The sequence below is a fragment of the Quercus robur genome, chromosome 11, assembly GCF_932294415.1.
Source record: "Quercus robur chromosome 11, dhQueRobu3.1, whole genome shotgun sequence".
NCBI classification, from domain to species: domain Eukaryota; kingdom Viridiplantae; phylum Streptophyta; class Magnoliopsida; order Fagales; family Fagaceae; genus Quercus; species Quercus robur.
This window is the reverse complement of record NC_065544.1, coordinates 26,085,350-26,157,438: the sequence shown is the minus strand read 5'-3', so window position 1 is coordinate 26,157,438 and position 72,089 is coordinate 26,085,350. Positions and strand designations below refer to the sequence as shown.

General features: G+C 36.4%; 3 protein-coding genes across 3 annotated transcripts in view; 2 read left to right on the top strand and 1 right to left on the bottom strand.

Annotated features, from left to right (window-relative positions):
- LOC126705660 (uncharacterized) overlaps positions 1-775 on the bottom strand; it is a 2,810-nt gene extending 2,035 nt beyond the window's left edge. Inside the window, exon 1 of the mRNA XM_050404772.1 lies at positions 633-775. Coding sequence (XP_050260729.1) covers positions 633-654 — 22 coding nt within the window. The 5' untranslated portion in view covers positions 655-775. The remainder of the gene's footprint in view (positions 1-632) is intronic.
- A 40,273-nt stretch (positions 776-41,048) lies between these two features.
- Positions 41,049-43,121, top strand: LOC126706669 (probable pectinesterase/pectinesterase inhibitor 41). Its single transcript, XM_050406203.1, has 2 exons — positions 41,049-42,036; positions 42,234-43,121. Exons 1-2 carry the CDS (start codon positions 41,073-41,075, stop codon positions 42,926-42,928), a joined length of 1,659 nt encoding a protein of 552 aa, XP_050262160.1. The 5' UTR covers positions 41,049-41,072; the 3' UTR covers positions 42,929-43,121.
- Positions 43,122-60,707: 17,586 nt separating this feature from the next.
- LOC126707692 (dynamin-related protein 3A-like) lies at positions 60,708-71,401 on the top strand. The gene is made up of 20 exons (XM_050407544.1): positions 60,708-61,330; positions 62,684-62,966; positions 63,068-63,096; positions 63,206-63,307; positions 63,478-63,546; positions 63,631-63,690; positions 64,057-64,170; positions 64,677-64,725; positions 64,905-65,014; positions 65,596-65,688; positions 65,847-65,939; positions 66,031-66,168; positions 67,752-67,865; positions 67,972-68,067; positions 68,285-68,327; positions 68,762-68,910; positions 69,011-69,157; positions 69,562-69,614; positions 69,724-69,823; positions 70,597-71,401. Exons 1-20 carry the CDS (start codon positions 60,959-60,961, stop codon positions 70,870-70,872), a joined length of 2,490 nt encoding a protein of 829 aa, XP_050263501.1. The 5' UTR covers positions 60,708-60,958; the 3' UTR covers positions 70,873-71,401.
- Positions 71,402-72,089: the final 688 nt, after the last annotated feature.

The window sequence follows — 72,089 nt, the reverse complement described above, 5'->3', positions numbered from 1 at the left end:
GTTTTATGGTTAACTCACTCGAATGGAATTTCACATAATGGAATAACATCAACACGACCTAGAAAGCACCCAATCAAACGACGAATTCAACACCGACACTCAAAATGCTCTCATACCCACATTGCTTCATAAGCTATTTATCATATTATTAATGCATTCAGATCCATGCCCATATATCTAGACACCAAATCAATGCCCCCAAACACTAAAAACCCAAGCTTTAACCTCAATACAAACTCATTTCCCAGAAATGCAAAAAATTACACTGAAACAATAATAACACAAAATCAAAACCACAACCACAACCCTTCATTTATCAACAGAGCTAAACACACTTCAGCAAATCCAAAATCTCAAATTCCCAATATCCGGGAGGGGGGAAATCCCAAATATGTAAGTCAACGTTTGAAACAAAATTAACTCATGCCCAAGCTATAAGCCTTTTCATTTCATAAACAAACAACCTAAAAAGTTTCAATTTTTATTATCTTGCCCTTAATTTTCTCAGCTACCAAACAAGACCGTGACTGAAACCCTAGAAATGAAACAGAGAAATAGAAAGCTCAAAACGAATCAAAACAGCTTCGAAAGAAACACACACAGATTTGAAGAAAAGGAAAGAGAAGACTGACCTCCGGCGCTACGGCGAGCCATGGATTACGATAAGGCGGCGGAGTGATCGTAAAAGATGACTCTAGAAACGAGCACAGAGAAAGAGACAGATAGAGAATGAGGTTTGCTTGTGAATCACAAAAGCCTGGACCTTTTGTTGGAATATTTATAGCGGAAGGGAAAGGATGGGTGACCCAGTCGGGTCGGGTCAGGATCCTGTTAGGTTTACGACGTGGTATCATCACGTGATTGGTTTTGGAGTGGTCCTTTCACGTGTGGCGTTACGGTGATGGATCCACAATGTAACGTATGCGCTAAAATTTTGTTTAAGCTCCTTTTTATTTTGAATTGGATTTTTTTGGGGTGAAAAAAAATGAAAATACTAACGAATGTCCTTATGATACTGGTTAAGAATCTAGTTAAAGAAAGTTTTTATGAGAAAAAAAAACAATTAATATTTTGACAGTTTTTTTCATTTTCCATAAAAATGATGTCAAAACTTTCCTAAAATGGATTTTTAACCAATGTCCTAAGGGCGCTCATTAACATGACTTATAGAAAAAATAGGTTCTTTTTGTAAAATAAACATAAATTTTTAGAAGGACTAATGCAATTGCTCTTAAGGTTGATTGAATGACTTGTGCAAGACATTCATTCCTTGTCTTTTGTCATACCTTATTTTTGTTTTGTTTTGGGATTGGAGAGAAGCAAATGGCACGGGCCAAGTGTGCCTTTTCTTGTAATTTTGTTAGTCATATGCCTTTTGCAACCTGTCCCTAGTCCATTTTTGTTGTTGGACTCTTGCTTGTAATTTTGATGTGCTATTGTTTACAAAATCCTTTTAGTAATTTTTTTTAATAAAAAAACTAGCTTCAAGGATTCAAAAAAATTTTATTAGAAACTTAAGAAAATTGATAATAATTTTATATGTAAATGATCAAATTCATTAAATTTTTGTTTTGCCTTTCATATAACACTCAAAATATAAATATAGAGAGTAGATTTTGTTTTTTGTTTTCTGTTTTTTAAACATTGATAGTAATTGGGGGATTTAAATTCTGGATGTTTTTTTTTTTTTTTAAATATACAAAATAGAAATTTTACACTAGCATAATCTAAGTGTATATGTATGTGAATCTCCCTCCTGGAGACTTAAACCTCGACCCTTACCCTCCCACATCCCACAAGCACTTATACTTGTGGAGTAATCATCACGCCAAGTAGGGGTGTAGTTGGTTCAGTTTGGTCAGTTTTCTTTGTGTTTAGCCAACCGAAACCGAAAATTTCGGTTTGTGAAATTCTCAACCGAAACTGACCGAAATAATTAGGAATCAATCAATTTCGGTTTATTTTGATTTTGGTCAGTTTCGATCAGTTTTCGGTTGATAGAGAGACTGCTGGAAACGAAGCAAGAACAAAGTTGATATATATCAAAATCAAAGACAGAGAAAGAAAAGAGAAGAGAGATAAATAAAAGAGAAGAATCATACCTTGAGAAACAAAGAGGCTGACATGTGGAGTAGTCATGAAGGCCGACGTGTGGAGGCCGGAGTGTGGAGGCCGGAGTATGGAGGCCGGCGGTAGATGTGGACTGATGGAGGCCGGTGCGTGTGAGAGGGAGTGATGGAGGCGTGTGAGGGTGAGCGGGACTAAATGTGGGGTAGGTAGGGTTATTTATTTATTTATTTTTCAATTAGGTTATGTTTAATGTAATTAGTTTAAGTTTAATTAGTTTAATGTTAATTAGTTAATCTAATGGGTTAATGGGTTTTAAATAGCTGGAGGCCCAATGTTTGTATTGCTATCAAGGTAGTCAATACCGTACCAGATGCTATTTTGGTTTAGGTTGAAAATTGAAATATTTTGATACCGGTAAATACCGGTGTACTGTTTTGGGATTATCGCTACTTAAAAAATATATTTATATATTAATAGTATATATTAATTACATGTTTATAAATTTAATTATTTAATAAAAACCCACATAAATTCTTACAAATGCAAATTTCATACCTACTTCAATATGCCACAACCCATTTTTTATTAAAAAAAATAAGGGTCTCAACTCAATTACAACCGTAAAAGAGTTACAAGTTTTAAAAATAAAAATAAAAAAAACAAAAACAAAAACAATGAGAATTGAAGTGATTTGGGGGTGGGGGAAAGTTGTTGGTAAAACTGTAAAAGAAAAATGAATTAATCCATTTGGTATTTGATGGGCATGGGTGATAAAACCAAAGACAAGTTGCTTTTTCAATTTTTACGAGTTCCAACGTTTTCTTTTTTCAAATTTTCACAAGTTCTAACCAATTTATCTGCTACATGCATGGGATTGACTGGCTTATCAAGTCTCTTACTCCATCAGCATTATTTCTCTTCATTTCACTTGTTTTCAGCTCTCTCTCTCTCTCTCTCAACCCTATTAAGCATCATCTTTGCCAATGTGAAGCTCATAAAATGATGGCTTAAGGAGGAAAAAGAGACAAAGAAGGCCATATTCGACGTGAGGAGGAGAGAGATAGTCATTGCGATGGCATTTTTGGGTTGTTTGGTGTAATTTCAATTCCGATCCGGTAACCATTATCTGGTTGAAATCCAGTATGTATCCTGGTACGGCCGAAACAATGCCAGTATGGCCAGTATTTTAAACCAACACGAAATTACTATGTTTCTATATCGGTTTAGCCACTGATATAGAAAATTTCGGTCGTACCGGCTGGTACAGTACAAAATTAACTCCCTTGATAACAAGGGCCAAGACGTGTTTTATATTATATATAAAATATAAAATAATTTTAATATAATATAATTTGGTTCGATTTGGTTTCGGCCGGTTCAATGCATACAAACCTACCACTGAAATCAAAATTGAAAATTTTGGTTTGTAAGAAATGAAAACCAAAACCGAACCGCACTAAAACCAAACCGAAATTTTGGCAATGGTTCGGTTGGTTTCGACCAGTTTTTTCGGTTTTGTGCACACCCCTAGCGCCAAGGGTGCACAATGGTAAACTTTGGATGTCTTAGAATGGAAAAACCAAAATGTGGCAACCAATTTAAGTTACAAGATTCTTAGCATTAATTACTAGTAAAAAAAAAAATAGCCAAAATGGTCATTAATCACTAATAAAAAAAAAAATTAAAGCTTCGATTTGAATACACCCATTTAATCAAGAAAAAGTATTGCTTAAGGAAAAGGTGATAGAAGTCTCTTCAAATTTTAAATTAAAATAAAAACTAATCATATAAAATAAACAAAATTAATATTATGAATTTCTAATTTTATAGATAAACAAATGGGGTGGCGAGGGTTTAGAGTTTCTAAAAAAGACAGCAAGTCGATTCAACCTAAAATGATCCACAAGCCCAAATCTAATTAAAAATCAATCCAGATCACTCAACCCAGTAGGTAATAATCAAGACCCAAATCCAAAGGTCAATCAACCATCTCACTTTTCAAGAACTAAACATTACATTAGTATTGTAAAAGCACCCCCTACTTTTATAAAATTATACAAATCCCACCAGAATTCATTTAAAAAAAATAAAATCAAAAGCCCCTAAAACCTCCAATAATCACACGAAAAAAAAAAAAAAAAAAAAAAAAAAAAAAAAAAAAAAAAGCCATCATTATTCACCACTCATTGCATAGTAGAGTAATGTGTTAGAAAAAAATTTAAAGAGTGAATAAGAAATTGACTCATAATGTGTCAACTTGAACATGGATTAATGTGCTGAAAATCATTGAGACCCACAATGGAAATGAAATAGATAATATATGAGTTTATATGCTTATAGGCTGGACATTGGGTTGGGCTTAGGCATGTGTGGATTGTGTCCTTGTGAAAGACCACACCCTTCCGAGGGCCTTGACCTTCCAATGGTCTTGGCCGCTTACCCTGCAAGAGACGGTGGGGAAATGCTACTATTGTTATTCTCCCTCCTAGGTCAATAGTTTTACAATGAAGTTGTACTTATTTTAATAGGGAAAATAAGAAACTAAATTGAAAAGATATATCATTTTCATAGATGAATTGAAAATTTATATCTCTTGAAAATAACTAAAAAGTACATCGCTTTGGTCCTAAATATAATCTAAAACAAAAGTACATAGCTTTGATTTCTAGTTACAATCTAAAAAAAGAGGATTAAAAGGATAAGTCTAATCTACTAACCCTTAATCTAAGTTCAAATGATAGATTACAGGATTGGGAAGGTATTAAGCACCTAATCTGCCTGGTGAAACTAGTATTCTAGAATATGGTGGCCAATGATCATATCATATCATTCAAAAGTCTATATCATCCAAAACATGTTATTTCAAAGATAAAATGACTAAGAACATAATGAACCCAATTCTAGGCATGCATAGATTGGATATTAAAAGAGATGGTGAATGTGTATGATGTCTGACAAACCCTAATTTAAGAGCATACTAAAGTGTTATTGAAATAAAGAAATAATTCTAAGAGAATGCGATTAAGAAACCTTAATTCTGCATTTTATTGATAAACCCTAATTCTAAGAGCATGTGGACATGTTATTGATATTAAAAAACTCTAATCATGCAAAGGCTATAAACATCCTAGATCTAACATGCTAATAGACAAGAACATGTGAAAAATATAGAAACTAAACATTCTTGAATCTAAATAACTAGGGCATAAAAATAAAGAGGAGGTTTAGAAACCCCAATCCAATATGGCATGGTTATTAAGGCCTCCACAGAAATACAACCCTATTACCCTCGAAAAAAGCTACTAGGACAATTACCGCCTCTAATTTACAAATATAAGTTGCTTTACCATGAGTTTTCTTATGTTATTAGTAGACTTTCAAGGGCATTTCCCAATCCAAAATGGCATGGTTTGTGGGTTTTTTTTTTTATACAATCACCACCAGTATATTGATGTTTTTTTTATGGACAAAGTTAGTTACAAAATTGGTTGTAACCTAAGATTACAATCTTACTTAATAAAATAACTACATATTATGAAAATCTAATCGTTGAATTGTATGTTCTTTACGCTCTTAATACATTTGTCAAATTTTATATCAATCGGATATTATTTACTATATGATCTATAAACTTATATTTTATGCATAATTTTAAACTATGAAAACTCATAGTTTAAAATTTAAACAATTTATCGATGATATAGCTATCAATCTTTAATTTTCTAGAAATTTTGTAAGCATGGAAAATATAAGAAGAAGATATAATCCAATAGTAGATTTGTCAAAATTCACCTCCAATAAAAAAATATTGAGTAAGATTGTAGTCTTAGGCTAAACCAATTTTGTAGCTAAATATTGTCATTTTTCAATTTCTCTTTGTTTAAGGGATTAGATAACGAATTATCCACTAGTGCATTTGTCTCACCTTTTTTGTGTGTGAGACTATATGAGAAAACAAATTATTGGGAGTGTCAGTTTTTTGGTTTATTGTGCTTAACTGCCATTGTCACCAGACCTTAAACTGAATTTATGATTAACGAGTTGAGACCCATCCTTTGTTGCTCAGATTTGCATATGAGGCGCAATTTTATTATCTATCAATTTTGTTTAAACCAAGCACATAGCATTTATATTTTGCATGTTTGATTAAGATTAAAACGTAAATAAGCGATTAATATGATGTGTTATTTAAAAAGTTCAACATAATGTGTTATTTAGCACCTTCTCTAGATGTGTTATTCAAAAAAAAATTGTTTATTTAACTAATTAACTTTCTTTTATTATTATTATTATTATTATTATTATTATTTGTTTTTGGCTTAGCAATTTGTCCAAGTCTTTGGGGCAACCAGGGGTGGCTTTTAGTCTATTGTTTTACTTCTTCATCGTGAGTTTGTGATTGAAGATAGAAAATTAGAATTCCATCCTTTCTAATTATTATATAGCTAACCATGCATGCATCAAATTTATTTTCCCTCTCACATTTTTGTGTATTTTATGCGCATAAGATTTTATGTGTATTTACTAATATTTACTACATATGCATAAAAAGTACGATAAATTATATAGTCTTCATGGTGGACCACGTCGTTTGTCCACCATTCCATTAAAAGACTCTCACTTGTTTAAAATTGCTGAGTTAATAATCAGTCTTTTAGTGTGGAATGGTGAACCTCGTCACTTGTCCATCATGAGGACCATATAATTTCTTGTAAAATACCCACCTGTCAATAGTTTTGACTTTTCTTATTTAATTTAGCATGAGATAAAGTTGTTTTGTACTTCTAGAAAACAACTGGCTAAAAAAAGGTAATTCAAATATAGATAGAGTTGTATTCTTTTGAAAAACAATTTTATCTCCACCAAGCTAAATAAAGGAAATCAAAAATAGTTTTCCAACTCATTTTAAGGTTGCTACAAAATATTGAAAAATGAGATTAGTCTTAAAAAAATTCTTTCTGGGAAATGATTCATTTTCCAAAGATGTTAATGTCGTTTGTTTCGATGATTTTCCTCTTTTTCTTGTGTTTGGTAGTATCTAAAAATAATGGGTTAAAAGAAAATTATATTTTAACTTCTCTTATTTAACTGGGCTTGAAATAGAGTTGTTTTCTAAAAATTTTTAACAGAAAATAACTTTATCTCATGCCAACCTAAGATACTATAAATAGAAAGTCAAAAGATACATAAATCAATAATATCATTCTTGACAAAGACCGTGGAAAAGAGAAAAAGAAAATGCGTCTCCAGTTAGCTGCCTATCAATCTTGATAATCACCTCTCTTTTCAACCAAGTTTCTAATGCAGTAGACGAAGCCTTCCTTGACAAAATTTGCAACGAGTCCGCGGACTATGAGTTTTGCATGTCAACTTTACGTTCAGACGAACGTACTGCTACAGCTGATCCAAATGGTCTTGTCCTCATTTCTATTTCTTTAAACACTAATCTAGTACAAACTACCGTTAACCGAATCCCAGATATTGTTAAAACACTCACAGACCCACTGGATATTACTCGAATTCAAAATTGCCGAACCGATTATATTGATGTACAAGGAAAATTGAGTGCTGCATATACAAATGGTCTTGTCCTCATTTCTATTTCTTTAAACACTAATCTAGTACAAACTACCGTTAACCGAATCCCAGATATTGTTAAAACACTCACAGACCCACTGGATATTACTCGAATTCAAAATTGCCGAACCGATTATATTGATGTACAAGGAAAATTGAGTGCTGCATATACAAAGTATTATCCAGAAATGGAAAATTTACTTAAGGACGCACTTATTAAAATTGTAGAATGTGATAATGAATACAGATTGAACCCCCCAATACGTGAATCACCAATAGCAGATGTCAGTCTCGAAGTGCAAAAACTAATCGATATTACTTACGTTATAGTCGGTGAGATCTTGTCAACATAATGTATATGTGATCTATGATGAAAATAGGTCTGCCAAGGTCCTTGTAGCTCCATTGCTACCTCTTGGTGTTATTGTAAAAAAATAATAAATAAAGACCTATTTATGTTAATATTTATTTGTAATCACCTCTCTTTCTCTCAATCAACATGGTATAATTGCATTATATTAAGTAAATCTTTGGTTACATGTTTTTTAATAATGAATTGTAAATTTTCGGTTTGCTAGAATTGGTGAATGATATATATATATATATATATATATAGAGAGAGAGAGAGAGAGAGAGACACTCATGCTCAATTTCGTGCCCTTTCCTTCTTTTTTATTTTATTTTTTTCACTTGTAACATATTTTGTCACATATATGTGAAAGATTTGATTTTTTGTATATCATATATTTTAATTAGGAGTGGCTTCTGTCAATATTGATTCAAAAAAAAAAAGGGCCATAACTATTATACAGAGGTGACATAGTCCTTAAAATATTCATGCAAATGTTTGAAAAGATAGAAAAACCAGCAGCATTACCTGCATGCACTAGCACTCCAAGCTAGATAGCACCTCTAGAAGGGTTTGTAAGCAAGAAGTTGGTAGCTCAAAACCAGGAGGTCTAAGTTATACCTTTTGGTGATTTGAGACCAAAAGCTTCAAGACAACAAAGACACCATCTTATTACTACTCTAGAGAAGAGAAAGAAATCTCAATTTGCTAGAAAGCTCTGAGATTTCTTGAGTTTTTGAGAGACTCAGTATTGTAGATACTGCATTTTGTACTCCTTACGACTCGAGCCCCCGTTCTCCAATGATGCTGAATTCTAAGACCCAAGGTTGGTTTAGGGTCCAATCAGAAGTTAAATTGACTTGAAAAGTGCTAAAATGAAAAATATAACTTTTAATGAGCAAATAAATCAATTTTTGAAAAATAAGATCAAAGGAAACCCTCACTATGCACACACATGAATCAGCCTGCAAACGCAGCTTTCTGCATGCATACGCAAGCCCGATCTTGCGCACACATGGTGATTTCTAGAAAAATATACAAGGCAAGTTTTCTGCATTTATGTTGAGGTTTGGGACGAATCCCACATTGTCTGAGGATCGTTCCAAACCCCTTTTTTCACACTATAAGTAGCCTTACATGGTATATTTTCAAAACACAGAAACCCCACGGGAAAACACTATGATTCACTAGAAATAGTGAATCAATTTTTTTTTTATTAGGGCATTTTCTGGCCTTGATCTTTGAGTTTAATATTACTAATCACCGTTTTATTGAATTGTGAATAGATTTGACTAAGTGGAATGGTAAAAACTCAAGCTTGAAGAGCTTTTATTTGAGGTATTAAGTTTAAACCTTTCTTTTTCTTTTCTTTTATTTTCTGCTCTTTAATCTTTCTGTTTGTCTTGCTTTTTTTGTTCTTATATTCTTTAATATGTTTGTCTAGCTTAGGTTTACATTTTTGTATGTTTAAAATACATGTTAAGGTGTTAGATTTAGTGTTTTAAGCTTGGTTGTGTTTTTAGGGTTTTTTGGGCAAGAACTAGCATATGCATAATCTTGCCTGAGTAAGCAGGCTTGTTCTTGCACGTGCAAGCCGTTGCCTAAAAACCCTGATTTTTATTTTGTTTGTTTTGCTTCTGCTTTCACATGCCTGTTTTGTTTAGCTTCCTTTTCCATGTTTTTATGCTTCCAAAGTCTCTGTTTCACATGCTTGTTTGCTATCACATGTTAGAATTAAGGTTTATTTTATGTTTTCCTTGTTTCAATGATATGAGCATGCATTCACATGCTCATGCCTAATGCCATAGGTGCTAAGTTGCTGTAAGGTAAGTAAAGGTAAGTCATGCATTCAAATGAACATGCATGGTTGGGTTTGATAATTGTGATCTTGACGTCTTGGATGATGACATGTTTTGTTTGGCTTTGTTTCTACTTTTTGATCTTTAATGTTACATGCTTCTGCCTTATTTGGTGATGATATGCCAGGACTAGATGAATGCTAGCTAGGATGATGTGATGAGATATGTTATGATCTGTGAAGAAGCATGTTTAGATGTATGATGATTAGGGCTTGTGATATGATGAGATGCTATGCTAGATGAATGTTAGGAGTTTTGATATGTGATGCCATTATTAGATGTATGGTAGGCTTTGTTCGTGAGCATGATAGATGTATGGTTAGGGATGTTTGATGCCATGTTGATTGTTAAATGTATGTTAGTGTGTGTGAGTTAGAATAATAATATTGAGTGTGCCTTTAATAGGGTTAAGACATAAGACACAATAATAGGAAGCCAACCTTAGGGTTGGGTAATTTTGGGTGCCTAACACCTTTCCAAAATCATACCTTAACTCCAAACCCATATCTATGATAGTAAGATCAAAAGATTCTTCCTTAAAAGGACATTATATATATGGTTCATTGACTATTGCAAAAATTAGGTGGTGACTCCTTCGACCCCTTGCGACCACAATGGCGACTCCATTGGGGATGGTGAGTTTAATTTCTGTGTCCTATGTCTTAATCTTAATAAAGACTTATTCAACACTTGTTTGCACACACATCACATGGGCTCTGAGTACGTTAACGATTTGCCACCAATCCACAAAGGTCCACTTAGGCCTTCGGATGGAATCATGGCCCACCTAGTTGTGAGTGACCTACTTATCTATCCATTTAGCCTTAGGAAGTCCTACCCACAATTAGAGAGATCCTAGATCCTATCAAAAGAGGATACCTTTTTATATATCTCTTATTTGTTCAACTATATATCTTGTGCTCACCTAATTCTAAATGACAAATAAAAGATATAAAAAATAGAAGGATGACTCTAAAGTTATGGCATACCCTAAGCCAATTGGAATAAAATATAAAAAAAATAAATAAATAAAAGTTCTCACATATAATACTACAAAAAAGATTGCTATCTGCGACGAAACTTTTTCGACAACTACAAAAAGCCGTCGGAAAAACTAGCTTTTTTGACGGCAAGTCTCTTTCGTCGATAATTGCTCATCAAATATTAAAACATTTGTGACGGAAAAACGAGTCTGTCGAAAATGCCTATTATTTTTGTTGAAAATATGAATTTTTTTGGAGGGAAGTGTTCCCGCCTTACTTTTTGTGACGAAATAAAAATATTTGTCGCTAATAAAGTATTATTTACGACAACCAAAGGAAAACCGTCGGCACTACTAACACTTGTGACAGTTTTTGTATGTCGAAAATACAAAATATATCTTTTTTATTGTGTTAGTATTAGCGACAAACATTCTTCCATCGTAAATATAAAAGATGGTAGTAGCGACAGAAATGGAGCCATCGAAAATGATAAAATATTTTGGAGGGAAAATCCCCCCCCCCTTCTTTTCACATTTGCGACGACATTTATCCATCACAATTAATTTTTTAATTTTTCTAATTGAGTTTGTATTTGCGATGAACACTTTGACCATTGTAAATAGTTAATTTTTTTTTTTTTTAAAAAGAATGTATTAGTGATGGAATTGGATCCCTCTCAATAAATGATATTTGCGATGGACCTAAGCCATCGAAAATGGTAAAATTTTGAAGTTCATGCCCTTATTTTTCATGGGTTTGAGAGTTTTTTTTTCCATCACTGTAGTTTATATATTGCATTGTTATTTGCGACAAACGTTTTGGTCATCGTTAATAGTTAAAATTTTCTTAAGATAAGAAGGTATTAGCAACGGTAAAGTAAATCCGTCACAATAAAGGTGATTTCCAACAGACATATTGTTGTAAAAAAGGGTTATTTTCTTTGAATGTTGAATTTTCCACAATTTTGTCTTAAAACTCTATAAATTTTCCTTACTTTTAAAAACTACACAAAACATCTTTCAAGACCCTCCAAGTACTTAAGGGCTATTTTGGTCATTTCAGATGTAAAAAGTATTTTGATCCTTTTGAAGATTTGAGGGGAATTTTGGTCATTTTGTTTGTCTTGGGTTGTATTTTAGTTACTTTATAAGTTTATGGGTATTTCAGTCATTTCATAGCTTTGATGGGGGTATTTTGGTCATTTTGGAGGCTTTAGTAGTTATTATTGGTTATTTGGTAGTTTTTATCAATATATGAGACAACGACATGCATCCATCATGTGCTAAACTCATATTCAAATTTTGACCGTTATATTGAAAGAGTGGGGTAAGATATTGGTTTTGGTGAATTTTAAGCTTAATTGGATGGTCAGATTTATAGAGTTTAAGCTTTGACTACCGTGCACCTCTCACAATCACTGTTCTTTTAAGCTTAAGAACCAATCTATGCCAAAAAAGCAAGGAACCGTTCGAACCGTGGTTCAACCGTACGGTTCTGAGAACCGTGATCAGACCGCTTCTCACGGTTCCCTTTGAATTTGAACCTAAAAAAAAAAAAGAAAAAAAAAAAAGAAAAAGAAACACAATTGCTAGGATCAAAAAACGTCTCTTTGCTTCAGTGTTTCAGTCTTTTTGCTTCACTCTCAAAAAACGTCTCACATAATCCAAACACAAAACACAAAACAAAATCCAATTCTTACAATAAAGTTGAATCAAAATTCACCAAAACAGGGTTAATCAAAGTTTCCTAGTGCGTGGGAACAACGACACGTGTCCACCATGCAAAGGTCATTTTCTCCATTCTTAATAATGTTTATAAAGTGTATAATTCTCTTAGAAGAGTATTGAATATTTTTAGTGATTGAAGTTTCATGATAGGTGGATACAATGACATGCGTCCATCTTGTGCCAGAGTCAGATTTAAAATTTGACCATTGGATTGAAAAAGTGGGATAAAATATTGGTTTCGATGAATTTTGAGCTCAATCAAATGGTTGGATTGAGAGAATGTGACCAATCGAAATTTCTTGGTGTTCTAATAAAATGACACATGTCCATAATGCTTTAGACCCCAAATCCAAAATCTGACCGTTGGATTGGAAGAATGTGCTGAGATATTGGTGTTCGTGAAGTATGACAACAATCAAATGGTTGGATTCTGAGAAATGAGTGGTCAAAGTTTTCAAAACTTTGTCAAAATTGGTCAATAATTGAAGTTTCATGATAGTGGATACAATGACACACGTCCATCTTGTGCCAAAGTCAGATTTAAAATTTGACGATTGGATTGAAAGAGTGGGATAAAATATTGGTTTTGATGAATTTTGAGTTCAATTAAACGATTGGATTGGGAGAACGTGACCAATCAAAATTTCTTGGTGTTCTAGTAAAATGACACATGTCCATAATGCTCTAGACCCCAAATCCAAAATCTGACCGTTGGATTGGAATAATATGGTGAGATATTGGTGTTCGTGAAGTATGACAACAATCAAATGGTTGGATTGTTAGAAATGAGTAGTCAAAGTTTTCAAAACTTTGTCAAAATTGGTCAATATTTGAAGTTTCATGATAGTGGATACAATGACACATGTCCATCTTGTGCCAGAGTCAGATTTAAAATTTGACCATTAGATTGAAAGAGTGGAATAAAATATTGGTTTTCATGAATTTCGAGCTCAATTAAATGATTGGATTGGGAGAACGTTATCAATCAAAATTTCTTGGTGTTCTAGTAAAATGACACATGTACATAATGCTCTAGACCCCAAATCCAAAATTTGACTGTTGGATTGGAAGAATGTGGTGAGATATTGGTGTTCATGAAGTATGACAACAATCAAATGGTTGGATTGTGAGAAATGAGTAGTCAAAGCTTTCAAAATTTTGTCAAAATTGGTCAATATTTGAAGTTTCATGATAGGTGGATACAATGACACACATCCATCTTGTACCAGAGTCAGATTTAAAATTTGACCATTGTATTGAAAAACTGGGATAAAATATTAGTTTTGATGAATTTTGAGCTCAATCAAATGATTGGATTGAGAGAACATGACCAACCAAAATTTCTAAGTGTTCTAGTAAAATGACAAATGTCCATAATGCTCTAGATTCAAATCCAAAATCTAATTTTTGGATTGGAAGAATGTGGTGAGATATTGGTGTTCGTGAAATATGATAACAATCAAATGGATGGATTTTGAGAAATGAGAGGTCAAAGTTTGCAAAATTTTGCTAAATTTGTTCAATATTTGGTCAGACATGGTCAATCATCGAAGTTGGGTCAATGATCGCTTGTTAGGATTAAATTAGGTTAAGTAGGGAGGTTTTGAGTGAGTTTTGGGTATAGGTTTGTGTTTTAGGGTTTTCTTGACTTTCGTGCTTCTCTATAAAATCTACCAAAGTTTAACAATGATTAGTACATACATCATTGGAATATTTAGAATAATAATGTAAAAATTATCAAGCACCAAAATACTTGCAGCCACAAATCTCTCCACAACTTGTTGAAAAACTAAAAAAATAAGAAAAAGTCATACTAAATATTTTAAAATACTCTTTAATTAAAATTTTAAATCAATGGATTTTAATTATGAAATAATATAATTCTATAAATCTACCCTTAAGCAAAGGGTAAGTTAGTACACAACATTTTTAATATTAATTTAATGAAATTTGGTAAATCAAATGTCAATGGTGAAAAATGCTTTTTCTCTTCAAATTTGGGGTGAAGCGTAGTTTTTTCAAATCTCAAAATTTCAAAGTGACAATGACCAAAAAGTGAGGTAGTTCTGCCAAATAATATATATAAAGTTTATTTTTATTTTTATTTTTTAAATATTGAGATTATATTTCTATAAAAGAAATTCACCTACACAATATTGTTTTTTTTTTTTTTTTAATAAGTCCTCACAATAAGTAGTTTTCAGTTTTAGAGGGATTTATTATTATTTTAAATAAATCGCCCCAATATCGTTTTTACCTTAAAAACAAAAAATAAAAACCCTACCTCTCGCTCTCTTCCTCTCCCTTTACCTCTCACTAAAAAAAAAAAGGCGGCCAATTTTTTTCAACCCCCCACCCTGTCTCTCCCTCTCACTAAAAATACCTCTACTTTGACTAAAAAAAAAAAAAAAAATCCCTCAAACGCCTCTGCTTCTCTTACCAAACCCCAAATCACAAATCTCCAAACACAAATGCCTCTCCCTCAAACGTGTCCCTCTCTAACCAAACCCAAAATCCCCATTCAAACCCAAACTCAAACACCTTTCCTGCATAAACCACAAATCCCAACTCTCCAAATGCAAACCCCAAGCCAGCAACCACTAGTGCACGGATTTGTCAGAATTCCCAACTGTTGCTACAACGAGTCCAACCACGCCACCTTGAGAGATTTGTTGTTGCCTATGCTGCTATCCAACACGGTGTAGGTACATTTGCTAACCCTCTCAATTCTTGAAATGATACCCATGTATTGGTTGACTTAGTCGTAGTTCTTAAAATGCAATGCTGGGTGGTTTGTTTCAATTCATATTTAGATATATAGAGCCCGTTTGGATTGAGTTTTTTGATAACTCAATTTTCTGTTTTCATAACTCATAACTCAAAAATGGTGCGACCCATAGTAAAAAATTTGTTTGGCAAACAATAACTCTGTTTCCATCACTCAATTCTTTGATTTTTGAGTTATGAGTTATGGAAACTGAAAACAACTTTTGGCTATTTTCAGTTTCCATAACTCATAACTCAATGGCAATATTGTAATTAAACACACATAGGGGACCCACAACCGCAACTTTTGACCATCTTTTGACTCTTTTTTTTTTTTTTTTTTTTTTTTTTAAATATATTAGCTTCGGTGAGTTGGGTACTAAAAAAAAAAATTGTACTGACTGACAGGTGTGGGACTCATGAATAGTGTGAAAAAATTGAGTGATGAAAATAAAAGTGATGTTGCCAAATGAGTGTGAAAAAATGAGTGATGAGTGATGAGTGATGAGTGATGGAAATTGAGTGACGGAAATTGAGTGATGAAAAAAGCTTACCCAAACAGGCTCATAAGTTCCCTTGGGTGTTGTCTATTTAAGATGCCATCTGTATGTGGGGTGGGCCATGTGTCTTAAAATGGTGAATCTTGAAGTTGTCAAATATCTAAACCCTCACAGGGCCTTCTGAACTAAATTTTTATATTAATTATTATGTGAATTAGTTTAATGGCCTTATCATTGCAATACTTCTCCATTTAGACAAAAATGAACTGGTAACTAGGTATTAGATTCATATTATTTCAATATCTTATTCTAAAAGAATTATAGATTAATAAATATTAGTTCAATATCTCATACAAATATATGAATACTTTTCTATAGATTGGTTTTTTACTTTATCATGACATAGCTGGGGCCAAATCCTGCTCTAGTGACTACATAATTTTCTTACTCTGCAAAGACACTCACTTCATCAAATATACGAACAATGATAAGTTGAAGGTGATTATAAATTGAAATCCCTTAACAATCTTATTTTTTATTTTTTTAATCTTTCTTAGAATTTTAGTAAATGTTTAAAAACTAATTCCTTTAGTGTGTTTCTCATATAACCAGGATAAAAGTGATAGAAATCAAGAAAATCGCATGGAACATGCAGCCATCATTGTAACTATAGGTTCTGTACCAATGAATAAGTGCAGAAAAGAATTGGTATGATAAAATTGGCATGTTTAATTTTTATTACATTAGTTTGAACCTTGAATTGATTTCTCTTAAGATTTTCCTTTAAAATGGTAATAGGAGGAGAATACCGGTAGCAAACCAAGTTCAATCGAATGTTTCAAGTTGATGCATAAAGGATGGTGTTGCTTTTGCCAATAGAAAAAGAAAATGAATTATATGTATGTTATTAATTTTTTTTTTAAGAGTCTTATTTAATTTAAAGTTTGTATATATCTGATAAGTTATTAGTGTTGTTTTAGGAAAAAATGGATGCTAAGTAATGATAGTCAAACATAGAGATGTGTATTGCCTAATTTCATCTAGCCATTGTAGTAAGCAATGTCAAGAGGATTCCTTGAAAGAAAATGAAGATTTTGAGCTCTGTTTGAAGATCCGTTTGAAAATATTGAGCTTATTTTATTTTGATGGGCTTTAATTCTATGCAAGAATCTACTACACAGGTATATATATAACTTTTTCAATATAATCAACATTAAATTTTTTTATTATTTTCTTGACGTTGTTGAAATAATTTGTAAAATTGCTCATTATAGATTTCAATTATTTGGATCACTAAATTTAGATTAAAAATATGTTATTGAAATTAGTATCTCTTTACCTATCCATGCAAAATACATGATTTGTAGTGTTTGTTATGAACATGTTATTAATGTTACTAACTAATGTGATTATTGGTGGCAAATGTATTCTTTGGAGTTCTCAGAACTACAAGGTCATTGTTAGTAGTAAGGTTTATTTATTTATTTATTGATGATACAATTATCAATAGTAAGGATTTTGTATTCTTTGATGTTGATAATACTATTGTCATTCGTCATGGGGATTGTTGTTGATGTTGTTAAATTAGTACGTTTTAGTTATATCTTTATTATGTATTGTAAATACAATTTGCATAGTAATAATTTTTTGTATACTTATTTAGTTTAATTAAAATATTTCAGACCAATGCTAGAGGAGGAAATCAAAATATTGACAAAAACACAGAAGATGACTCTGAGGAGGAAGATGATCCTCAGAAGGACAATGACTTAGATGATGATTGATCCTCTAATATTTATGTTTTCAAGTTTGGTGAAAGATATTATAGCTTTCATGTATTAATGAACATCTGATGCTATTTTGTAGACCTTTTAATATTTTTGTTTTATTGCATTATGCAATTATTAGTTTTGGACAATTAGGGATTTGTGTTTGTTATTTGAATGGAGAAACTTTTGGGAGATTTTTGTTATCCTGCAATTAAAGTATTAGAAATGATCTCTCTTTTATTATTGATAAAGGTATTTTGTTGCAAATAATGTATTAATGACGTGGTGAGTAGGTTTCAATAATAGTCAAAGTTCATCGAAAAGGGTAAATGGTCACATTGATAATGTATTGTTGATGACAAGCCAAGTATTTTATGATGGCTTTTAGTTGTTGAAAAACTACATTAATGACGACTATAGTTCATCACAAAAGTTATTTTCGATGACAAACCAAGTACTTACGACAACTTTTATTCGTCAAAACAAGGGCATTAACAATGGCCTTAGTTCGTTGTAGAAAGTATTTGGTCATCTGACTTCCTCGTATGAAGTTGCATTGTCGACGACAAACCAAGTACTGATGACAACTTTTATTCGTAAAAAAAAAGTATTAACAACGGCCTTAGTTCGTCGTAGAAAGTATTTGGTCATACGACTTCCTCATATGAAGTATTGTCGATGACAAATGAAATAACTATGACGGCATTTTGTCGTCGAAACTATGCATTAACGATGGCCTAAGGTCATCGCAAAAGGTATTTGGTCGTCCAACTTCCTTGTATGAAGTTGAATCTACGACGACAATTATCAAGTACTTACGATGGAGTTGTGTTATCGAAAATGAGTGTTAGCAACGGTCTCGTCGGTAATATAGTATTATCGACAAGGCTTTTTCTGACGGCTGTCGACGGCCTTTTGCCGTCGGCAATACTAATCTACGACGGCTTTTTGTGTTGTTGCGACGAACTCTAGCCGTCGCTAATAGCAATTTTTTTTGTAGTATAAGAGGCTTATCCCTAAATCCAAAGGTATGTCTTAACTTGAAAGGTTCATAAGACCATAGCCTAATTGCTATCATAAGTTCAAATCAAAAAGCCCTTTTGAAAAAGAGGACTTTGGGCCTAAGATAACAAGTATGCTATGGACTTAGCATCCAAGATCCTACAAAGTCAATATGAACTTCCCTAATCTTGGGCCTCTTTGTTGTATACCTAGGCCCAAAATGATGAGAACTTCATGGACCTTGAAAGGAAGGTTACAACATATTCTAGCTAATGAGATACTTCAAAAAAAAAAAAAAAAAAAGAATAATGAAATGAAAAAGGAAGAGCCCAAAGGTGATGAATATATTGTAAGCCCATGTTTGAGACAAAAGGTTGAAAATCTCTAAGTACACTTTAATGAAATCCTATGAGAGTAAGATGAGAGCATTTGTTGTAAATGGACCAAAGCCCAACGAAACAAGAGGCAAAGTCCATGAGCGGAAAGGGAGTGGTTTTGTAATTAGGCTTTCATTAAAATAGACTTAATTATTTTTCTAAGGACACCTAAAAATAAAAAGGAACTTTTTATTTGGGACATAGACTTAATAAAAATGGGATTCCTTTTCAGATTAAGCTCCCACTCTAATTCAAGTCCAATGGAAGGCAAGACATTCCAAGGGGCGATGAAGGCTTCAAGTGAAGAAGCCTCCTTCTATGAAAGAGGGTAAGGTCCGCCTGCTTCTACCCAACTTTATGCCACAATTAAAGAGCACTCCTAGACCATGGACTTTGAAGAGGTCCCATATCAATGACTTCCATGAATTAGGAGATGCAGGATCTTGGGAAGATCATGATTGGCTAGAATGGACCTTGAAGGTGGGAACAACTCAAGTTACCCCAGCTCATTTCATGCTTGAGTGCAACATGGACCCTTCTTCCGACAATGATCAATACCTCGTACTGACTCAAGATGAAGAAGAAGAGGAGGGAAATGATGAAGTGATCAGCTATTGGAGTGGAGATGATGGCGACTGGTTCTTCAATGAGGTGGGAAGAGACTTCTTCAATGAGGGTGAGGTTCTGTATGACATAACCAAAGCTATGCGCATATGGAAGCCTCTAGAAGAAGAGGACTGGTTCGCCGAGTTGAAGGATTTGTTTGAAAAGAAGGGAGAGGAGAAGAACGACAAGCCTTAAAAAAGAAAGAAGACAAAATTCATCGTGCCTGTTGTGGGGCAATTTAATAATTGGACTTGGGTTGGGTTATCTGAAAATGTGGGAAAGAAAGTGTGTAATACAAGTTCCAATGTATTTTTCAACATTTTTAATAAGATGAATTCTGATTTGGCTTATTTTGATGTGTCTCATAATATTGAAATTCTGCACTTAAATGATTCAAATGAATTTGAAATTGAAATTAATAAACAATTGAAAAAGAAAATTGAACCTATGGAACCAACTTTAGAAACTCTTAATTTGGGCAATGATGAGAATCCACATTTAATTAAAATTGGCTCAACCCTAAATGAAAAGGAAAGAAGAGATCTCAAAGAGTTGCTTGCTGAGTTTCAAGAGGTGTGTTTGCATGGTCTTATGGGGATATGCCTGGTATTGATCCCGAAATAGCTCAGCATTACATTGACACTCATGCTCACATAATGCCCATCAAGTAAAAGTTGAGGCGTATGAGAACCGAATGACTTTTAAAGATCAAAGAAGTGGTCACCAAGCAATTAAAGGTAGAATTCATCAAACTCGTACACCAAGCTGAGTGGATAGCCAATGTTGTGCCCATACCTAAGAAATATAGGAGGGTAAGACTGTGTATGGATTTTAGATATTGAACAAAGCTTGCCCTAAGGATGACTTCTCTTTTCCTCATATAGATGTCTTAGTGGATAATACCGCTGGTAGTGCCTTGATGTCTTTCATGGATGGTGTCTCGGGATACAACTAAATTAAGATGGCTCCTAGGGATATGACCAAGACTACCTTTACCACAGAATGGGGAATCTATTGTTGCACTGTGATGCCATTTGGGCTCAAGAATGCGGGTGCTACCTACCAAAGAATGGCTACAACCTTGTTACATGATATGATGCACAATGCGGTAGAAGTGTATGTCAATAATATGATTATGAAATCCAAAGAGAGGGAAGGTCACATCGTTAACCTGAGGAAGTTCTTCAAAAGGATCAAGGAATATAGGTTGAGATTGAACCCACAAAAATGCACCTTTGGAGTAATCGCAAGGAAGTTGTTGGGTTTTTTGGTAAGTGATAGAGGGATAGAAGTTGACCCATCAAAGATCAAAGCCATATTAGAAATGCCTCCACCCAAAAGCGAGAAGGAGATAAGGGGATTTTTGGGTCGATTACAGTACATTAGTTGATTCATTGCTAAACTCACTTCCACTTGTGAACCCATCTTCAAGCTCCTAAGGAAGAATGAACCCCACAAGTAGAATGATGAATGTCAGAAAGCTTTTGAGCTCATTAAGGAGTATCTTCTCCATCCACCTATCTTGGTACCCCCGATGCATAGGAAACCACTACTCCTTTATCTCCCTATCATAGAAGATGCGGTTGGAAGTATGCTTGCACAAGAAGACGATGATAAGAATGAGGGAGCCGTATACTATTTAAACAAGAGGTTCCATGATTATGAGACTAGATACACACCTATAGAAAAATCATGCTTTGCTCTTATATGGGCTGTATAGAAGTTGGGACATATCATCCTACCTTTCCAGATATGGGTAGTAGCTCGGATGGACTCATTGAAGTACTTGTTTGAGAAGCCAGCTTTGAGTGGAAGACTATCTAGGTGGTTGATCCTATTAATCGAATTCAATCTAAAGTATGTAGAAAGGAAAACTATCAAAGGGAGTATCTATTAGATTTTTGTGCCGAGAACGCCATAGAAGGAAAGGATGGTGGAGAAGACTTTCTATATGAGGATATTTTGGATATTGAGCTAGGGCATGGAAGATATATTTCAATGGAGCCATGAACCAATATGGAAATGGGATAGGAGTACTCTTGATCACTCCCGAAAGATCTCACATACCTTTAGTAGTTAAGTTGAACTTTGAGGCAATCAATAACATGGCAAAATATGAGGCTTGTATCACCGGAATAAAAGCTCTCCAAGAACTAGGGTTGAAAGAGGCTGAGGTCTTTGGAGATTCGAGTTTGGTTATAGCTCAAGCACAAAGGTTGTGGAAAGTAAGGAGGAGCACTTAAATCCTTATCAGCAGTATCTAAAGGATTTGATCAAAACTTTTTACAGAATTAATTACACAATCATCCCTAGAGCTCAGAATCAGTTTAAAGATGCCTTGGCTACTTTAGCTTTAATGGTTGAAATACCCAAAGGAGTATGGAGACGACCCTTAAAGATTGAACAAAGTTATGAGATGGTACACAAAGAGAAGGTCGAAGCTTCAATCTTAGTTATAGAAGAGGAAGAGATTCATTGGTATTATGACATCATGAAATTCTTAGAATTTGGGGTATATCTGGATGGTGTTGACAAGAGAGAACATTGTTCAATTAGGATGATGGCAATGCAATACATCTTATGCGGAGGACAACTCTATAGGAGATACTATGATGGTATACACCTTCATTGTCTATAGAAAGAAGAAGCCGAGAAAGTTATCGAAGAAATTCATCAAGGGATTTATGGTCCTCATATGAACGGGAGAATGTTAGCCAAGAAGATCTTAAGGATAAGGTACTACTGGAACACGATGGAGATTAATTGTGTAGACTTTGTGAAGAGTTGTCACGATTGTCAAACACATGCAAATTTGAATCACGTGCCACTTAGTAAGCTATACAGCATGACTTCTCATTGGCCTTTCTCAATCTGGGGCATAGATATGATTGGAAGGATAGCCCATAAGGCCTTGAATGGACACGAATACATCCTAATGGCAATTAACTACTTCATTAAGTGGGTGGAAGTGGCCTCCTACTCCATATTAAAAGCCAAGCATGTGTCTCGATTAATAAAGAATAATATCATTTGCTGGTATGGGGTACCCCAAAAGATTATCTCTGACAATGGTTCGCACTTTGAGGGAGAGGTTAGGACAATCATGGAACTATACGACATTGAGCATTACAAGTCTTCACCATATCGACCACAAACCAATGGGGTCATAGAAGCAGCCAATAAGAACATCAAGAACATTCTAACCAAGATGGTAGTGACATACAAATATTGGGCCAGGAAGCTCCCATTTGCCTTATAGGGTTACGAAATTTCTATCCGTGCATCAACTGGGGCAACCCCCTACTATTTGGTCTACAGTAATGAAGTGATACTTCCCATTGAGGTGGAGATACAATATTTAAGGGTACTAGCATAAACCAAGGTCTTGGAGGAAGATTAGGTGAAACAGAGATATGGGCAATTGACTTTGATAGATGAGAAAAGAGTTAGGACACAATACCATGCACAAGGATACCAAAAGACGATTGCTAGAGGATTTAACAAAAATGTGAGACCTAGAAACCTTAAGGAAGGGGACTTGGTTTTAAAAGTGCTTAAAGAAGAAACTTTTGATCCGAGAGGAAAGATGAAGCCAAGATGGTCTGGTCCTTTTATTATTAAGAAGATCATGTCAGGTGATGCTACAAGAATTACAGATTTGGATGGGGAAGAGATGCTTCGCCCAATCAACATGGATAGGCTCCAAAGATACCACATTTGATAAGAAAAGAAGAAAAAGCCTACTAGGTTAAAAACCCGAAAAGGCGGCCTAAGCAAAAGTTAAGGCAAAAGGACCCTGCTAGGTTGAAAACCCGAAAGGGCGATCTAGGCAAAAGATAGGGGCAAAGACCATGGGCATGGCGAAAATTCCTTAAATGATGTCATGGGCAAAAATTACATGGCATGGGAAAAAGAAAAGAAAAAAAATGATGACAATAAGCAAAGATAATAAATGGATGGTTCTCTCTTTGCTCAAATTAAAAGATGATAAAGTTGTTTCTATAGGGGATGTGGAACATTCCAATCCTTTTTTTAATTTATGAGAAGAGACATGAGAATTATAAAGTGTAGAAAAATAAAATTTGGGGCATATCAAGGTGGTCGGTCAGTCTTTCTTTCTTTTAATTGATTGGAATTTTTATAGTCTTTCTCAGCTATATGAACCCACTTCATAACATCCCTAAGTCATTTCTTCCATCCTAAAGTTGGATGAAGCAATTGGAGCTTCCTATATGGCCATGTTTGGAAAAGGGGAAAAGAGAAGGAGAGAAGATGTGAGAGAAAGAAAAAGAGAGAAAAAATAAATAAATAAAAATGAGTTCAAAGACGATACAAGGAGCCTCGATGGGCTAAAAACCTAAAGGCAATCCATACAAAAATTAGAGGAATCCCACTAGGTCGAGGACCTAGGCAAAATTTAGGGATTAAGAGAAAAGATTCATCCATTTTTCATGATATGGGAAGGTACAAGGGAGAGACTAAAGAGACTACTCAAGGCACAATTCAAGCACAGAATTTCCAAGAATAACAGAATGGCATAAAGTTTCCACAAGTTTGTAATTTAAGTACATATCCCAAATAAAAGCATAAATGTAAAAGGTGTTCTTAAAATACAACCCAATGTCTCAAACCAAATATAAGTGCAAGCATGTATGCTAAAGAAGAAAAGTAAAAGCAACAAAAGAAAGAAAGTATGCTTTGCTATGCTATGTTTGTCTTTGTGTCTGTTTGTCTTCAGTATCATCGGAAGCGCTTCTTCCTCAGCTAATGGCTTAGAGCTAACTTTGAACCTCCTACACCATCACCACCACCACCATCATCATCATCCTCCTCCTCCTCCTCCTCATCATCCTCGCCTCCATACAGATACTAGGAGTACTTGGTCAACTCCAGCTTGAGGTTTCCCGTAAGCAAGACGAGCTCCTCATGCTCCTGAACAGTAGGCTGAATTTTGAAGAAAAGGTTGTTAGAACAAGTATTCAGATGCAAGAATAGAAAGGAAAAAGAACAAGGATGAAAGAGAACTCACCACCTGGTGCCTTCAGGAAAGGGGTAGCCCATGACATTTGTGTTGCGCCCAATAGGACACTCCCTAGCAAAGTCATCAAGGTCATAAGCATAACCCAACCAAGGCAAGTAAGGAGGATCAATAATGGCACCAGCAGCAGGGCCTTCCGAGAATAAGTGTTTCATTTAAGTGTTACTAATGTACAAGAATGCAGATGATGACAGATTAAAGGAAAATAAGAGGAGCAAGAACATATATTGGAACAGTGAGGGAAGGCATAAGACGAGTCCCACTAAACTCCTCGTAATCTAACTCATCTATGACTCGATTAGTAAAAGGAATGCTTGGCCTTTATTGGTTGTACTTCGCATCCGTCATGGAACGAGGAGCAAGCATGAACATTGGAGGGTCCATAGGGACTCGAGGCACGTCCTCCCCTACAAGCTGGTAGCACACCCTCTCTGCCAAGTAGATCACCCTCAATCCACTGCCCTCAAGGGGTTGAAAGAGACTAGAAGCAATTGTGTCAGTTGCCTCCAAGCCCGGGTTTGCTACAGGGGTAGCTCCAGCCTAAGGACTCCACATTATCTGTAACAACACATGGGGTTAGAAAGAAAACCTTAAGAAGTATGGAAATAGTGAAAGTAATGTGTGCCTATCTTAAATCCTCAAGAGAGAGCCTGTCAAGGTAAGCCCAAAGCAAGGTGATACTCCTCAAGTCCACTGCAGCTCCCCTAACAATGAGACCATACTCCATGGCCCAATGCTAAAAGACATGACAATTTGCAAAATTCAGAAATAGCAGTGTGCAAGACTACAATTTGCAAGACCCAGGAATGATAGTTTGCAAGATGATAGTTTGCAAGAGGTTATGGTAAGGTTTGCAAGATGGACTTGGGTGCCATTGAAAGAGATAAGAGAGTTTGAGAGGGAAGTTAAGATTGAAGAAGAAGATGAGAGTCAGATTGTGAGGGGAATGAGAGAGAGGGTAGAAGCTTTTGTAGAGAAAAAGAAAGAAGAGAAGTTGAAGAGTTAAAGAATATGAAGAGATGAGAGAGATGAGGAGAATGAAAAGAAAAAAAAAACATTTGGTAACTGTTAGAGAAAAATGAAGAGGCGGGAACACACTTGGTGGCTAAACTACACATAGTTTAGTCCTCCCTGCTAAACTATGTGTAGTTTAGCAAAAAACAAAAAAAAAAAAAAAAATCAAAAATCCCCACAGAGTTCCTAAGAAGCCAGAAGTGCAAAGAAAAATTCAAAAATACATCCAAAAAATGGCAAAAATATCCCCAGTGGATCAAAAGCATTCCTTAGTGGATCAAAAGCATCAAAATCATTTCCCAACGGATCGAAACTATCAAAATATCCCCAATGGGTCAAAAGCATCAAACATTCCTCAGTGGACCAAAAATCATCATGGATATTCCTCCGTGAGTCAAGATCATCAACTAAATACCAAGTAAATCTAGTATCATAGACGGACTCCCCTGTGGGTCCAAGGCACAGAAGTAGCTTCCTCGAGAGTTGCAAAACAAAATTCCCCAGTAGAGTTTGGTAAAAGTCCCTCGAGGGTGGAGTCAACATCAATCCTTAGTGATTTATAAGAAAGAAGAAGATAATCATTCCCCCAATGGAAGGAAGTCCCCCAGTGAACAACACACCATCAGAAAGTCTCCAGTAAGCTACCTCCTCCTTAGTGAGCCGTATACAATTAAGACTTCGTATTGAGTTAGAATCATCACCTAAAGCACCTTTCAATAGAATCATACTCTCCAGTGAGTCCTCCAACATCCCTAGTGGATATTTCATCAAAAAATAGTCAAGAAAGTTAGAATGTAGATTTTGTGCACATATACTACGGGAATTGAACATGCAAGCACAGATCTTGTACAAGTCAGAGTGGTGCACATATCTTCCAGGAATTGAATATGTAGGCACCGATCCCATGTAACACAAATTTCATGCACATATCCTATGGGAATTGAACATGCAGGCATGAAACCCCACACAAGTCAGAATGCAAATCTTGTGCATATATCCTACGGGAATTGAATATGCAAGCATAGATCCTATACAGATTAGAAGTTGTGCAAATATCCTTCGGGAGTTAAACATGCAGGCAAATTATACAAATTTCGCACACATATCCTACGGGAATTGAACATGCAGGCACGATGGAAGAGGTAGAGATAGAGATAAAGACCAAGGTCAACCTAAGACAAGAGCCTCACCAGAACAGGTAGAGATGGAGACAGAAGATGAGTACCACTCAGAGAGGCAAGAGCCCCGTATGGACACCACAGATATATATATATATATATATCCTTTTAAGCTTGTAAGAGCACCCTCATTTGTTTGTTTGAGCTCGTAAGAGCACCCTTGTTTGATTGTTTGAGCTCGTAAGAGCACCTTTGTTTTTCTTTTTAGTGACTCTAGGATAATGAGTCACTCACCTTTTGCTTGCAATTGGTAAAACAAGTTTTGGGATAGTGAACCTATTGTTGCTCTTTTCCCAAGCAAAAAAGGTGGGAATTTGAACATACGAAATCCCACGCAACTCTTCGGAGTTGCACCCCGCCCCATATATGCATGATGTGTGTCGTGTGCGTGGGTTGGGCCCAAGTCCTACATTGAAACAAAAATTTTTGTCTCTTATTCTTTTGATTTCGTTAGCGAAGCTCACAAATCAAAAGAGGGGCATTTGTAGACACCGCATTTTGTACCCCTTACGACTCGGGCCCTTGTTCCCCATTAATGCTGAATTCTAAGACCCAAGGTTGGTTTACGGTCCTATCAGAAGTTAAAATGACTTGAAAAGTGTTAAAATGAAAAATATAATTTTTAATGAGAAAATAAATCAATTTTTGAAAAATAAGACTAAAGGAAACCCTCACCATGCACATGCATGAATCAGCCTGTGCAAACAAATTTCTACATTTTTGAAAAATAAGACTAAAGGAAACCCTCGCCATGCGCATGCATGAATCAGCCTGCGCACATAACTTTCTGCATGCGTACGCAGGCCCGATCTTGCACATGCATAGCGATTTCCAGAAAACTATACAAGGTAAGTTTTTTGCATTTATGTTGAGGTTTGGGACGAATCCCACATCATCTGGGGATCGTTCCAAACTCCCTTTTTTCACACTATAAATAGACTTACATGGTTTATTTTCAAAACACAGAAATCCCACGAGTAAACACTAAGATTCACTAGAAATAGTGAATCAAAAAGGGAGTTTTTTTCACTAAACACCCTTAAGTCAATTTTCTTTTGATTAATGTCTTTTTCTGACCTTGATCTTTGAGTTTAAGATTACTAATCATTATTTTATTGAATTGTAAATAGATTTGACTGAGGGAAACAATAAAAAATCAAGTTTGAAGAGCTTTTATTTGAGGTAATAAGTTTAAACCTTTCTTTTTCTTTTCTTTTCTTTTTTGCTCTTTAATCTTTCTATTTGTCTTGCTCTTTTTGTTCTTATATGCTTTAATATATTTGTCTAGCTTAAGTTTACGTTTTTGTATATTTAAAATGCATGTTAGGGTGTTAGATTTAGTGTTTTAGGCTTGGTTATGTTTTTAGGGTTTTTTGGGCAAGAACTTGCGTAAGCATAATCTTGCCTACACACGCAAGCTTGTTCTTGTGCGCGCAAGCTGCTACCTAGAAACCCTAATTTTTATTTTGTTTGTTTTGCTTCTGCTCTCACATGCCTATTTTGTTTAGCTTTCTTTTCCATGCTTTTATGCTTCCAAAGTCTCTATTTCACATGTTTGTTTGCTTGTTTGCTATCACATGTTAGAATTAGGGTTTATTTTGTGTTTTCCTTAGTTCAATGATATAAACATGCATTCACATGCTTATGCATAATGCCATAGGTGCTGAGTTGCTGCAAGGTAAGTAAAGGAAAGTCATGCATTCAAATGAACATGCATGGTTGGGTTTGATAATTGTGATCTTGATGTCTTGGATGATGACATGTTTTGTTTGGCTTTGTTTCTACTTTTTGATCTTTAATGTTACATGCTTCTGCCTTGTTTAGTGATGATATGTTGTGACTAGATGAATGCTAGGATGATGTGACGAGATATGTTATAATTTGTGAAGAAGAATGTTTAGATGTATGATGATTAGTGCTTGTGATATGATGAGATGCTATGCTAGATGAATGTTAGGACCTTTGATATGTGATGCCATGATTAGATGTATGGTAGGCTTTGTTCGTGAGCATTATAGATGTATGGTTAGAGATTTTTGATGCTATGTTGATTGTTTGATGTATGTTAGTGTATGTGTGAGTTAGAATATCAATAGTAAGTGTGCCTTTAATAGGGTTAAGACATAAGACACAATGATGGAAAGCCAACCTTAGGGTTGAACGGTTTTGGGAAAGTGTGTTTTAGGTGCCTAACACCTTCCCAAAACCATACCTTAACTTTGAACCCATATTTTTGGTAGTAAGATCAAAAAGTCCTTCCTCGAAAGGACACTATATATACGGTTCCTAGACCATTGCAAAAACTTGGTGGTGACTCCTTCGGCCCTTGCGTCCACAGGTATGTTTTTGAACTAATGGTGGAAGAGGGTATTTATACTAGGAGTTAGGGAGTTAGGGTTATGTCTCCAAGAAATGTGGGATTCCTAGAAATTTAAGTTTTATGAAGGAAAAAAAACATAGGAACCAAAGTCAACTTGTACGGGGAGCAAGCTGAACTGAAAAGGAAAGAGGATCTAAGGAATCTAATCCAAGTGCCAATCGACACTTGGCTCCAGATATTTTTCTTTTTCATTCTGTGTGTTTCTGTTTTCAATTTGAATGTGATTTACTCCAAATTTTGACTTCCTTTTCTGATTTTCTAGGTCCTCAAGTTCAGCAAATTAATTCCAAAAAAAAGTTTAATTAATTAATTACTTGTCCAATTAACCAATTTTTACATATTTTGTCGGGAATTAATAAATTGTTTTACTCGGATTAAATTTAGTGCATGCAATCTCACCATAAATTGCACCCTCAGCCTATAGGATTATTACACATCATTTAATTTAAATTACTAAAAATAGACCAATTAAAATTAAAAGATCATATCTATCTTTTTTTCAAAAAAAGAATTAAGAGATCATAATCACTTATTGTTGAAATTTGATTTATGCAAGTGCACCTTACTGTTAAAACTTGTTTCTTTGATATCTTTTAATTTGATGACCCAATTAATACTCATGAACTATTGATTTGATTGTTATGACCTTAAGATTTATTTTATAAAAAGTGTTTGGAGATCAAACGGCCAAAATCACAATCTTGCTTTGGGAATGCAAGATGGTGATGATATGCAATGCAATGCAAGTGAGGTTAAAAGGGAGTTACAAAATAAGTTGTTTACAACGCTCTTGTTCGAATAAAATATTTTATTATTTTATATTTTGAGTCACTAAGTATGTGCATAGCAGTTTTTCCTAAACAGTGTGTCTATTCGCTAATATACATATTCATAGTCACTCATTCATAAAAACAACTTTTGACTAAGAAGCTTCCTAGAGAAAATCTCTTTGTGCACACATATGCATAGAGTCAGAGAGAAAAAGAGACATAGTTTAGTTTGCTGAGCATGGATATTGCAATGCTTCTTCTCTATGATGTTGATCATTTTATCTTGAGAGGCAAACGTCTATGAGTCTCTAAGCACCAATGAATGTGTGAGTGGCAAAATCTGCTTTAAAAAAATTATGTCAAACATAGAACTTAATCAATTCTGCATCATTCATTCTTCTCGCATCTAGATTATTTTACAGATTTCATCTTATATATAGAATCTATTTATAGAGCAAATTGTATGATACAAAGGAACCACACCCATCAAGACAAGGAGTGCAAAAATTGGCAATAATATCAAATATATATATATATATATATACATGGAAAAATTTCTTTCTCAGGCTGTGCGTGCAGTATATACAAATTTGTATTAAAAACTTTCAGTTCTGTTACCATTCTTTAACTTGTAAATTTTCAGTTCTGTTCAACTACATGCAATAGGTATCAAAATTCGAAAATTATTCTTCCTAGAAGAAGTCAGACTGCTAGTCTTCGAACTTTGTCAAATTGTGAGTATTATACAATGTAGTTGAAGGCAGTAAGCTACGTCGAAAGAGGTCTTCTAGAGTTTGGATACAAGGAAAGGTCATTACATATAATCTTTGTAAAATACAACTAAAACCAAATAATCATGACTTGGCTTTTTATTCGAACAACAAGCAAAAATGAAAGATATATGAAAAATAAAAGAAAATTAAAATTTCAAAAGCTAACAAGGAGTGCACAAATTGGCAATATATATCTCTAGGTATATGTCCCCCATCTCTAGGTATCCAAGTTCTACCTTTGGTAACATAAACTTCCTTAACTGTCGAAGGATAGAGCAAATAGAGTGAAACAAAAGAATGTAGTGGAACACAATAAACTATGATTAAAGAGGTCTTCAGGAGTTTAGATGCAAGGAAAGATCACAAAGAAATGCGTGTAAAGAAAATATAGTAAGACCCAATAAGGCAGTAACAATAACAATAACAATTTAAATTGGCTGAATCCTTTGCACACTCCATCATTACTCTTTGTGAAGTAAGAGAAGATTTTATTCATTAATATCCCACATCATTACATATAATCATTGCAAAATACAACTAAAAGCAAATAGTCATGATTTTTGAATTTTTATTCAAACAACAAGCACAAAGTAAAGATATATGGAAAATAAAAGAAAATAAAAAGTTCAACTGCTATTAGATAAGCTGTCCTCAATCTCTAGTTATCCAACTTGTTCCTTTGGTAAGATGGACTTTATATATTTCTTACCAGGCAAAGGATAGAGCGAATTGCTAGAAGTGAACCACACCCAACACGACAAGGAGTGCACAAATTGGCAGCATAACAATAATATTATATATACATGGCAGACTTTCTTTTTTTAGGTTGTGTTTACAGTGTAGACGAATTTGTATAAAATTTTTCAATTTTGTTATCATTCTTTGCCTTGTAAATTTTTAGTTCTGTTCAACTACAAGCTGTTAGAAATACTGAATGATTGTATTGTATTTCTTGAATAAAAGAATATACATCACTGCCTTTATATAGGAGGCATATGTGTGCAGTACAAGTAGAGTGTAGTACAAGTACAAGTGTGCTATACAAGTAACCTAATTGGGCCTAAAGCCCATAACACAATACACGTTAACAGCCCCCCTCAAACTCAAGGTGGATGTGAGACCAACTTGAGGTTGTCAACCAAATCACGAGTGCGTCCCTTAGGAAGTGACTTGGTGAAGATATCTGCAAGTTGATCTTTGGAGGAGACGGAGAAAAGCTTAAGAGCACCATGGACAAGATGATAACGGATAAAATGACAATCAATCTCGATGTGTTTAGTCCGTTCATGAAAGACATCATTATGAGCAATATGAATGGCACTCTGGTTGTCACAATAAAGGGGAGTAGCAGAGGAGGTGGACACACCTAAATCCTTAAGGAGCCATCGTAGCCAAAGGAGCTCAGATGTGGTATCAGCAAGAGCACGATATTCTGCTTCAGTACTGGAGCGGGCCACAAAGGTTTGTTTCTTGCTTCGCCAAGAAATCAAAGAAGAACCAAGGAGAAAACAGTAACCTGTAGTAGACCTGCGATCAGTAGGATCTCCTGCCCAATCAGCATCAGAGAATGCACGGAGTACAAGAGGAGACTGAGCTGAGTAGAAAAGGCCATGAAAGAGGGTGCCCTTCAAGTATCGAAGAATGCGCAGAACAGCAGCATAGTGAGTTGATTGTGGAGCAGACAGATACTGGCTCACCTGATGAACAGCATAGGAGATGTCTGGACGAGTAACTGTGAGATAAACTAGGCTGCCAACCAATCGTCTGTAAAGAGAGGGATTAGACAATGGTTTCCCCCTGAGGGAGTCAGATGCGCATTAAGCTCAACTGGAGTGTCAACAGTCTTGCTATCAGTGAGTCCAGCTCGAGACAAGAGCTCAGTAGCATACTTAGCTTGAGTAAGATAAAGTCCATCAGTAGAATGAGTGATTTCAAGACCCAAGAAGTAGCTGAGATGTCCAAGATCTTTCATCTCAAATTGCTGACTAAGAAAATCCTTGAGTTCTTGAATGCCACTGAGGTCATCACCAGTTATGATCATATCATCCACATACAGGAGAAGTAAAATAGTGCCTTTGTCAGTGCGACGAAGAAATAAGGCAGAATCATAATGACTGGCCATGTAACCCAAATGAGAGATAGTAGAGCTGAATTTGGCAAACCAAGCTCGTGGAGCTTGTTTAAGGCCATAAAGTGCACGTCGAAGGTAACAAACCTTGTTTGAGTCAACAGAGAGACCAGGAGGAGGTTGCATATAAACTTCTTCATGTAAATCCCCATTAAGGAATGCATTTTTGACATCCATCTGAAAAAGATCCCATTTACGGGCAGCAGCAACAGCTAAGAGGGCACGGACAGATGAGATACGAGCAACCGGAGCAAAGGTCTCTTCATAATCAATCCCATACTCCTGTGTAAAGCCTTTTGCAACAAGACGAGCTTTGTAGCGCTCAATGGACTCATCAGAGCGAGTCTTAATCTTGTAGATCCACTTACAACCAACCACAGATTTCCCAGGAGGGAGTGTCACCAAATCCCAAGTATGGTTTTTAGATAATGCATCAAGTTCCTCTTTCATTGCAATCTGCCATAAAGGGTCAGTGGAAGCCTCACGATAGGTGTGAGGCTCATGTAATGTAGCAAGAGCAGTGTAACAATGATAGTCAAGTAAATGTGTAGGAATAGATCTTACTCGAGTTGAGTGACGAGGTGGAATGTCTTGTGCAAGATCTTCAGGCGGAGCAGGAGCAGGGGACCCAAGCTCAGGGTTGGGGTTGGGTAGCTCGTCTTCAACCTGTTCATCTTCCACCTGTTCATTAAAGGGTGAACTAGGAAAGGGATCAGTGATATCTGGTGGTTGGACAGAGAAGTCTACAAGAGAATCAGGAGCAATTACAGGAGGATCAGGAGCAGCTACAGAAGGAATATGTGCCTCATCTGGAAAAAGATCCAAAACAGAAGAGGAAGATAGGGAGGCACGAAAGTGAGAGAGCTCGACAAAGAGGCGATGTTCCCAAAAGACAACATTGCGAGAAATACGAAGACGATGAGAGACAGGGTCATAACACCGATACCCCTTTTGAGTTTCGCCATAGCCAAGAAAACAACAAAGCCTTGACCGAGGCTCAAGTTTGTTATGCTCATGTGGCTGAAGAAGAACGAAACAAGCAGAACCAAAGGAGCGAAGGTGGTGATAGTCTGGACATGACCCAAAAAGGCGCTCATATGGAGTTTGATTTTGGATAACCGGACTCGAAATGCGATTAATAGTATGAACAGCATGAAGAGCAGCTTCACCCCAAAAAGGAGCAGGAACTTTGGCAGAGAGAGGAAGAGCACGAACAGTGTCAAGAATATGACGAAGTTTCCGTTCGGCTCTACCATTTTGCTGAGAGGTACCTGGACAAGTTAGTTGATGAACAGTGCCATAGGAATGCAAAACAGCTTGGAAAGCATATTGAGTATATTCAAGAGCATTATCAGATCGAAAAATTTTGATGCGTTTGGAAAACTGAGTTTCAACCATTTTTGCAAAATTAGAATATACTTGCAATAATTCAGAACGATGTTTCATATTAAAAATCCAGCTATAGCGAGAGTAATCATCAACAAAGACAACAAAATATCGAGATCCACCAATACTAGAGACGGAAGAAGGGCCCCAAACATCAGAATGAATAAGGTCAAAGATATCAGTGGATATTGATTCACTAGTATTGAAAGGCAAAGCTGGTTGTTTTCCTAATTGGCACGAAACACAATCAAAATTTTTTGTAGACACTGAACCTAACAAACCTCTAGAAGCTAATTGTTGTACCCGAGAGGAAGATGCATGACAAGTCGAGCATGCCAAAGTGCAAGGGAAGGAATTGAAGAAGCAGTAGCAGCTGCAGCAACAGAAACTGGAGCAACAAGTGGAAGACGAAGGTTGTCCACGGGAAACATACGCCCAACTCTGGGACCAGTCCCAAGCTCCTGTCCCGTCCTCGGATCCTGCATAATACACCCAGAATAATCAAAGATAATGCGATAACCCAACTCAGCTAATTGTCCAACAGAAAATAAATTATAAGAAAGGTCAGGAACATTAAAAACTCCAGGAACTGAGAGATTGGAGGTCGCAACGGAACCTATACTATGACCAGACATTGTGGAACCATTTGCTGTGTGAATATTAAGAGGGTGCGGTGCAAGTTTAAGGTCAGAAAATAAGGACGAGTGAGGTGTCATGTGATTGCAACAAGCAGAATCCATAAGCCAAGAGGTAGGAGACATACCAGATAAAGCTGAGAGAGAAGAGGAATAAGATGCATTACCAACCATACGAATGACATTGGCGATGATATTTATAAGGTCATCTCTGGAAATGGTGAAAGTGGATCCAGAAGACTGAGACTTTGCAGAGACAGGAGCCATAGGTTGGACACTCTCAGTGTTAGCAACAGTAGCAGCAGAGATGGAAACAGCTGATTTGTTGCGTTGATAGCAAGTCTCAATATTATGGCCAAAACGTTTGCAAAAATTGCAAAAACGTTTGTTGGATTGTCGGCGACGATTGTTGCAAGAGGAAGAAGACTTGTCCTTATTCTTCATTTTGAAGCAAAATATGCAAAAATAGACTGCAAAAATGAAATCTACGCGAAAAACTGGGTAAGGAGAACCTGGACTAAAAAAGTCAACCCTGGAAAAGTCAACGGTCAACGGTCAACGGCCAGTCAAAGTCAACGGTCAACCTGAAAGTCAACGGTCAAATCCAGATCAGAAGGTGACGTCAGCGGATGACGCAAGCAGTGACGTCAGCAAGCTGTTAGGGCTGACGTCAGCGAGGCCGTTGATGCACGTGACGGTGCGTAACGGCGCGTGGAAGCGCGTGGAGGCGCGTGGAAGCGCGTGGAGGCGCGTGAAGGCGAGTGACGGCGAGCGGTCGGAGCGTGAAAAGAAGATGTGGCGCGTGGAGGCGCGTGACGGCGCGTGGTCGGCGCGTGAAAAGAAGCTGTGGCGCGTGATGGCGCGTGTGGCGCGTGATCGGCGGAACAGCAACTTTGAACGGCGCATGGGGGCGCGTGCAGTCTCCGATGGCGACGAGGCTTCCACGAGTGTGTAGATCGGCGCTGGACGATCTCAGTGGTACCTTCAAAAACGTAATCGGAGCAATAATTGCAGCGGCGATGCAAAGAGCAGTGGTCTGTGCAGTGTGAAACTCCTTACCGACGGCGGCTGCAGGTCCGGAACCCAAGGACGACGACTGGATGACGTCGGAAGTTCAATGGCGAGAGGCTGCGGCGGCAGTGTGATAGCGGAAGCGTTGTTAAAAAGAAATTCACACTAATGAAGACAAGACTGCTAAGAAAAGGTCAGAGCAGTGGCTCTGATACCATGTTAGAAATACTGAATGATTGTATTGTATTTCTTGAATAAAAGAATATACATCACTGCCTTTATATAGGAGGCATATGTGTGCAGTACAAGTAGAGTGTAATACAAGTACAAGTGTGCTATACAAGTAACCTAATTGGGCCTAAAGCCCATAACACAATACACGTTAACAAGAAATTGCCAAACTTCAAACTTTGTCAAAATTGTGAGGACTAGTTTGGAGTCTTTGGACACAAGAAAGTAAAGATTAACCCGCTAGAAAACTTAACTAAATAGTAGTTATTTTATGCATGCTCTGTCTGGATTTCAGATTGTTGCCTTTTAAATTATTGTCTTCTAGTTAAAATTTTCAGTTTTTGGCCTGAATGTGCTTTAACATGTGTTCATTGGTCTCCTTGAAGCTCCGCTTAAACTCAGGCAACAACCTAGCTAGCATCAGCATTGTAATGAGCAATTGCTTTGTCTCACTTAAGGTGTAAACTATTCTCTCTCTCTCTCTCATTTTTAATTTATGATTATTATAGATTTTATTTTTAATTTTTTTAAGGTTGAAGAATAATTGGTTCAACCGCAATGACTTGACCCCTTTGTGCCTTGACTGGGTTTTGGTAAGCGATACCCTCTTCTTTTACGCTCTAGCTTATGCAAAATAGTTGGGTTTGAGTTTAACACTTAGTATCTAGGCAGATTTGTCACTTTTGATTCTGTACTTAAATTGGATCTTTGTAGGTTGTAGCTATGGTATTGGCCGTTAAAGACTCAACCTTATCAAACACTAATGGTTTTTTTTTTTTTTTTTTGAGATAATTACAATATGATGTTAACCATGCAGCTTGAATCCTTTCCCTTCTAAACTCTCAAGCACTATGCATACGTGGAGGTGTCAATTCAACTACAAAGCCCTTGACATGAAACATTGATGTTGAGGAGTATAAAGATCTTATTTATGTTACATATTGTAAGTTTGTAATAATACCATAGTATTACAGTACTGTTTAGCTAAAATAGTATTACAGTACTAATTAGTGAGTCCCACACTTACTTCAAAATGACCGTGCTTCCTTCACATTTTATATTTACCCTTCTCAGTGCTAACTGTAAATAAAGTGAGCGTTTGCGCTCTGCGTCTTGCGTCCGCGTTTTCTGGAGTTCACGTTTTCTCCTCTTTTTTTTTTTTTTTTTTGGCCCGCATTTGTTGACTCTGGGGACAAATTTTACTGTTATGAACAATAAATACACTGTTCATGCATTGTGCTGATACTGTTCACGTATTAAAAAAGGGTCTCACAATACTATTTACACATTTAAAAATTATTTTGCTACAGTGTTTTCAGTTTTCAGTTTTCAGTTTTAGTAACAATAAGCTCAATCCAAACGGACCCAAAGATTGAAAATAGTGGGTTCCACAATTTTTATTTTTTATTCATTCATGTTAGACTTTATACGAAGTACGTATTTAAAATTTTCTTAAAGTTTTGTAATTTAATTAGCATTTATTTTTACTGCATCAACTACTTGATAATCTTTTTTTTTTTTTTTAATAGTCTTGATTGATGTAAAAAAAAAAAGTTTTTCGCGGTAATTTACGTAACATATTATTTTTAGCGTCAACCTTAAATAAATAAAAAAGTTGTTTTTCTTGTGGTGATGGATGTCTTAATGCTGACTTACTCAAACAACGTGCCAAAATGTGATTCTTTTACCCAGCTACGTACGTTATGCAAGTCAGAAGGAGAGATGCAGATGCTTGTACCTTTCGCCAACTTTTTTCTGTTCTTTGATGAATACATACCTTTCACTAACTTACTAAGTGTCTAATCGATTCTCGACGTTACCAACTTTCCTTTTTTAGAAAAAGGTGAGTACGTGATCTCAAACTAGAATCATATATATATATATATATATAATTATAGATAGATCCAATCCCTTCGACTGAACATTTGGCAAACTCATTGTAATATATATACACACTAAGGAAGTTAATCTTGTAGCAGAGGATGTATCGGTTTGACTAGTAGAATGATATATTTTGGTACCGATTAATATCGGTGTACCGTTTTTGGTTTACTGTCATTATATATATATATATATATTTATATATATATATATTATTACAAATATAACAATTTACCATAAAATATTATCTCAATTTAGAATAAATTATTCATGATTTTAGACTTTAGCATCAATTAAAAGGAAAAAAAAAAAACATAAAAAATAGAAAGCTTAATTGTTCATTGCATACTAAGAAAACAAATAATACTAATAAGTTAATGCAAGTAAGTTACCATTCTTGGTACTGGCTAGTATGCCTGGTATCGGCCGGTAACGCCTGAAATTGGCCGGTATTTAAATCGATACGAAACATTGGCGTTTCGATACCAATATATATACTGGTACTGTATCAACCACCTTGATATACACACACTTGTATGCATTACTATTTTGAAGTTCTTAATCAATAGCATTATTATTGATTTTGTGTTTTAAGGCATATTGCTAAAAACATGAGTGTGTTCATGCACCTTGGTCCTTGTTTCCGGTGCATCAGGATCTGCATGGAAATTATAGATATATATCTTCCTCATCATTTTCCCCCTTTTCTAATTGTGAGCAAAAATGGCTCTGAAATTGTTACATTTTTTTTTTTTTTTTTGAAGTGGAAGAAAAGTATAATCCTAATCAAAAAAGTAATTTAATATTATCCGGTACAATGAAATCTTATATGTAGATGGTGTTGGAGGTAAAAGAGATTATGTGGAAACTGTGACAGTGAAAAACATGAACGTAAAATTACTAGGCTAGCTAGAACTATAAGCTTTGAAGCTATGGCTCCCCAATAGGGCCCCGGACCCAGTGGGTATGGTATTACTATGGTCACATCTAGGTAGGATTGCCTTGTTGGTTACCCCCTACCCATTTTTTGTTCATCAAAAAAAAAAATAAAAAAAAACTTTGATACCATTTTGAGAAATTATGGACAAAGAAAGTGACGCAAGAGAAAGAGAAAGTGAGTGACAAAATACTGAAAATCGTATGTATATTTCTGTGTGTTTGAAATTGTACAAGAGATTGCCTTTTATACAATTATATGTGAGTGTAGTATAAGCAATATGTGTGCACAACAAGTAATATATGTGCTGTACATTTATCAAAAAAAAAAAAATGTAATGTATTGTACAAGTACTAGACCTGAGCCGGTTGGGCTGGCTAGGCTATATATATATATATATATATATATAATTTTTTTTTTTTTTTTTTTTTTTTTTGAGAAACAGCTAGGCTATATATAGTATATACATTAACATTCTCATACGGGTTATGAGAGGACTCTTAGAATTCATAAAAAAAAAAAAAGAGGACTCTTAGAAAAACATACAAAGAGTTTTTACAAGAGTAGTAATTATATCTGGCTAAAGATATCCACGTATGTAAGAGGCTTTAAGTTTGTTTATATATATAGTTATGATTTTTGTGATTTCATATTATTGATAGGAAAAATACTAAAGCTACTAATTATTTTACAACTGCTGATGTAATAGGTAGTTTATTGGTAAGTAAAAAAGTAATATTAATAGTGAACACATAAATAAAAAACTAATAAAAATTTATCATATCAATAGTTTGTAAAAATGTTGTAAAATAATTTATGGATGTAAAAGTAGAGGTTTTGTTTTTGATTGCGAATCTAGGTATAGGAATTGATCAACTTCATTAAATATCATAGTTTTCTGTGTAAGTTTTTATTTATTATTAGTACATTTCAGGTTGAAACCAAATTTCAAAGATATACGTCCCACCAATCACGACTTGAACAATATATATAACTTTGATCATTTGTTCAATTCAAAATCTACATGAAATGCGGGGCATACAATAATTGAATGTGTAAACTACATTTGAAAGGAATTAATAAAAACAGAACTGATAATTAATTTTCTAAAGTTGAGTGCCACCAAGCCTAACATCAATGGAAAAATATATGGATCAATCTGAACAGGTATGAAAGAACGTGCGGCATTTTCCATTCAATTTGGTGTTTTGATGTTGAATTCCGACAATATGGACTTTATTTATTTTGTTAGCTAGTTATGTTTTTGTTAGGCCGAAGATTCCAAATGTCAGGAACTTAGAATTTTGGTATGTATTCCCTCTTCTCTAATCAGTGTGCGGGTTTTTCAGAGTCAAAAAAAAAAAAAAGAATTTTGGTATGTATTCGTTTCGGTGTCGGTTAGCACCAACCTTTCATTGACAAAATGACTACAATTTTCATGCAAGATCTAGATGCATGCTTTAGTATTATCCAAAAAATGAACATTTTGCATGACACAATTTCTTCCCTTCTTTTTATATATATAGGGCATATGTTGGCCAAAATGGGCATTTACTCCTTTTGCCCAAAACAAATAGCAAAATACTTCTATTTTGAATCTCGATTTAATAAAAATTGAGTTACTTGCAAAATGTTACATGAAACTCGAGTTCGATGTAATTTTTTTAAAAAAAAGTTTTTTGTCTAAAAATCAAGTTTTTCATTGAAACTCAATTTCTTAAAAATCGAGTTTTTTATTGAAAATCAATTTTTAGAAAATCGAATTTAAAATAAGGACATATAGCTAAATAGTTTCAGAATAGGTATATTTTGCTACTTGTTTTAGGCCAAAGCGAAAGGGGCAAGTGTCCATTTTGGCCGGTATACGTTAGTAAATCATTTTAGGAAAATTTTTATAAAAAAAAAATAAAATTGACTTTTTAACTTTGAGATATTTATGGTAACGTTTAACATTTTGAGTCAAGATCTACGAGCTTTGACAAATTCATGCAAGTTGACTGACAAATTATTAGTACCGTCACACAATCCCACATCCAAATTGCTATTTTTTAACTAATTAATTAATCTCCTTTCTTTCCCCATATATATCACCTTTTCCATTCACATCTCTCATCTTCAAAGCAATATGGCTTGCAAGCTTTTCTTTCTCATAGCAATTCCTTTTTTCATTACCCTTCCCTTCTTTGCCTCTTTGTCTTGTGCAGATGGCAACTCAGTTAGTACCATTTGCATGTCCACCCCATATCCTTCTTATTGCAAATCTATTCTCCCTAACCAAACCACAGATGTATATGGCTATGGCAGGTTTTCAATCCAGAGTTCATTATTGCAATCCCGTATATTTTTGAGCAAAGTAAACAGATATCTTCAAAGCCAGTCCTCTTTGTCCACCACCAAAATTCGTGCCCTTGAAGATTGCCGGCTGCTAACTGAGCTGAACATAGATTTCTTATCAAGCTCCATTGAAGATGTCAATAAAACTAGTAGAACTCTTCCTGATTTGGAAGCCGACAATGTCCAAACCTTGCTCAGTGCCATTTTAACTAACCAGCAAACTTGTTTAAATGGCCTGCAAGAAGCAGATTCAGCTTCAAGTGTCACAAATGAACTCTCAGGTGCACTCTCTAATTACACTAAGCTGTGCAGTGTTTCTCTAGCTCTCTTTACCAAGGGTTGGGTGCCAAAAAACAGAACATGGAAGCCTATGATGAACCATGTCACATTCCGAAATGGACTCTTGCCTTTAAGGATGTCTAGTCGGACGCGTGCTGTTTATGAGACCGTGAGAAGGAGAAAACTTCTTCAGTCATCCAATGAGATTACCATTAAAGACATGGTGATCGTGAGCAAAAATGGAAGTGGAAACTTCACCACCATTAATGATGCCATCAATGCAGCTCCAAACAAAACTGCCTCTACTGATGGATACTTCTTGATCTATGTCAAGGCAGGTGTTTATGAAGAGTATGTGTCCATTGCAAAGAACAAGAGGTATTTGTTGATGATTGGAGATGGTATCAATCAAACAATTATCACAGGCAACCGAAGTGTTGTTGATGGGTGGACAACCTTCAATTCTGCAACATTTGGTAAGAAAAAAAAATTCAAGATCTGTTATCTTCTAACAAGCATTTTTAACATGCCCAAAAAGATCAAATTGTTTTTTTTTTCAACATTAATTGTATTGTAATGTAAGTAATACATTTAATAAGAAGTTATGAATTTTTGTTGCTTTTTTAATGTGGACATTTAATCTAATGGGTTTCATGTCAATATTGCATTGCAGCTGTGGTTGGACCAGGTTTTGTGGCCGCGGACATAACTTTTCGTAACACAGCTGGTGCAATTAAGCACCAGGCAGTGGCAGTTCGGAATGGGGCTGATTTGTCCACATTTTATAGGTGCAGCTTTGAAGGGTACCAAGACACCTTGTATGCACATTCTCTCAGGCAATTCTATAGAGAGTGTGATATATACGGTACAGTAGATTTCATATTTGGCAATGCTGCAGCTCTATTCCAGAATTGCAACATATATCCCCGTCTGCCAATGCCCGGACAATTCAATCCTATCACTGCACAAGGGCGAACTGATCCAAATCAAAACACAGGTATTTCCATTCATAATTGTACCATTAGAGCAGCAGATGACTTGGCCTCAAGTAATTCAACTACTCAGACCTACCTGGGAAGGCCATGGAAGGAGTACTCTCGCACAGTTTACATGCAAAGTTTCATGGATAGTTTGATAAACCCTGTTGGTTGGCGTGAATGGGATGGAAATTTTGCACTAAGCACATTGTATTATGCAGAGTATAATAACACGGGACCTGGATCGGACACTACAAACAGAGTGACATGGCCTGGTTACCATGCGATTACTAATGCCACAGATGCTGCTAATTTTACTGTATCTAACTTCTTGCTTGGAGATAACTGGTTGCCGCAGACAGGGGTGCCTTATTCTGGTGGACTAATATGAACAATTTCTTCTTCTTCTTCTTGTTTTTTGATAAGTATATGAACAATTTCTTGGATATGACTGGTCATTTGCTTGTAATTTTAATGTAGTATAAGTACGTGTAAATTAAAACTAAGCTTCTCCAATGTAAAGCTTGGCAATTTCATTTCAGATTGAAGAACAATTGGAATAAAGTAGTTTGGATTCAAATTTATATCATAAAATAGGATCGAGTAGTAGTTACGAAGTTTGCATTTAAGTTTGGGGTAAAATAAAAAAAATTAATTAATAAATACTTTTAAATAAAAAAAATTGAGTAACCATAATCCAAATTACACTCTTTTAAGTTTATGTGAATTGTCATTTCCGTCCATAAAATATAATTTTTGCTATTTTAGTCCTTAAATATTTTTTTTTTGGGGTCAAATTAGTCTTTCCATTCATTATCATTTATAAAATTACCATTAAATCCAATAAAATGACATTGTATCACATATGTGAATATCTCACTTTTATAAAAGGCAATGTACGTAATGACCAACTAGACAGAAATTAAGGGAAAAAATGACAATGCTTGGAAAAAAAATGGGTCTATGCTTCCCACCTCCTAAAGCCATCTATGGGCTTCGAAATAATAAGAAAGACCCTATGACTTTGATACCAATGAAAGAAAAATGAGAACATACGTCTAGAACCTTGTGTGCAACTATTCCACATTGTAATCCATGTCATCACAATTCACATGGTTGTTACTTATGGTGGTGCATTCTATTAGAGCAGAGCACACGAAATTCACGGCCAATTATCTTCAAATCCATGAAACCAGCTTCAATTGCAAATCAAATCTTTTCCATTCTTTGGCAAAAGACCGGTATCACAAGACCAGATTGATACTGAGTAAGAATTTTATCTCTAATATTAAAGGCTAGAAGAAACAAAAGAAAATAGCAAAAAAAAATATGTGTGTGTGTTAAGTGCAAAGGACAATTATTAGATACCATATCACTGCGTGTCCTCTCTAAAAGAAATTCCTTTAATTCTCCTTCAAAATCCAAGAGGAAAATTCAGTTTGTGTATTTATTTCAATTTTAAAAAATACATTTGGAATTATCTCATCTCATAATTACTACGCATTGTATTAGGAAAGAAAATCAATAGTTTCCATTATGGGTTTCATTTTATTAGGAAAGAAAATCAATATTTTTTATGGAAATCCATTCTATTTATATTAAAGTTCTATAATTCACAATGAACTTGGATAATAATATAACGTAAAATCTGCCAACAAAACAATAATAATAAAATAAAATAAAAATCATCATGATACATTTTACACATGAAAGGGAAATAAAATTTTATTGGAACAAGGAGATAACGTATTGTGGGGTCAGAGAATTCGTGGCCCAGACCCACTTTACATTAGGGCCCAAGGCCTAAGCCGAAGAGAGCTATTGCCGAGGACGCATAATGAAAGCCCAAAAAAGGCCCAAGGATATGGCCGAGGACGATCTTATGCTCAGCACCTCACAAAACGCCTGAAGAAAATGGCAAACTCAGTACAGGGGCAGGACAAGGGAGAAAGCTGCCAACATCGTAGTATAGAATCCTGCATCTGGCAGACCCATACTCCAAACCATGCTATTTAACTTTTCCAACCACCCCCAACCACTCTAGGTATGGATTGACAGGACAGGTCTACACCCCAGAAAGTGAAACTTACACGTGGACACTAAAAGGGAAGTGAACACTAGTATAAAAGAGGGAGAGAGAGCAAAGGGAGGGGGGGGGGGGAGGCCGGAAGGTGGATAAAAATCCTAGGAAAGGGAGAAGGGGAAGGATACTATGCTCCTCGGACATAATCCGAGGACCTAAATCCTACAACCCATACCAATGGAATGCTTAACTAGTCAAGTCAAGTCCACCCATATAAAAGCTTCCATCAAAACCATGACTAAACCGCTGACCGGTGACCAAGGTCCTGCCTTTCAAGCCCACTCTCTACAAATTACATTGTTAGGGCCCTTTACATACGAGCCCAATGTCATTCTTAGGTCGTTAAATAATCGTATCCCTACAATTGGCGCCGTCTGTGGGGAGGCTTGCGCGTTGGCACAGGTGGTGGTGGAGTCAAGCTTCTGTCAAGCAAGGGTCGGCGAAAGCTCCTTCATTTCCAACAGCACGCTGTTGTTGTTCCGACATAAATTTCCGCTAGGGGCTACGCCTCGCAGTATCAATGGCACGGGCAGCTCTAGGGGCCTCCAACATCAAGCTAACGCCCCCCACCTTGGCCGAGGGGCTAATCTTCGAAAACAAGAAAAAATACAAGTTTTGGACAGATTCAAGCCCTTGTATGGTCCTCGGACTCAAGCCTATGGGGAAACCAGCTACTTAAGAGAAAAGACACAAGTTTTGGATAGAACCAAGGCCTTGTATAGTTCTCGGACTCAAGCTTATGGGGAAACCAACTACTTAACAGAAAAGACACAAGTTTTGGATAGAACCAAGGCCTTGTATGGTCCTCGGACTCAAGCCTATGGGGAAACCAATTACTTAAGAGAAAAGACACAAGTTTTGGATAGAACCAAGGCCTTGTATGGTCCTCAGACTCAAGCCTATGGAGAAACCAACTACTTAACAGAAAAGACACAAGTTTTGGACAGAACCAAGGCCTTGTATGGTCCTCGGACTCAAGCCTATGGGGAAACCAATTACTTAAGAGAAAAGACACAAGTTTTGGACAGAACCAAGGCCTTATATAGTCCTCGGACTCAAGCCTATGGGGAAACCAACTACTTAACAGAAAAGACACAAGTTTTGGACAGAACCAAGGCCTTGTATGGTCCTCGGACTCAACCCTATGGGGAACCAACTACTTAACAGAAAAGACACAAGTTTTGGACAGAACCAAGGCCTTGTATGGTCCTCGGACTCAACCCTATGGGGAACCAACTACTTAACAGAAAAGACACAAGTTTTGGACAGAACCAAGGCCTTGTATGGTCCTCGGACTCAAGCCTATGGGGAAACCAACTACTTAAGAGAAAAAACACAAGTTTTGGACAGAAACAAGGCCTTGTATGGTCCTCGGACTCAAGCCTATGGGGAAACCAACTACTTAACAGAAAAAATACAAGTTTTGGACACAACCTGGACGTTATATGGCCCTTAGACTCTACCCCGGAGAGGAGTTACCCATTAATAGTTGGGTTAATCCCTAGACTGAATGGAATCTCCAGTCTACCCTCGGATCCTCAATACCAGGGGAACTGATGCGATTGTGATAGGGCCAGGTGTTATCAAAAACACGGCCAAAGTCCCTCACTACTCGACAACCCTTTCGGATGGTTTATTTTGAGTTTATCATTCTCGGACGGTTGCCTCACATGCATTACGGAGCACTCAGCTGTTATCTCGGTTAGTGTCATAAGTTTAATCTACTATGAGTTAGCATTATTATACTTGATAATGTTGATAAGTTCAAATTAGTAGCTTTCTGTTTCAAGGTTTTCTGCTCTAAGTATCATTAAAGGAAAATACACATGTAGTACCCCATTCACAAAGTAATTACTGCAGAAAAGAAAAGTATTTAGAAGGAAACAGATCCATCTCTTATTAAGACAAAGAAATAGTACAACGTACAATGAAAGAGCTTGAATAAGCTCATACTGATAACTAACTACATAAGCAAAAAGAAAAGATACAAGGAAATGAGGAAAAAACAGAAGAAGAGGCGCAGAGAAGAGAGATGTAGCAGTTCTAGAACGTTGTCTACGGAAACCATTCCTCAATACTTTTACATACCCATAACTCAAGCAGCAAAAGGACCTAACATGGAGCTAACACCTTTGAAGAAAAGGTGCAGGGAGTGAGGTGTTCGCCGGTGGCCACATAGGAAGTTGATGAGCCTCCATGTTAGCCACGCCTGCGATAGAGCAGATGGCGCTGATGGCAGAAAACCTTACTTCTGACGCACCAAGAATCTGATGCGACCAGTACCTGCTTCGGATTTTGACTGAAAGAGGCAGAGATACCATCCCCACCTTGTCAAAACGGAAGATTATCTTGAGTCTGTGTCTCCCCTGTCCAGACCGTACCACCTTGAGTCTCGGAAGGATCCAGTGCCTCTGTGGCGGGTGTGGTTCCTTCACCCCCACCGTGCCTCAAACATATTGCACTAAGGGTGGATTGCACTTGATATGGAGACTGTGATTATGGCTGAAGGATTATGAATTTGAAGGAGCCGAAGGGTTTATATGTAAGGGGAATAACCTCCTATCCTACTTATATAAAGGGCAAGTTGGTGGCATTCAATTTATGCAGGTTTCCAAGGAATGCTACGGACAAGACGGTTTTGGTTTAATTTCCAACACCATCTGCAACCATAAGATTTGAAGATCCTCGTGAAGGCACGCCTCGAGCACTGAAACGTCAAGGACACCGCGTGAGTAAAACTAAAGGGATGCCTCTTAATTCGGCACATCTCCCATGCAAATGGAAAAACACCAACATCAATAAAGTACAGAATTTGAGCAAGCCATGATGTGGGCCTAACATCACCAAAACCCTCCTCCCCAACTAAAAAGTCGGGCAGTAGGATTTTGAGAGGCTATTGTGGGGCCAGAGAATTCGTGGCCCAGGCCTACTCTACATTAGGGCCCAAGGCCTAAGCCAAGGAGAGCTATTGCTGAGGACGCATAATGAAAGCCCAAAAAAGGCCCAAGGATATGGCCGAGGACGATCTTATGCTCAGCACCTTACAAAACGCCTGAAGAAAATGACAAACTCAGTACAGGGGCAGGATAAGGGAGAAAGCTGCCAACATCATAGTACAGAATCCTGCATCTGACAGGCCCATACTCCAAACCATGCTATTTAACTTTTCCAACCACCCCCAACCACTCTAGGTATGGATTGACAGGACAGGTCTGCACCTCAGAAAGTGAAACTTACACGTGGACACTAAAAGGGAAGTGAACACTAGTATAAAAGAGGGAGAGAGAGCAAAGGGGGGGGGGGGGGGGGAGGCCGGAAGGTGGATAAAAATCCTAGGAAAGGGAGAAGGGGAAGGATACTATGCTCCTCGGACATAATCTGAGGACCTAAATCCTACAACCCATACCAATGGAATGCTTAACTAGTCAAGCCAAGTCTACCCATGTAAAGGCTTCCATCAAAACCATGACTAAACCGCTGACCGGTGACCAAGGTCCTGCCTTTCAAGCCCACTCTCTACAAATTACATTGTTAGGGCCCTTTACATACGAGCCCAATGTCATTCTTAGGTTGTTAAATAATCGTGTCCCTACACGTATCTTACGAATATATGTTATATCAATTATCTTATAATTTTTTTTTATTGATATTCTTTTTTTGAGAAATTTTTTTTATTGATATTATTTACCTTTTTAGAAGTCATTTAGTTGTAGGGTGTGTTTGGATACCACTTATTTTGCTGAAAACTGAAAATACTATAGCAAAATAATTTTTAAATGTGTAAATAATGTTGTGAGACCCATTTGTAATGAAAGTTTTGTTTAAAAAAAAGGTTTGTGGGTCCCGTAAACAGTGCACGGGATCCACTGGAAGTGCATTGGCTTTGCTAAAATGCGCTTTAAAGAAAATGTAGTTGTAAGAGAGTATCTTTTAGCACTATCCAAACGCATAAGTAGTTATATCTAATACAATAATAGTAAAAATTGTCATATGCATGGAAATTAGTTAGGATAACTATTTGGTGATTTTTTTATTTATTTATATTTTTTTTCAGCTATCAAATTCCCTATAAAAGAGCTCACACCTTCAAGCATAAGCTCCACACAATCTTCTCTACCCCACTTAGCATAAACATCTTTTTCTTAGTAGTTATATCTAAATCAAATAATAGTAAAAATTGTCACATGCATGGAAATTAGTTAGGATAACTTTTTTTTCTTTTTTTTTTTAATTTACAACTATCAAATTCCCTATAAAAGAGCTCACACCTTCAAGCATAAGCTTCACACAATCTTCTCTACCCCACTTAGCATAAACATCTTTTTCTTCTACAAAGATGAGAACTTTTTTTTTTTTTGGGTGGAAAAGCGGGAGGTTTTATTTAAAAGCAAACTGAGTTCATACAACACCAACAACTGTGCTGGGGGTACAAAGCCGAGTTTCCCCCAGGCCAGTCAAGTCCCTCACATATGATACATAAACAAAAGTGGGACATTCATTATACATAGTCATCAGATTCCGGTGGTGGGTCCCCCACTTTGCTAGAGTATCGGCACAGCCATTTGCCTCACGGTACATGTGTTGCATGTGAACTTCCCATTCCTGATCCAAAAGGTTCCTACAATCACAAATCAAAGGCAGAATATTAGTGGGATAATTCAAATTTGTATTTGTTAGCCAGTTTAGGACCACTTTAGAATCTAGTTCCAGCTGAAGGAACTTCACGCCCATATTCCACGCCATTGCCAGTCCTTGTCTGATCGCCGCCAACTCAGCCAAGTTATTTGTTGCAAGGCCCACATGCGCTGAGAATCCTGAAATCCATTGGCCTTAGTGATCTTGAAGAACACCCCCTGCTCCGGCCAATCCAGGGTTATCAAGGGCACTACCATCAGTGTTGAGTTTAAAAAAGGGGTAGGGGGGTTTGCCATCTGATAATCTGAGGAACCCGGTCCGAGAGTCGTTTGGTGGTGCCGGCGAGGAAATGAAATTCTGTCGCCGCTTGTATAGAGGAGAAGATAAGGCTATGTTGGGAGCGGGATTGGTTTTTGAATATTCTTTCATTTCGAGCTAGCCAAAGCTTCCAACAGGTGAATGGGAAATAAACCTGCCATGGGGGGTGGTGGGGTAAGGAGGCCCTTGCCACTGAAGCATTATTTCTCAGCCAGTCTTAAAGCGGCGATTGGAAGAAGGACATAGGCAGGATACCTGGGGATTGGTGCCAGACCTCTTTAGCCCAAGGACAATCATGAAGAATGTGTATAGTCGTTTCAGGTGATTGGCATCTGGGACATCGGGTATCCATTGATGGACGTCCAAAAGATAGGTATGTTTTGGTGGGGAGTCGGTCATGCAGAGCCTTCCACAGAAAAATTTGGATCTTTTTGGGGCAAGGAGAAACCCAGATCCAGTGCCAAAGGGCTTTGTTCCAAGGGGCCTGATGGCGTTGATATGGGAATTTTGACACCGATTTGACAGAACACGTGCCCTTATTGTGGGGCCATGCCGCCATAGAAAAGAGTTAGTAAGGCTAGCAAAGCGGGCCACAGGAATTCCTTGAAGAAGATCATGGAGCTGGGAGGAGAGGGGGAGATTAAGAGAGTCAAAAGACCAAGCTTGGTTTGCCCAAAGAGAGTTGACTCGACGGTCATCCTCCTGGGGGAGAAGAGGACCCTCAATATAATTCCACAGGGAGCCGTTAGGTAGCCAATGCTCTTTCCAAATTCTAATAGTCCTTTCATCTCCTACAATCCACCGCATGCCTTCAAGAAGTAGCTCGACCCCTAACGAGATAGCGGTCCAAATATGTGATCCTCTTGATGTTCAGGGATTGGTGAAAACGGTAGCATGTGGAAAGTATTTAGCTTTTAGGACCTTGGCCCAGAGCGAAGTGAGATTGGAATAAAGGCGCCAGGCTTGGTTCATGAGGATAGCTTTGTTTCTATGCCGAGTAGAGGATATGTCCAAACCTCCAGCCTCTTTGAGGAGCGTGATAGTCTTTCAATTGACAGTGTGACAAATCCTGTGATGTTTGGTGTCCCCCCATAGGAAGTGACAACTCAATTTATCTATGTGGTGGCAAATCTTTTGCGGGAGAAGTGTGGTTTGCATGGCATATAACGGGACAGAGGTGACCGAAGCTTTGATGAAGGTGGCTCTGCCAGCCATCGAAAGGTACCTAGCTTGCCATCCTTCTATATGTTTACGGATATTATCCACCAAATATTGATAGGAGCTAGCTGTTCGACGAGTGGTAAAAATGGGCGTTCCAAGATAGGTCCCAATGCAATCCGTGGTGGGAAGGCCAAGGATACCTGCCATTTGATCTTTTATCCGCCTAGAGGTGTGGGGGGAGAACCAAGTTTTAGATTTGGTGGCACTCATAAGCTGGCCGGACGACTCACAAAACTCAAGTAAGAGTCTGCTAAGATTTTTACAATCCCTGGCAGTGGCTCTCGTAAACAAGAAGATGTCATCCACAAAAAATAGGTGTGAGATGCGGACCCCGGTTCTGAAATTTATTGGGTGGATAAGTTTATCTCGGACAGCCTCATTCAACTTGATGGACAATCTCTCCAAGCAAAGGATAAACAGGTATGGGGAGAGGGGGTCACCCTGACGAATGCTCCGGCTGGGCACCACTTCCGAGAGAGGGGATCCATTCCAAAGAATATGGAAACGAGTAGAGGAGATCATATTCATGATGAGGGTAATGAGATTAGTAGGCACCTGAAAGAATTCAAGGGTTTCCTGGATAAAGGACCACTCGAGACGATCATACGCTTTTTCGAGATCTAGCTTAAGAGCCACGTATCCCGTTCGACCCCGTCAAGAAATAAGAGTCCGAATGACCTCCTGAACTATGATGATATTATCGCTCGTACGACGGCCTGGCACAAATCCCGCTTGACAAGGATTGATGGCTTCTGCCATGAAGGGTTTGAGATGATGCACAATAATACGAGAAAGTAATTTATAAAGGGTATTGCAGATACTGATAGGACGAAATTGCGTAATCAAATCGGGGTGGGCAACTTTCGAAATAATGACCAAGTTTGTGATCCCCCAATTAGGAGGGATAGTGAGAAGCTCAAAAATTTCTTGAATAACTTGAATGATGCTCGAACCCAAACTAGACCAGTGTGTTTGGAAAAAGAGAGCATGATATCCATCCGATCCAGGGGCCTTTAAAGGGGGGAGGGCCTGGAGGGTCTGAAGAATTTCATCAGGTTGTGGAATTCTAGTTAGAAACTGAGCTTAGGTATGGAAGGGACTATTGGGACAGTAGAGCCTCTCATTGCTAGGGGTGATGTGGCAGTACGAAGATGAGGCCTGGAACAAAGTTTTGAAGGCAGTATGAATGTGATGGGTTAGTGGCTCTCTAGTGAGCCATAATCCTGTGCCATCCTTTAAAGTTATCACTCGTAAGTGGCTGCGACGTTGGATGGTTTTGATGTGAAAATATTTAGTATTGGCATCCCCAAAGTTTAACCACATGATTCGAGATTTGAGACGCCAATATAAATATTCTTGGTGGAGAACCCTATTATACTCCTGAGTGAGCTGGTTCTCAAGTGAGTACAAATAGGCCGAGGGTTTCCTGTCTAAGGCCACTTGGATACCTCTAAGTCTGGCTATCAGGCGGTTTTTACAATGAAAAATATTTCCAAAATGAATTTTATTCCAGGAGTGGATGTTTTCTGTCAGCGCATCTAGGCGCCGAGGGAATCTCGATAAGGATGAGGAGGTAGAAGGGATAAGTTCCGAGGCTTGCTAGCTGTCCTCCACAAGGGACGGGAAAGTGGGGTCAGTCAACCACATTTGCTCAAATCGAAAGGGTTTAGGGGGTTTCAGCATCGAAGGGTTAGTGTTCAACATAATAGGACAATGATCAGACTTGACCCTAGGGAGATGGTGGATTTCAGCTGTAGGAAAGAGCAAAGTCCAGTCGGCATTGCCCAATCCTCTATCTAACCTCTCCTTTATGGTGGACTACCAAATCGGGCTTTTGTTGGTCCACGTGAACCGGGGGCCATGAAAACCTAGATCAATTAGCCCACATTTATCCAAGCAGTTTCTAAAGGCCACAATGCGGGTTCTATTGACTGGAAGACCTCCTAGTTTTTCATCCTCAGACAACATATCATTAAAATCCCCTAGTAAGATCCACGGAAGAGAGATATTCCTACCTAGATTTTCTAAATAATCCCAAAACGGTTTCCGCTTATTAAAGTGGGGAGGGGCGTACACAATGGTAAGTAAAAAGGAAAGGGATGGAGAAGGTACCTTCACAAGAGTGTGAATACTGTGGTCACTGCAGGTGATAATTTCGACATTGAAGGAGGGGTCTTCATTCCATAGCAACCAGATTCCTCCAGAGAAGCCAGCTGGGTCCACACGTTGAGAATGAGTGTACGGGAGTGTGTCTATCACCCCTTGAGCCCTAACGTCAGCAATGCAGGGCTCGATAATAATCAGGATATCAGAGCGGTGCCTACGGTGGAGCTCATAGGCATGTGCACGAAACATCTCATTTCCGGCGCCTTGATAGTTCCAGGCGATCATCTTCATGGAAGTGGAAAAGGGGGTAAGGGACTCATTCGGGACTTCCCATGTTGAGGGATTCCTCACTGTCGGCAGAGGAAGGCACTGATGCCTCGCTGTGGTGGTCATGATGCGATACAGTGCTTCCACATCGTCGAGCCTGGCCCAGTGCGTACCGGACACGACGAATGGTGGGCTGCGGTTTGAGAACATGACAATGTAAAGGTTTGGTTCGTCTTCCCGAATGGCGATGTTTATTTCGCCGCGATCTAGGAAGCGGAAAATGGCTGCGGGTAGTATATCCGGGGAGTCTGCACTGGAGGAGCTCACCGGAATGCTTCGCTGCCTAACCGGTGAAGCTTGTGTCCGCCTTGCCTGGGTGTGATAAGGGTGGCTGGACCTGTGGACTCGGACATGGGATCGGTGGCTGCGGTAGGGGTTGGAATGGGGAGGTGGGTCGAGCCTCAGAGGTAGGCTCGGAGTTTAAGTCACTTGGTTCCAGTTCATGGCTGTCCGCAGATGAACCGAAATTCGGACATAACTCACTGTCCTGTCGAGAGTTTGTTCTAGAGACAGTCCGCTCCAAAGTTTTTCTAGGTTCTCCATCTCCTGTTCGTAGGCTTGGTAAGGAGGGGGTTGGTTATTCAAGTGTGGTATGTTTGAGAGGTGTGGATTGCCTTGAAGAGTTGGTGTGAGACACAGGTTGGGATCCGTTGGAGTGGGTGAGGAGGATGCTTGATCCGATGAAGGAGCCATTTGTTTGGTGTGTATCATGAGGGATTGGGTCGGCTAGAGTAGCAAGTGTTTTATCTTGCACTTGTTGCATGGCTTGAATGTGAGGATATTGAAGTTCCTCAAGACATCTGGCCATGCAAGGAGTGTGTGTGTTATGTCCAGCCACGTCATTCAGTTGATGAGAATGTCTTGAACAGCCGGCATCTCCAGAATCATGCATGTGCTACTGTTCTTCCTCACGTGGCTTCAGTAAATTAAACTTATTACCCATGGATGCCACCTCGCCACAGTAAATCCCAGTTGGCTGTTTCGCACTATCGCGATTATGTCCCATCACCGACTCAGTATTGTGAGTGCGTTGCCTCTGTGTAGGCGATGCTGGAGCTAGACCACGTGGGTGATTCAACGTGTATGGGTCGGTTAAGATGTTTTTACCGCTTGGAGTTGTCTCAATTTGGCGTCCACGTGTCCGAGTGCGGCGTGTTTGGACCGTTTTCCAGGGGGTTGACACGTGATTGGAGTCTATTGGTGAAACGGTTGGGGTGGAAGGTTCATTCTCATGAGGTAACATGGTAGCTGGAGACGACAAGCCTTCTATACACTGCGGTTCCCGGTGGTCAAGTCTACCGCATCTGTAGCAAAGCATAGGGAGGTTTTCATAAACAATGTCTTGCCAAAAAGAGCCTATTTTCACACGTTTGGGCAGCGGGTTGGCCATGTTTATTTGTACGCACACTCTAGCATATCTCCCACGAATGGTGGCGCTAGTAATGGCATCAACCTTCAAAAGTTTCCCTAGTTTTTTGCCCACATGTTTGAGAAATTCTGGGTGGTAATATTCAATGGGTAATTGTTCTAGGCGGATCCAAATCGCCGTGGTTGATATTTTGGCGGTTTGTGGATGAAAATCCGCTTGCCAGGCCTGCACATGCAGGTAATGGTCTCCCACAAACCATGGTCCATCCATTCGAGCATGGTGATAATCTTTAAGCACATCAAAACGCATAATGAAAAATCCGTAACCAAGGTCGATTAAGTGTGTCGTACCTGTGGGGCGCCAAATACCGACTAACCTGGTTTGTGTTTGGTGCTCATAGTTCTTGTTCATGTCGTCCTTCAAACCATATTTCTACCATCAAGTCAATGTGCTAGATTGAGTCCCAATGATGACAATTTGATTGAGCAAACATGCAAGCAAACACCAAATTACAATCTTTGCATCTCTTCCCTAAAAGTGTCACATCAACACCACGACAACTCAAATAAACCGCATTGATAGCCTTTATCATCGTAACCCAAGATTCGAGGTAAAAACAAAATTAGCCTTTTATGCCAAAAGATATTTTTTTGACATTATACGAGGTGATATTTTTTTGACATTAGCCTTTTGCTGATGAAAGTACACTAGTCCGTTTGGATTGAACTTATTGTTGCTGAAACTGAAAACTGAAAACTGAAAACTGAAAACACTGTAGCAAAATTATTTTTAAATGTGTGAATAGTATCGTGGGACCCATTTTTAATATTTTTTAATCTGTGAACAGTGCCAAATAGTGTATGAACAGTGTCAAACAGTGTATGAACAGTACCCTTGTCCCCCTAAAGCAGAAACGGTGCAGGGAAAAAAAAAAAAAAAAAAAAAAAAGATAAAACGCAAAACGCAGACTCCACTTTCAGCTGGATCCAAACGCCTCCTAGATGTTGTCAACAGAGTCAATTCATGTGAAGAACGTTACGCAGGCAATTCACCGGTGACTATACAGAACACAAATGTGAAAAACGTCACAAGAGTGGCTAATGCCATTGTGAAACAATTACTTTAGTAGCTTTATGTATTTTTCTATCTTTACTATCACGATTCATGCATGGAATGTCATGTGAATTGTAATAATACACTTTCTAAAATAAATTTTAAATTGAGAGATTGAGTATAAGTACAAAACTCTTTATCTTTACGCAAGCTGGTAGGTTGTTGTTTTTTTAAATATTTTGATATTTACAATAACCAACGTTGTTAATTCCATTCTGTTGGGGATGTTTTTTGCGACAAGGGAAAAAAAATGTGATATTAGCCCAAATCTCCCATTGGATTCTTTAGAAATGTTTATTTGTGGAGAATCAAGCCCAAAATTCCAAATGTATAATGAAGAAAAGACTAATGGTGTTTTAACAAAAGAGAAATCAAAATGCCATAATTAAAATACAAGAAAATGCAGAAAAAGTATACAAGTCCGAAATTTCGACCCACAGTCAACAAGAAGAGGAAATTGAGAGAGATTGTGAGGAAGAGAAGGAAGGTTTCCTTGTACCCATATTTCCACCCCTAAAGTTCAAAATTGTGAGAAAGTTTCCTAGCTCGGTGGGCTTTTGCTCTCAAGTTTCATCTCTATGGGGAAAACGTGATTGATTCATTTTGAATTTGATTGGGACCTTTTGTATTGAGTTTGGGGTGCTCTAAGTGACTAGTTTTTGGTCAATAGAAGATGCTTTAAACCCTAAGGTCTCAATCAAACAAGTTATGTTTAGATTTGTTTTAATTGGATAAGAGGCTTGGCTTGCTTTTTGCATAATTTGGGAAATAAAGTGGCCTAAATTCATGGGCTGATGTTTCCTAGACATGGCAGGCCCTTGGAGTCTCTATTTGGTTGTTGCAACAGATAAGACCAGCCACTTAGGGTTAGCTATATGTTTTAGGCCAAAAAATGGTAAAGAAAAAAGGTTAGGTCACAGTCGGCTAGAGCATGAAGGCCAAGGAAGTCAATACCGTACCGAAGGCTGTATCAGTTTGGCCAGTGGTACGATATATTTCGGATATCGGTTAATACCGGTGTACCATTTCAGATTTATTGCTATTTTTTACTATTTTATACAATATACAAAGTTATATTTCTAATAACTCAATATATCACATTGACAACTTTTTATATTTTTTGATGGAGTTATCCACATATAAATATATAATAATGAGAAGGACACTTACCTCAAATAAAATAAAATTTTAAAATCATCTAGTAATTTAAAAATTAAAATAATTATTTAATAATTTAATAATTATAAGTATATCTATTTCCAAAAAAAAAAAAAAAAACTTTAAATATTATAGCAATATTAGTATTATAATACTTCATACAACTTTTATCACAATTCATTATATGATAAGTTGTGAGAGGAGAAAAAAATTGTGTGTACGTGGGTTCACATTTTCATCACTCACAACTCCTCACACGACAAATTATGACAAAAATTGTTTAAAATGTTGTAATATTAGCATTGTTCTAAATATAAATTTGTTGCAATACAAAGGCAATCCGGCAATAATAATACATTATGTCACATCACATTAGGCTCAAAGGCCAAAGCTTTTTTTTTTTTTTTTTTTGGGTTAACACAAAGGCAAAGTTGAAAAGAAGTAATGGATTCAGCTCATTTTTTATTCAAAAATTAAAAGCTTTCAATATTTCCAATGCTAGTGTCAGTAGTCATGTGGAGAGCTTAGGAAACTTAAAAAAGAAATACAAAGCAAAGAAAGAGAAAGTGAGAAGCCACATACATAACATTGTTTAGCAAAAAAAACAGAGAGTGTATGAAGTCATTTACAGAGCAGTGGAGACTGGAGACGAATAGAGAAGAAGAGTGTTCAGCAAAAAAAAGAGAGGTATTAATTCGTTATATAATAGTGGAGACGGACAGAGAAGAAGCTACTCCGTGGCGCCACCCGTGCTTCATTGTCATCTTTTTCCTTTTCTCCTTCTTCTCTGTTTTCTTTCCATTTATTGGCCAAAGCAGCCGGATTTTGCCGGTACATGGCTGCAATGGTCGGTATTTTTTCTGGTACGAAACTAGGGGATTATTTGTACCGGTGCACTGGCCGGTACAGTATATACCGGCTGTACCGGCTGGTATGGTACAGAATTGACTTCCTTGATGAAGGTTCTTTTAAGGTGAAAATTTTGGGTACAGGACCTCCTTCGTGAGCCAGAGATGCTACCAGTGTCCCTTGCCCACTTGGTAGCATGCATCGGCTGGGCTCATGCAAAAAGTCCAAAAGGAACCGATCTATACCTTCCAAATCACACTTCCTCAAATTCCCCCAATATGTTGCATGGGCTTAAGCCATGCTTAAAAGAATAAAATATAATGTAATGCATGAATTGAGCCCACGAGGAAGTTGGGCTTGGTCGAATCGGGCTTGTAGAAAATGTGTCGCAAAAATAGGTATCAACACATTCCTAAGAGTGTTTCAATTTGTCCATTGAAAGAGAATACTTTGTTACAAGTCTATTTCAACGTACCTTTTGAGTCAATTGATAAAAATATCAATAAAATTATTTAAGACTAGATTATCACTTGAATCCCAATCTCAACAAATGTTAATAACAAAGCTGATCAAACTTCTAAGCCATCGTCAAAATCATATAGATTACATGAAGCCGATTAATATGTATTTTTTGAAGTTCTCTATTTGCTTGGTGAAAAAGTAAACCTAGGGAGAGAAAGAGGAATATCCTCCATATGCGGCGAGAAATATATATCATATCTAATATATAATATTAGAAAAAAAAAACCATTCGGCAAGTGCACGAGTCAGGACATCATTAACACGTACGACGTATTTTTATGTATAGTATATTCCCATACAAACAAACCACATGCCACCTCTCCCAGTGGACCCGCACGAAAGCTCTCTTTTATCATTTCCTTTTCTATCTTTTGGAAAGAAAAAGAACACTTCGACTTCTTCAAATTCTACACAGATTTTATGTTAATTAATTATTATTATTTTTTCATTTTTATAACCCATAGTTACGTACCCTTTTCCTTTTTTTTTTTTGGATTCCTACGTACGTACCCTTTTCCTATAACCACAAAATCCTCCTCCCTAAATAACCAGTATTATTATTTTATGAGAGATGAGAAGTCTTAAAAGTCTTTTTCCTCGTAGTATTTATAAATTTTTTATATGTGAGTCTCACATATGTTATTAAAAGGTGTTAATATAAAACTGATTGACGAGATATCTATCATGTTTTAAATATTTTTTCTTCTATAACAATAAAAATTAAATAATTATAATTATCCTTTGTCATTTGGTTGAATAATGACTTATAATTCATAAACTTTCAATTATTACATTTGATTTCCTAAAGTTTGGATTAAAATAAAACTTTTTTTTTACTGAAATTAAAATAAAACTGTTAGGGCTTCATCTAAATTAAACAATTTTTTTTTTAAAATTTTTTGACCAAACAATTTACCCTATATGGTTTGAATCGTTTGATGCAATACCAATTTAGTTTGACATGTATTTTTAATCATTACTTTCATCAAAGGAAAAAAAAGTATTTTCAATTATTACCTTTTTACTCCTAAAGTAAGATTAAAATAGATTTATTTGGTTATATTCAAAATCAAACCTTACCTATTTTATTTTATTTTAATACAATCCCTAAATGTGTGTTTGGATATAGAATTTGTTACATACACATAATTTTATAAATGATGGGATTTACATCCCCATCATTTATAAATTTCTTTGTTTGATTATTAATATACTAATGGTGGGATTTCAATTAATTTCATTTTAAAAAATTAAAATGACTTTTGAATTAACAATATTTTTTTTTGCTTGAGTTCCCAAAAAAAAAAAAAAAAAAAAAAAAAAAATTCCTTCATTCATCGTGGTTCTTCTCCTCCACACAAAAGCAACAACATAGAGTCATAGACAATATAAAACAAAAATATCAATCAATGAAGGTTCTACGTCGAGGCCATGTTCCCTGGACCCACTCACCTCTCATTGCATCGTATACACAATGACCACTGCCGTCGAACGGTTGAAATTTAAATATAATTGACTGTGGATTGGCATAGTGGTATACCGTATACCTATGAGAGAAGACATGATGGGATGATTATTAGATGCCTAGGATTGCACAATAACATATGAGGGTTGGAGATGGTATCTTTGAGTTTAGCCCCTCTAATTTCATCCTTTTTTTTTTTTTTTAAATGAATACTTGCTCTCTCTATTGAAACTAGGTTTGGTGGTGTTAAGATTTGAAAATGATGCATCATTGAGTAGAATTTCTAGCAAGGTTTTGGAGCCCATAAATTTGGATTTTGCTTTATTTGTTTCGCAGTAAAATATTTTTATTTTCAAATGTTTGATATATGACAAGTAAAATTTTTAAAATATAAACCATCAAAACTAGTGATTTAACAATTGGAGCTGGCACCACTGAATTGGCTTGTCACTAGACCTAGGGCTTCAATAATTAGATTGCCGACATAGGCTTCCTGGCCGACTAGACTAGCAATCCAATCACCAAATTGAGGGCGGGGAGAGAGCTAATGTGTGTTTTTGTAAAATGTTTTACTAAATTTTGAAAGGTAAAACGTTTTACAAATAATAGTAAACATTTTCAAGTTTAATCAAATTTTACGATAAAACAAACACAATAAAATGCTAAAAATATTTTATATCAAAACAAACAGAGCATTATATTCCACACTTAAATTTGAAAATTCTTCCTCTCATTCACCCAAATCAGGAATTTTAGTGACCAAATTCTGCCTTCAATTTAGTTACCCAATCACAAGGAGTATTATGAGAGTATTGTTCCTCAAACAGCTGCTGCTAGTTTGATTTAGTCTTCTATAATATCATCCTTTTTACCCAAAAAAAAAAAAAAAAAAAAAAGAAAAGAAAAAACCAAGCCAGGAGGAGTAAAATGTAAATATTTCAAATTAAAAAAAACAAAAACAAAAACAAAAACCAGGAATCACAGTGCGTAGAAAATCACTGTTGTCTTTCTCATCACGTAGATGTTCCTAGGTTTTTGAAGAAGTAGTGTTTAATTAAACCACCACCGCTCATTCAAACAAAGCCCCACACCAAAAATATATATAAAAAAAACAAACTCAAAAACCCAATCATTCACACACATTACATAGACGCAGAAACTCATCACGATCTCTCTCTCTAACTCTAACCTCATTTTTCTCTTTGAAAAATTCAAAAAACCCTAACCGATCCAATCCTCAATCCAATCTCCATCGATGGCGGAAGAACCATCGTCAGCGCCACCACAAGCGCCGTCCTCTACGGCGGCGCCGCTGGGGCACTCGGTGATCCCGATAGTGAACAAGCTGCAAGACATTTTCGCGCAGCTGGGAAGCCAGTCGGCGATCGAGCTCCCTCAGGTTGCGGTGGTGGGGAGCCAGAGCAGCGGCAAGTCGAGCGTGCTCGAAGCTCTAGTCGGCCGCGACTTTCTCCCCCGAGGATCCGATATCTGTACTCGACGCCCGCTCGTTCTTCAGCTCTTGCAGACCAAGCGAAAACCCGACGGCACCGAGGAGGAGTACGGCGAGTTTCTCCACTTGCCTGGAAAACGCTTCTCCGATTTCTCTGATATTCGTAGAGAAATTCAGGTACTTTTGGATTTTCAATTCGCTTCAAAAATTGTGTTTTTTTGAGTATAGGTGTGTTTAGTTCAACAATTTTCAGATAGGTAGATAAAGTGAAAGCATTGGTGCAATACATTGAATTTCATTGCGCTTAGGAATGATAACACTGTTTGTGTTTTATTGATCAAGTGGTGCCCTTAGGGCATTTGTTCATTTTAAGAAGTTTTGATACAACTTTTACGAGAAATATAAAAAGCCATAAAAAAAAAAAAAAAACCAGTTGCATAAATTTAATTGAGGAATTTGATGTAGTGTAGCTAAAGTATTGTACCTAAGTTTTGCACGAGAAGGTAATAAACTTTAATTATGATTACTTATCTTGCTACTTCATGGTTCATGAGTATGCAAAACTATGTTTTTTCTGATATTCTATAGTTTTCATTGCTGATACTTTAGTGTAGGAGAGTATAGGTGTTTAGTTCAACAATTTTCTGATGGGTAGATAAAGGAAAGCGTAGGTATAGTACATTATTCGGTTTCCCAATTAAATCGTTGTTGGAAATCGTAACAATGTTCGTGTTTCATTGGTCAATGCAACCATGAGTTTGAATTTAATTGTTTGATTTAAGAAAGTAATGAGCTTTAGTTATGATTACTAATTTCGCTACTTTATGGTTCATGAGAATGCAAAATTTTGGGTCAGCTATGGATCTTGATAAAATAGTGAGGGTTAGCTATATGTATTCTTTTTTGCCATTTTATTCTATTGGATGTCATTCTCTTTGTCACCTCGTTAATTGATATGTCATTTTTTACTACTTAGATATTATTTTAGGTCTTCCTCTAGCTTTTTCCAGTTTGCTTGACTTGAATCAACTTATTCTTTTTTCTGAACTATAAGAATAAATGATTTGTGTGAAGTAGTTGAATTTATGAGCATACAATTTTTTATTTTTGTCAGACTCCTCTGCTTGAATTAATTCGCATTTCCCTACCGGTGTTACTGAGCTAATAAGAATATTTGATTTATGTGGAGTAGTTGAAAGAATGAGCTTACAATGTATCGTATGGAATGTATTTGAACAGAAATTCGGTGTTTTTTTTGGTGAGTTTTGGATAAGAAGAGAAACTCTACCATACCTTATGCAAATAATTTTTTTTGTATTTTTATTTATAAAAAAAAAAAAAAATTTATTTATCAAAAAACTTATTGTGCTGGTTCTTATTGCTTTCTTTAGTATTGAGAAGTAGCTAAATTGAATCAAATCAAGTTGAATAGCATTTGCATGTGGATGAAGATTTTATTAGATTTTGAACACACCTATATCTTACTTCCCTCTATTCTTTTCATTTTAAATAATTCCAAATGGACTATAGGCTGAGACAGACAGGGAAGCTGGGGGTAACAAAGGTGTATCGGACAAGCAGATTCGCCTGAAGATTTTCTCACCGAATGTTCTGGATATCACACTGGTGGATCTCCCTGGTATAACAAAGGTTCCTGTTGGTGACCAGCCCTCTGATATTGAGGCACGGATTAGGACAATGATCATGTCATACATTAGAAAAGAAAGTTGTCTTATTCTGGCTGTTACGCCAGCAAATTCAGATTTAGCAAATTCAGATGCTCTTCAGATTGCAGGAAATGCTGATCCTGATGGTAGGTTCTGAACAGAGAAAGATTCTGCTTGTGGTATGCCTTTAGTTTTATTTATTTATATGTATATATTTAATTTGTAAGTTTTGATTTTCTATCGGCAGGTCATAGAACTATAGGCATAATTACAAAGGTACATTATATCTTGGCTTGAACTTCTCCCATGTTTATGTATTTTTCCATCATTAACTAACTGTTATAATGTTCTGACAAAGTTTGGCATTTTTTCTATGTGATCTTAGTTGGATATTATGGATAGAGGTACTGATGCGCGTAATTTATTGCTGGGAAAAGTGATTCCCCTCCGACTTGGTTATGTGGGAGTTGTGAATCGTAGTCAAGAGGTAATCATGTAACACTTAGAGATGGACAAATATTTTTTAATTCCATTACATCCTTTTATTTAGTTTTTTTATGTCATCCAAGTCTGAGATGGACAAAATGGAATTGCGAAGTTATTTTACTTGTGGGATAAGATTGTGATTCGGATTTTCAATTGTAATGCTTCAAACAGGATATTATGCTTAATCGCAGTATTAAAGATGCACTTGTGGCTGAGGAAAAGTTCTTTCGCAGTCGTCCAGTATGTTCATGCCGTTCCTTACTATATTGTTCTGTCAGAATTCCTTTATCAAATTGTATACTTAATCTGTTGCTTCTTAAATAGGTGTATAATGGTTTAGCTGATCGTTGTGGTGTTCCTCAGTTGGCAAAGAAGTTGAACCAGGTAGAGTTTTGCAATATTTAACTTGCTTAATGTGTTGTGGAATATAATTTACCATTCCAAAGTAGATTCTTCATGTTCATCATCTGCTGCTACTCTTGAGCATGCACTTATATACACCCAAACATGCACGCACCCACACGCTCGTCTGCTCCTCTCTCTTGCTACATTCATACAGAAATGGCAGAATATTATTTTTCTACCTTATAAATTATCCTGATTTTGGCGATTTCACTGTAGTATTATCTCACGAGTCCTACAATATACTTCTAATCTATGAATCCCCCATTCCTTGTTAAAAAAAAAAAAAAAAAAAAAACTATGAATCCTTTATTAACTTGAAATTTGTTATATTTAATTTATTTGCAGATTCTAGTTCAACATATCAAGGCAATACTACCTGGGCTTAAGTCGCGCATAAGCTCTGCACTGGTTTCTGTTGCTAAGGAGCATGCAAGCTATGGAGAAATCACAGAATCAAAGGCATGTTTAATTCTTTCAAGAGACTGTGTAAAACTTGGTTGAGATCATTGTTCAATCAATTGAATCTTTATTGCATGTTATGAGGTTGTGAATTTTGTGCTAGGTATAACAGCAGACTATAAATTTGTGTTTTACTCATCCAGTGTGGAATGCTGAATGAGTTTTTTATTTTTTGGTCATTGCTTGGTGTTCATAAATTGTGCTTTTATTTTCACTTGGTTGGCAGCTTCTGTGGGCTAGTGCTAATGCTTTTCTTTTACTTATTTTAAAGTGATCACTCATCAGGTTAAATTAAAAAAAAAAAAAAATGTTTGTACTGGTTGGGGAGCTTTCTTGCATTTTACCCTCTTGTGATGTGTTTTCCTCTACATGTGCAATTCTGAGTGTGAATTGAGCTTCCATTCTTAGATGTTATTGCCATTTTTCTCTAAGACTTTGTTGGTATCCTTTTTTCTTTGTGATTATACTATTTTCCTTATACTAACTCACTTCCTTGAATCTAATAGGCTGGTCAGGGTGCTCTTCTCCTTAATATTCTTTCAAAGTATTCTGAAGGTAAATAGAATTTTTCCTAGTTTTTGTTGTCTTTATCCCTTTATGGAAGTTGCCTTCTCTAATTAATGTTCTGACCACATCTGTTTACTTAAATCCTACTTTTTTTTTTTTAATAAATTTATTATTATTATCTATGCTTGAGTTCATTAATGGTAGCTTTAGTACCACATTGGAAACAGCATTTTCTTCAATGGTGGAGGGGAAAAATGAAGAAATGTCAACATCTGAGCTGTCTGGTGGAGCGAGAATTCACTATATATTTCAATCAATCTATGTGAAGAGTTTAGAGGTGCGTGTTTTGATATTTTCAGGCACTTTCCCTGTGACCTAATTTTTTTGCCCATGATGGGTTTGTTGTATTACAATCTAGGTCAGAGGTACAATGATGTGCTACATCTTCAATAGTTAATGATATTTATTTTATTATTTGTTTGGTTCTGTATGAAAAGTTATAAATCTAAGTTCTTGTAAGAATTGGATATATACAGAATTTTCTTTTTGGTTGAGTAAAATGTAAAATCTCCAGTAACCGATGGAAGATACTATACAAGCGCAACCTGACCAACAATGACTACTACCTTGATATCTGCCTTTCACTCAACATGTATTCATGGGTGTGTGTGTGTGTAACTTACCAATAAGGAAAAAAAAAACTACATTTTGTTTGTTTGAGCAAGTATAATTTGAGGAAACCACTAGATTGAGGTGCAGTCTTATTAGTTGTTTGACCATCTTGTTTAATAAAATTATGTTCAATGGGTGAGCATGCTAGCTGTCATGGGTGATTCCATTTTGGTAACTGGGATGAAATGCTGGATTTAATTCCGCTTTTAACCGAGTGTCTCTGATTCAATTTGATATCTCTTTCAGGAGGTGGATCCATGTGAGGACCTAACTGATGATGACATTCGAACTGCCATTCAGAATGCAACTGGTCCTAGATCTGCTTTATTTGTTCCAGAAGTAGGTCTTATGTTTTTTTTCTTCTGAAAATTTTCTTTAATTTCAATGATTGATATTTTTCCTTATTTGTGGAATTCGTATTGTTGGTTGTCTGGATCCTCCTGATAGCCCCACTCAAAGGTCAAGAACATATCATTTTAATTTAATGTCTTTATTAGGTTCCATTTGAGGTTCTTGTTCGAAGGCAAATAGCACGTTTATTGGATCCAAGCCTTCAGTGTGCCAGGTTCATATATGATGAGTTAATGAAGGTACGAGATTTCTTATTTCGTGTCTCTGGTGGTGTCATAACACCATCACTTGTAAGTCTTGATCTCCAACTAATTTAGTTTCTCTCTACAGATTAGCCACCGCTGTCTAGTTAATGAACTGCAGCGATTTCCTGTTTTAAGAAAGCGTATGGATGAAGTTATAGGGAATTTTCTGCGAGAAGGCCTTGAACCCTCAGAAACAATGATTGGGCACATTATTGAAATGGAGGTATTTTGAAATGAAGATAATGAACAAGTACTTGCTCTAGACTCATAATGCATACATCATGTAAATTATGGAGTTTACTTTCCTTTTATTTAAGGGCCTGTCTAATTAAAATCTTGTTCCACTGTACAAACCTGGATAGCATCAATTAGTTTGGTCACTGGCCTTGGATTTTCACTAGTATTAGTCAACAGTACATTACCTATCAATTAAAACTTGGCAAATTTTTATCTGCCCTCATAAGATCCTGCCTAACATTTCTTCCCATCAAATTATGATGCTTACCAATGTTTAGATTCTTAATTATATTATGTAGCAAAAAAATATTCTCAATTATATTCTAATTAGGGCCTGTTCGGTTGCTAGGAATTTCAAATCTTGAGAGTTATAGATTCTTGAGAGTTTAAACAAACAAGAATTAGAATTCCCTAGAGTTTTGACATTTCCATTGTTTGGATATACTTATGAACTTGAATTTATACTGTGTTGTAGGCCATACTAATAAAGAAATTAAATTTTATTGTTTAAAAATAATGATGTACAAACTTATTTAGGACATAAATAATAAAAAAATTTGACTATTACAGATAATTAAAATTGAAAAAAAAATCCTTTGAACATTAATAAACATCTTTTTTGATAAGTAATGAAATATATATTAAATTTTTAAAAAGAAGTGTCACCTTTTGTATCCTCATTTTTCAAAAAATGCAGTATTGCCGTTTCTTATGTTGTAATACCCTGTAACATGTCAGTACTTGTGCTTCAATGTGGTGCCACAAATGTGTCCAAGTTGTGTCTAGGCCGTGTTTCTATTATTATTATTATTATTATTATTTTGTGGTACTCATACGGGATGCGCAGGCATGCCTCAGCTAGTATACATGGTAAGAAGATGAAGTCCAGTATTTGGGGGGCTATTTCCTCCTGCTTGATATGGAATATTTGGAGGGAAAGAAATATGCTCAACTTTGAAGGGAGAGAACAGTTGGTTGCTCAACTCAAGTCTTAGCTGTTGGGCATACTTTTTGAGTGGCAATATTCTGAGTCTTCTTCTGTCCTTTTTTACCTAGACATGTTTGCTTTATGGACTGCTTGTATCTGGATGGATTAATTTCTTCTTGTTTTCTGTATCTTTGCTTAGAGAGTCCTTGGTATACTTAGGTTGTGTTTGGGATCAGAGTTTAAAGTCAGCTTATTTTACTATTTAACTTATTTGTGCTACTATTCATGGGTCCCATTGCACTTTTTGGTACTATTCGTGGGTCTCACCGTACTATTTCAACTAGTTTTTACCTTTATTTATAGTACTTTTAGCAAAACATTTTCAGTTTCAGCTAAATAAGCTGTTTCCAAATAGACTCTTAGTGTACTTGGGCCTTGACTTTTTTCTTGTTTTCTTTACATAAATGAAGCTCTTTTCTTATTGATTAAAAAAAGAATTCAAAGCTTTTACCCTGTTTCCTTGCTTGTTTACTATATATCAACAATGCATAGGCTTCTCATGGTGGACATACTAATTTCATCATACGTAATTCTGTTTCTTAGGAATGCTTATGGATTTTGCAATCTAACTCATTTTGCAGATGGACTACATAAACACTTCCCACCCAAATTTTATTGGTGGGAGCAAAGCTGTAGAGGTTGCACGGCAACAGACTACATCTTCGAGGATCCCTTTAACTGTTTCCAGGCAAAAGGTATGTCTGCTGTGCTATTAGTCATGTATATTTTGCAATACATGAAATCATTAATTTTCTTCTGTTTGATTTTTCTTTTTTCTTTTTCATCTCTTGGTTTTTAAAGGATGGTGTAGAACCTGATAAGGCACCAGCATCTGAAAGAAGTCTGAAATCGCGAGCCATTCTTGCCAGGCAAGCAAATGGAGTTGTGTCTGATCAGGTATGGAGAATTTGACTTGGAAAGGAAAAAAGTATGGAGAATTTGTCTTTTCACTCATCTGGTGAACAAGCACAATCCTTCTCATCCCTAAAGAAACTTTATGCCTGTACTTGCCATTACATATTTAAACTTAACAAGCAAGTTAAAATTTTCCGAAGGCTAATTTATTCATTTGGTCTAATTAATTTTGTTTTTGTGATTTCATATGGATTCACAGGGTGTTCGGCCTGTGGCAGAGGTTGAAAAAGTCTCTTCCTCAGGTAATGTGTTAATTTGATAAATTTAGTTCAAATTGTTTTATATCTGCAATAACATTTTGGGATTGTGCACTAAATTCTTAATCCTAAACGGTGCTAATTTCTTGAAAGCAGTAATTTTTTTTATTGGTAGGTCACATGCCCTCCTGTGGGTTTCTGAACCCATGACCTTTCCCTCCACCTTGTTTTTACAAGGGGAGGCACCATTAGAGTTAGATAGAGCTTATTGGCTACATGAAAGCTGTAAAAAATACCCAAATCTTAAATTATATATAAATATATATTTATATGTAAAATCTGTTGATTGCAAATGCTGTTCCTGACAATAAATCTTGGAAGCAGTAAATTGCCCATTTTTTTTTTTTATCCCCAATTATGCTAATTCAGTAGTAGGATAAAAGATATTCTAAAATTTGGAAGGATTAATTATTGATCAGGAAACCCAAGTGGTTCAACTTGGGGAATTTCATCAATTTTCGGTGGAGGTGATAACCGTATTGCCGCTAAAGAGAGCTTCACAAACAAGTCATATATTGAACCTGTTCACAGTATGGAGCAATCCTTATCTATGATCCATTTGAGAGAGGTATACATTATCTTTCCAGTGTCTGCTGCTGAGTTTTCCAAAAATCTTCCCCCTCATATGCTTAATTTATTCTAATAAATATTTGTTGATGTTCTTTAAGCCCCCAACTATCTTGAGGCCTACAGAAGGTCACTCAGAGCAGGAGGCTGTTGAAATTGCAGTGACAAAATTGCTTCTGAGATCATATTATGACATCGTCCGGAAGAACATTGAGGACTCTATACCTAAAGCAATTATGCACTTCCTGGTATTCTCATCCTCATCCTTTGTCATGTCATGGGAAATCTTTTTTTATTTTATTTTATTTTATTAATATGTGCATCATGTCTTTACCATAATCAAAAAATTATGGGTGGGTGGGTGTGTTAGCAGTAACATGTGGCTTATATGCAATTCTTTTCACAGTACAGGGATATGGAAATTAAGGTTAAGAATGTTTCTCTGGCCTCATATTAACTTTCACATTCTTAATGTTAATTAAGAATGTTAATATCTTAGGCAAGAATCATAATGTAGGAGGCCTTTACAAGTAGTGCACTGAACAATCCATAAAAATTGTGTATGATTTTGGCCTCTGTCATTATTCCTAGGGGGCAATTTTCTTTCATTTTCTTTCATTTAATTTTGATAGTTACTTGAATGTATATTCAGGTAAACCATACAAAACGTGAGCTGCACAATGTTTTCATCAAAAAGCTTTACAGGTAAGGTAGAGAAGTGTCCTGAGATGTAATCCCTTGAATTTTAGATTGTATACTAGTTCCCCTTGGTTCTGAATGTAACCACTGCAATGTATCTTATGCTCCAAAACAGAGAGAATCTGTTTGAAGAGATGTTGCAGGAGCCTGAGGAGGTAGCAATGAAGAGAAAGCGCACTCGAGACTCACTCCGAGTTCTTCAACAGGCTTTCAGGGTAAGTGTCGCCTGAATTATTAATCAGCAGAAGTTTGCGTGAATCTATAGGCTTTTCAAATATTATTTTAATTTCTCAACTGCATTTAGTTTTTGATTATTAGTTTCATTGTTTGGGGAAGGGATTTTCTCATGAAAACATTGTGCATATTATGTTCATGGTGGGATGATTTTTTTTTCCTTTTTGCCCTTTTCCTGGATGCATATAATTACTAGCCTTAGTTTCATGAATGTGTGATGCAGAAGAATTTAGGCCCAAAATGAGAAAAAGGCCCATTAGTCCATTGTCTTTAATTGCTCTATCTGTTATATTTAATATAATATTTTTTTGTTATGTTTTGTGTATTTTATAAGGTAATGTGACTTTTACTGAAGTTGGATGATTAGTATTTTAATTTTATAGGTAAGATGAAGGTCTAGGATTATTATAAATAGCCTATCTTGGGTTATTGTAGGCAATTTTTTTCTGATTTTATGTATTAAATTTCAGATTTGAGTATTACTTGAGTTCTTCATGCCTAGGGATCTTAGAGTTCCTACTAAAATCCCATTTTCTTCTCCTAGCTGTAAAACTTGTTTAATTGCTGGAATTCTTAAACCTTTCTTCGACACCATATCTAAGTTCTCTATCCCTTGTTGTGATTTTCTTGTAAACATCACACATAAGTATAAGTATGTTGTAAAATACTAAATTTGATATCTTAAGCTCAATAAGTTAACTAATTTGTTGGAAATTATGGTCAAATTAATTGAGACGTGTTCTTTTTTGTGTAGACATTGGATGAGTTGCCTTTGGATGCTGAAACAGTTGAGAAGGGTTACAGTTTTGGTGCTGATCCGACAGGGTTGCCAAGGATACATGGACTGCCAACATCATCGATGTATTCTACGAGCAGTTCTGGTGATTCGTATTCAGCATCTCCAAAAAACCATAAGTCAAGAAAGTCTTCTCACTCAGGGGAGCTTCAGCCACCATTTTATGGTAATGCAGATTCTAATGGAAGTGGACGCTCTTACATGCCAGGTCTCTATCCGACGGTGGATTCATAAGGCATTTGAATTTGCTGTGTATTGGTCCATGTCTTATTAACAATTACAAGGCATATATTCATTTGACTGCCCTGTCCAATTTTGGAGATGGTTGGAATTCGACCTTCCAGGGCTGGCTCATCGGGGAGTTGGCATTTTCTTCTAACTAGATTTGTGCAAAGCCAGATTTTGGTATTGCTTTCATCTTTATATATTTCTGTTTTGTTCCTCCAATATTATATAGGTTTTAATTTCATTGTTTACAAGGGTCGAAAAAGAATAACAGGGTCCCTATAATCTCCTTATGTCAGAGGCAGCAGCTTTCTATATATATTTATATATATTTTTTTCCAGCAAGCTTTCTGGTTTGAGATTTGTTGAATTGTGATGATTTTCAGCCAATTGTGTCAGTGTCTTTGAAGTACATATGCTAGTACTCTAGTCCCCCATTTGGTGGAGAGCACAGTAACACTAACTCTTTCCGTTACCTGTTTGTTTTGTTGACATTTTTGCATGTATGGGTGCAATTTATTTGCCGTTTATTTTGTCAGTGTAACTTGCATAATAATAGTGTGGAAAATGCCAGGTTATATGGAAATAATATGGAAGTTCTATAACTAAATTGATATGACTATTTTAGCAATTGATGTTTTAATTTTACCATTAATATGTTTATATTTGATTGTTTACTTTGTATTCTCCCTTTTATTAGTATCTATATTTGATTGTTTCCTTTGTCTTCTCCCTTTTATTAGTATCATGCCTAATTTCGTGGTCAGTCTTACAACCAGATGGCCATTGGTATTTTTGAAAGGTGGACTTTATGACTAAACGGGTGTTGATTTTCAGGGTCAGGATGTTGTAAATTACCTGGATTCTTTGGTGAAACATTAGTATTCCTTTTATGGATGTCTAATTTGTAGACATGGCAAAACGGGTCAGAATTTTCTGATCCGACCCGACTTGAAAATACACATCCTAAACTTGGTTTTATTGACCTGAAGCAAAAACGAGTTAACCCATGACTTGAGTCATGTTTTTGCGAGTCAACCCGACCCGCGACCTGATCTGTGACCCGAACTATTTCTTAAAACTTTTTTTTTTTTGGTAAAAAAGAAAAGAAATTAAGACAATATTAGTTTAATTGTTTGTTGTGAGTTTTAAGGAAATGATTGAGACATTTACATAATTGCAGGCAAATGAATTAAAAGATGAATGGTTAAGCATTCTATAATGAG

Bases quoted from the DNA above. Each gene is read 5' to 3' on its own strand.
- LOC126706669 (XM_050406203.1), top strand. From the start codon at position 41,073: ATGGCTTGCAAGCTTTTCTTTCTCATAGCAATTCCTTTTTTCATTACC. The intron at 42,037-42,233 runs GTAAGAAAAAAA...ATTGCATTGCAG, and splicing joins CTTCAATTCTGCAACATTTG to CTGTGGTTGGACCAGGTTTT.
- LOC126707692 (XM_050407544.1), top strand. From the start codon at position 60,959: ATGGCGGAAGAACCATCGTCAGCGCCACCACAAGCGCCGTCCTCTACG. The intron at 63,547-63,630 runs GTATGTTCATGC...CTTCTTAAATAG, and splicing joins AGTTCTTTCGCAGTCGTCCA to GTGTATAATGGTTTAGCTGA. The intron at 65,689-65,846 runs GTAGGTCTTATG...TGTCTTTATTAG, and splicing joins CTGCTTTATTTGTTCCAGAA to GTTCCATTTGAGGTTCTTGT.